The following is a 71244-nucleotide window of genomic DNA, read 5'->3' as shown; positions in this document are numbered from 1 at the left end:
GCTACGTCGCTTCTACCCTTAAGATGTTTTCAAGTTGTTCGTACATCTCGTCCACGCACAAAGTCTAACCATCAAGGAAGGGTCAGCCTTGCCTCGGCAAAGCCCGACCCTCCCTCGGGGGCTAGAAGGGGGGAACCCCCTCTGCGTCAAAATTTTCCTCGGAAAAAGTCTTTTCTGCCAAAACGTCTTTCGTGCTTTCGGACTACTTCAAAAGTGGGATCCTGAAAACGACGGAGTACACGTAAGCAGCCAAGGCCGACCGAGCCGAGGCACCCCTACGCCTCCGGGATACGGATACCTCACTCGTCACCTTCTGCGATAAGTAACTCACGCTCGGATAAGCGATTCCGCTGACCGAACAAGTCTTAATGCTCGGAAACCTTTCTGCCGAAACGATTTTTCGGGCCTTCTCGACTACATCGTTAGCAGAATCCTACGGACGAGTAAGAGTACATGTAAGCGACAAGGCTGACCGAGCCGAGGGCCTCCTACACCTCCGGGATACGGATACCTCACTCATCACCTTCCATGAAAAGTAACTCTCGCTCGGACAAACAATTCTATTACCGACAGATAAGTCTTGATATCCGAAACAAGAGGAAAAGAAACGCAGCTTTACAACACGACGACAGTATGTTTGGGCCTTGGTGGCCGCAGAAAACATACGCACACTACAAGATGAACCGATCCTGCAGGCTCAGACATCGACGGAGGGGGAGCAGCAGCACCCTCGGCGTCAACTCCACCTTCGGCGAAGTCCGACCGAGCCTCGGACGGCAACACGGTCGGAGGATCTCCACTTCGAAGGACGACCTCAGCACCGTGCCCGGGCCATCGCCGCCAGGGTCTCCTCCAGGAATCCGGCCCGAGCAGACGGCTCGGCCGGCCGCCCCGAAGCCTCAGTCAGCTGTCCTCCGAGGACACCGGCCCGGCTCGTGTCTTCGGCAACTCGACTCCGGTGCTGGTCCCGCTAGTGGACGGCCCGGCCAGGCTCCGGCCGACGAAGTCTTCTTTTCGAGCCAACTCTGCCTCTATCCATGCTAACACCGCTGCCTCCGGCTTCGGCTCATCGAAGAGCGGCCGAGGGTTCCCCTAACTAAGTAAGAGAAGCCTCGGGCGGCAAGGCCGACCGAGCCAAGGGACTCCTACGCCTCCGGGATATGGATACCTCACTCGTCACCTTCGCACGAGGCAACTCACACTTGGTTAAGCGGTTCAGTTAGCCGACAGACGAGTCCTAGTGCTCGAAATGAGGAAAAAACACGGCTCCGTGCCGAAAATACATACATGTTCAGGCCCCGACAGCCACAATGAACAAGACACCGGCACTCAAGGTGCCATTACAGACGGAACTCCGGTTCCGCCCCCGCGGGTATGAACAACCTCCACACCGGAGAGCCTGCGGGGCGACAACCTCCGGGCGACTCGCCAGCGACCTCTGCAGCAGCCATGGTCCCAGGACGGACGCAGCCACCGGAAGGCTCTCGTTCGTGTCCCCACTCAAGGGACGCGAACCAGACATTAAAGCCAAAGAGCCGGAGGTCGGTCCGTAGGCGGCGCTAACAGCCTCGACGGCGGAGAAGCTTTCTCCGGCTGCCACCACGTCAGCACCAACGGCAGCGGTCGCCTGTCCACCAACGCCGCACCAGCGAGCGCGGGCCGCTCCAAAGCGCACCGGCAGGTCCTCGCTCCCGTCCTCGCCACGATAGCGAGGACGAAGGACGGAATGTTGCATCCTAGCTGGGCAGCAACAGTTCGCTTTCCCCGACATGGCTGGAGGACGCCTCCTCCGCAGAGCTGGAGGATGGTTTCCACCACCAGAAGCTGGAAGAAGAGGTGGTCAGCCGACCCGTGCGGGAGGTAGAGCCCTAGCTCACCTCGCTCTCCACCCCAGCAAGGATGATGAAGATCCTTGAAGCTGAGGGCGGGGCAGAGATCGTGGCTCGGCTTGCTTCTCCCCACCCAGGAACTGGTGGTCACCGTCTTGGGTGACCACCGGCGAGGGGATGCAGCTAGGCAGCCTGATGAAAATCCTTGAAGCCGAACGATGGCTGAAAGGTACCAACTTCCGCGAAGTTGCGTTCCTCCAACGACAAGGCGGAAGAACTGCGAGTGTTCCCCATCCGGGGGCTCGGAAGGTGGAAAGACGCGATGCATAAGGGGAGCGCGAAGACATGGTTGCCTTTCAAGGGGTCACCCTCCTTTTAAAGGCAACTCTCCCCACTTGCGTTCTCAGCCGTCGCGGGCTGAGTCTTCTCCAACACGCTCCAAGGTCCTCCCCCTACGACACGGGGGCTGGGCCCCACGCGTCATGCAAGCTGGCCCAAGGCGGAAGAAGCCAAACCGCCGCGCGCGGTGCGCGTAACTGCCTAGCGGTTACAAGCGCTTCTCCACTTTCGCCCAGACCAGCGGGTGAAAGAACAGACCGCCATGCAGGCGGCATGCAACCGCACCAAAGGGGCGCACCCTTTCGATTTCGATGCGTCCAGCATGGAGGCCCAGGCCCACATGTCAAGTAACCGGCGCGCAGGTTACTACGTGCAAGAAACTGCACCGCCGCTCGCGCCACTACCGTGCCTCCTCGACTGCGGAACCAGTACCGCGACTCGAGGCAACCCTGCGCATGACCCAACAGTGCCAACCAGGCACATCGGTCACGGGTTAGCCAGCCGCAGGAGAAGGCGCGACGGTCGATACGACCAGAAATGGGCCGGCAGTAATGGCGGTGGCAGGCAGGCGGAAGCAGCGGTCAAGTCGTCAGCCAAGCTCGCGTCCCCTCCTGGGACATCGAGAGAACCCTCTCCCACGGCGTGAAGACGACACGCCCGTGTTCCGTTCCTCGAACGGCTCGCGCACGCGCAACGGCTGCCCCGCGAACCACTCGTCCCGTCGCATTAACTCTGCGGCAGGACAGGCAGCACCTTTGGCAGGCGAAGCAGGCGACGCTTCGCTTCCGCCGTAATGACCGCGTCAAAAAAGGTGTGTCACGTCTTTCGATTTTGTATCCTTTCCCTTTTCCTCTTTCTCTCTCTTATAACAGGGACCGGGAAAGGGGATACCCCAAAAGGGATCCTTCTCCGCGAAGGAAACGGGCCCTGAGCCCCCTACTGATCAGAGGTTCGAAGGCTGGCCCCTCGGAAGGGTTCAACAGCCGCCTCAGAGCACTCAGGCTCCGCGCCCACTACTGGTCAGAGGTTCGAAGGCTGGCCCCTCGGAAGGGTTCAACGGCCGCCTCAGGCCACTCGGGCTCCGCGCCCACTACTGATCAGGGGTTCGTAGGCTGGCCCCCGAAGGGTTCGACAGCCGCCTCAGACGCAGAGCGAGGGATGACCCTGGGTACGTTCGATACATAACCAAGGCTCGGGCTACGCTCCCAAGGTACCCTAGGACATTTCTGAGACCAATGGGAATGATTTTGTAACGGAATCCCATCAGAGGGAGGCATCGAGCCCTCGGACCCCGTCAAAAGGGGACCGGGTCCGGCAAATCACCCGCAGGTACTTTTGGAACACGCCTCCGGGCCACTAGCCGACCCCTAACGAATGGGCCACGGGCGTCCACTCGAATTACCCGTTAGCAGCTCACTGGAGACACCATGTTCGGCGCCCTCCAAGGGCAACATGGCGCTTTTCCCCCCTCCTCCTTGTGGAAAGGCGATGCAGGGGCGTATGTAAAAAAGTCGAGTCTGTCCTTGACCGTCCTCTCGCTCTGTACAGAGGCTCGGGGGCTGCTCTCGCAAACCCGGCTCCGGCCAAACCGTTGACAACGTCAACATACCTGCCCGAGAACTTGGGACTCGACTGTGCACCTGGGCTACGGCCAGTTCGCATGAGGGAACAACCAGACCGGCCGAAGCATCACGAAATGCATTAAGACCTCGAAGGAGTCTAACCACTCCTCCGAGGCCTCGGGGGCTACACCCGGTGGGTGCGCTCGCGCGCACCCACCGGAACAAAACGCAACCGAGAAAGGCCGGTCCCCTTGCAAAAAAGTGCGACAAAAGCCTCCAAGCGAGTATTAACACTCCCTTTGAGGCTCAGGGGCTACTGTCGGGGACCATAATTAGGGGTACCCCCAAGACTCCTAATCTCAGCTGGTAACCCCCATCAGCACAAAGCTGCAAAGGCCTGATGGGTGCGACTAAGTCAAGGCTCGGTCCACTCAAGGGACACGATCTCGCCTCGCCCGAGCCCAGCCTCGGGCAAGGACAGCCGACCCTGGAGGATTCACGTCTCGCCCGAGGGCCCCCTCAAGCAATGGACACACCTTCGGCTCGCCCGAGGCCCAGTCTTCGCCAAGAAGCAACCTTGGCCGGATCGCCACACCGACCGACCGTATTGCAGAAGCATTTAATGCAAGGATGGCCTGACACCTTATCCTGACACGCGCCCCTCAGTTGACAGAGCCAAAGTGACCGCAGTCACTTTGCCGCTCCACTGATCGGCCTGACAAGAGGACAGCGCCGCCTGTGTCGCTCCGACTGCTGTGCCGCTCGACAGAGTGAGGCTGACAGCAGCCAAGTCCGACTTCGGGCGCCATAAGAAGCTCCGCCTCGTCCGACCCAGGGCTCGGACTCGGCCTCGGCCCCGGAAGACGACGGACTCCGCCTCGCCCGACCCAGGGCTCAGACTCGGCCTCGGCCCCGGAAGACGACGAACTCCGTCTCGCCCGACCCCAGGGCTCGGACTCAGCCTCGGCCGCGGAAGACGACGAACTCCGCCTCGCCCGTACCCAGGGCTCGGACTCGGCCTCGGCCCCGGAAGACGACGAACTCCGCCTCGCCCATCCCCAGGGCTCGGACTCGGCCTCGGCTCCGGAAGACGATGAACTCCGCCTCGCTCGACCCCAGGGCTCGGACTCAGCCTTGGCCTCAGACGATGGTCTCCGCCCCGCCCGACCCGGGGCTCGGACTCGACCTCGACCTCGGAAGACAGACTCGACCTCGACCTCGGAGGAGCCTCTGCCTCGCCCGACCCAGGGCTCGGACCGACCATGTCACAGGGGGGCATCATTATCCTACCCCTAGCTAGCTCAGGCTACGGGGAACGAGACCGGCGTCCCATCTGGCTCGCCCCGGTAAACAAATAATGATGGCGCCCCGCGTGCTCCATGACGACGGCGGCTCTCAGCCCCTTACGGAAGCAAGGAGACGTCAGCAAGGACTCGACAGCCCCGACAGCTGTCCTTCCGCAAGGCTCCAGCGCTCCTCCGACGGCCACGACATCACATGAACAGGGTGCCAAAACCTCTCCGGCTGCCACGACGGCATGTACTTAGGGCACTAGCTCCTCTCTGCTAGACACATTAGCACACTGCTACATCTCCTATTGTACACATGGGCCCTCTCCTTACTCCTATAAAAGGAAGGCCCAGGGCACTCGTACGAGAAGGTTGGCCGCGCGGGGGAACGGGACGGCGCGCGTAAGCCTCTCGCTCTCTCCCACGCGGACGCTTGTAACCCCCTACTGCAAGCGCACCCGACCTAGGCGCGGGACAAACACGAAGGCCGCGGGTTTCCCCTTTACGCCTTCCTCCCTCTGGTTTCCCCCCTTCACGCTCCGTCTCGCGCCGACCCATCTGGGCTGGGGCACGCAGCGACAATTTACTCGTCGGTCCAGGGACCCCCCGGGGTCGAAACGCCGACACTATTATACGCCAAGCTGTCAGCAAGCTCATCCTTTGATAATATTGAAAGGCCATCTTCCAGCTTCGGGAATTCGATGCTTCTACCTATCTCTCGGCAGACGGATATCTCTTTATTATCCGGAAGACAGTACAAAAAATCTTCTTCCCCACTGCCATTAAACACTAATGCCCCCTTCGGATATTTCAATTTTTGGGCATAGTGTAGCGCTTCTAGCTTTTCTTTTTGAGAAAGTCCTTTTCCCGGAGCATGACGAATGATGTAATGAATGCTTTCCTTTGAAGCTTCGGAAGCAAGAGTCTCAACCTTTTCAAACGCAATTTGCTCTGTCGCTTTTTCCTCAATTACGGCAGGCTCTGTCTCAGGAGGCACTGAAGGCCCAGCTTCGGTTTCAGCCTGAATTGTTATAGCTTCGACTTCTGCCTGCTTCGTTTCAGTGCTGGGTGACGCTTTCGAAGTTTCGACAATTTTTCTTGAAGGAGTAGAAAAGGTTTTTGCTATTTCCAACACAATATCTAGCACGTTCGCCATCCTTCTCCTTTTAGGAGTTGCGGTGGAGCTTTTTTGTACCTTCAGCACTATTGCCTCTGTTGAAGGGCTCAAAACCTCTGACATTTTTGTTATTTCTTCAATTTTTGACCCTTCACCTTTATCTTTGTCAGCCTTCGTTTCAACTAGTTCAACCAAAGGTACCTTCGGCATTGTAGTCGGCTCTTCAGCTTTCTGCGCAGGAGGAACAATTTCTTTGGCAGCCGAGGAGGTCCCTTCGCTAAATTCAGGTATCGCAGCCAGTTCAATGTAACGCGATCGGTGAGTCAGAACCTTCAACTTTTTTCCCTTTGGCACAGGCTCATCGGGGATGGCCGAAGTAGCAGTTTTCCTCTTTTTTCCCTGTCCATGCACCAGGTAGCGGTAGTCGGGGTAAACGAAGCCAATCGCGTCAAAAACTCGGTTCAGTCTCTTCTTTCCCCTACCTCCGAAGGTTGCGGACAGTGCATTATCTTCTGCCTTGGAATATGTTCCAAGCAGTTCATCACTTGTAGCTTCAATACACTTCAGCCATTCATCATTTGGTTCATCAAACTTGTCCCCAAACCTGAATGTATACTTCATTCGGACCAAATCACCTTCGCTGGACTTAGTGATGGTCTCCTTCGGCATTTCCCACATTTCTACAAGCGACCATACTCTGAATGCTATATGTTCTTGAATTAAATCCCTTGTACCAATGAAGGAGCAGACAGTACTGAAGGCTTTCTGACATGCTTCGACGGCGTCATCAATTTCAACCTTCGGCCTTCGGAGACCGAAGCGGGACCAGATGGGACGCATAATAACTTTCTTAATGTCTTCCCTCGCTGTCAAATCATTCTTTGCATAAAACCACTCTTCCATCCAGGCCCTGGACCATCTTTTCCGAAATTTCGGCACCGGATGTCTTGCGTTGGGACGGGCGACAAACCCATAACAACCGAAGTTGTTGTGACGAAAATCCCCATCCTTATTATGGCTTAAGGGGTGATCTGATGAAGGAAGATTTTCAACTACAAACTTACTCAAAGGGAACCGAAGCCCAGCCTTGAAGAAGCTTCGGAAAATCACAACTTCCTTCTCCTCAGGGGCAGGAACGTTGTTGTCCCCGCTAGCCCTCCAATAGACATATCCCGAAAATACCTTCCCCTCATGTTTTCGAGGTGACTCTGTTTGATGGTCGATTTTCCGAAGATTGAATGACTTGTCCTCCAGGGCCGATCCTCGGAATCTTCGTCCCCACTTTCCACATCATAGCTATCGCTGTCACCAGTATCTTCGGACAAGCCCTCCAGTATCTCTTTAGTAATCTTCTCTGTATTTGTTTTGCCATCGACTCGACAAATCCAGCAATATAAGAATCCACAGCCTTCTTTTTCTCAAAAAGCTTCTCCTCTCCAGTCAGCTTCGTCTCGGCAACAACCTTCTTGTCCTGAGACATTTTTCCTTCAGAAATGGTGAAAACGTGCCTTTTTGAACCGAATCTCATAGAGCTTGAAAAACTAGCAAGAGCTAGTGAACAAGAGCTATAAAATTGAGAAAATAAAGCAAATGGCACAAGCAGTGTATCAAGTGCAGTCGGTGTAAGTTCCTATTTACACGCCTAGTGCGCTCCAAATTGGAGGGCCCTGTCTGTGATTAATTGTTGCTATTCTAGCAAAGGGAAGGTGTTTTTTCGGACCTTCGGCTTAAGGCCTTCGTCCATGTCGCAGTCTGAATTCGTTATCTTAACAAATTAATACTGCGAGGGGCTACTGTTGGGGGCCTTCATCTTCCGAAGGTCCTCAAAAACACGATTTAACAATGTCTTCCAAGTGTGACATATGAACAGGTACCTTCGGACTCGGGTTAAAAGCATACACAATGTAAAGAACATGGTCATGACGAAGGTTGGTGTTGCTCCGAAGCTACACACGAGGGAGCTTCAGCTAAGTGGCGGAAAAAGGAACCGACCTAAAGGAAAAGACTATTTAATCCTTGTTGTTTATCCATGAGTCAATAGTAAATGTAAAGGGCATGAATGTAAATTTACAAAGGCTGCGCCCTGTGCATATAAATAGATGAACAGTACCCCGTACTATTCACGCTGACGTGTACTCGCTTGTGCATCACGCTTGTACTTTTACCTTCTATCAAGCCGAAGGTACATTTGTAATTCAATATTGTTTATGTATCTCTATGATAATATAATGAGAATGAATCAATAATGTTATATGATTGTTCATGTTTGTTTATGTTGTCCCTTATATGTCATGTGCTTCTTCTTTTATTAACATATACTGCGATCATGAAGGTATGACTTTCATGACCTTCGTCTGAAAATCATTATATCCTAAGGGAAATAATGTTTCGAAGGACGAAGGACTTTAACCTTTAACATTTTGTGTTGCCTTGTTATTGATTCATAGCATTTGAGAACAAGTCCCCAACAGTGTTCATCCGCTTCACTTCTTGGTTGATTTGTTTTCCCCCTCTATTTCGGACTCATATTTAATTCTAACGCTAACCCCGACTTGTAGTGTGTGCTTAAGTTTATAATTTTCAGATTCCGCCTATCCACCCCCTCTAGGCGACTTTCAATTGGTATCAGAGCCCGATACTTCATTTAGAGTATAACCACTCGAAGTGATGTCGGGAGGATCCGCCAAGAGGGAGATGGAAACCGGCGAGAAGGCCACAAGCCACGGGAAGGCTCCATCAAGGGAGTCCAACGCCAAAGGCAAGGAGGAATCACCTCCTCACGTCAAGTCGTATCGGAGTGGCGACAAGAAGAAGAAGATGATGAAGAAAGTGCTCTACTACGAGACCGACTCTTCGTCGCCCTCCACATCCGGCTCCGACGTGACGTCCGTCACTTCTAAGCGCCATGAGCGCAAGAAGTATAGTAAGATGCCACTTTGTTATCCCTGTATTTCTAAGCGCACTCCATTACTTTCCGTTCCATTAGGCAAGCCACCATGTTTTGATGGCGAAGATTATTGTATGTGGAGTGATAAAATGAGGCATCACCTAACCTCACTACACGCAAGTATTTGGGACATTGTTGAGTTTGGAGCGCAGGTACCTAATGTAGGGGACAAAGATTACGATTCGGACGAGGTCGCCCAAATACGGCACTTTAACTCTCAAGCAACTACTATACTCCTCGACTCTCTATGTCGAGAGGAGTATAATAAGGTGCAAGGGTTAAAAAGTGCCAAAGAAATTTGGGACGTCCTAAAAACTGCGCACGAAGGAGATGAGGTGACCAAGATTACCAAGCGGGAGACGATCGAGGGGGGGCTCAGTCGATTCGTCCTCCACCAAGGAGAGGAGCCACAAGCGATGTACAACTGGCTTAAGACCTTGGTCAATCAAGTGTGCAACCTCGGGAGCACAAAATGGGATGACCATGAAATGGTCAAGGTTATTCTTAGATCCCTCGTATTTCGTAATCCTACACAAGTTCAATTAATATGTGGTGATCCTAGATATAAGCTAATGTCTCCCGAGGAGGTAATTGGGAAGTTTGTGAGCTTTGAACTAATTATCAAAGGCTCCAAACACATCGTCGACTTGGAGCAAGGCGGCACATTCACACCCGAGGTGCAACCCGTCGCAATCAAAGCGACGGAAGAGAAGAAAGAAGAGTCTACATCAAGTAGGCTCCCCATCGACGCCTCCAAGCTCGACAATGAGGAGATGGCGCTCATCAACAAGAGCTTCTGTCAAATCCTCAAGCAAAGGAGGGAGGAGGATTACAAACCCCGCTCCAAGAGGGTGTGCTACAAATGTGGTAAGCCCGGTCATTTTATTGCTAAATGTCCAATGTCTAGTGATAGTGACAGGGTCGACGACAAGAGGGGGAAGAAGAATGAGAAGGATGAACTTTTGGATAGCCAAGAGGAATTCCTTATTAAAGAAAACAAAAGGCATGTTAAAGTAAAAAATGCTTATGCTCAGGAAGTAGAGAAAAATGAAAACTTGACTAAAGAGCTTAGCATTTGCCATGATTCGATTACCAATCTTAGAAATGAAAATGTTAGTTTAAATGCTAAGATTGATAAATTGAATGAATCAATTTCTAGCCTTAAGACTGAAAATGCTAGTCTAATGTCTAAGGCTAAAGATTTAAATGTTTGCAATGATTCTATTTCTTGTCTTAGAAATGAGAATGCCATATTACATGCTAAGATAGAGGAATTAAATGTTTGCAAACCCTCTACATCTATTGTTGATCATGTTACTATTTGTACTAGATGTAGAGATGTAAATGTTGATGCTATAAATGATCACATTGCTTCAATTAAACAATAAAATGATCATATAGCTCAATTAACTGCTAAAATTAATGAGCATGAAATTCAAAATAAAAAGTTTAAATTTGCTAGAAGCATGCTCTATAGTGGGAGACGCCCTGGCATTAAGGAAGGCATTGGTTTTCAACAGGGAAGCAATGTCAAGCTTAATGCCCCTAAGAAATTGTCTAACTTTGTTAAGGGCAAAGCACCCATGGTTCAGGATAATGAGGGCTACATTTTATATCTTGCTAATTATCTTGAGCACAAAATTAGAAGAATTCATGCTAGGAAACCTCATACTGTTTCACATCATGCTTTTATGTATAAGAATGAGGCTTCTAGCTCTAGGTAATCAGCACATGTTAAATTGCTTAAAAAGAAAACTCCTACTGCATCAAATGAGCCTAATATTTCATTTAAGACTTTTGATGCTTCTTATGTTTTAACTAACAAATCAGGCAAAGTAGTTGCCAAATATGTTGGGGGCAAACACAAGGGCTCTAAGACTTGTGTTTGGGTACCCAATGTGCTTGTTTCTAATGTGAAAGGACCCAAGACCTTTGGGTACCTAAGAACAAGGCCTAAATTGTTTTGCAGGTTTATGCATCTGGGGGCTCAAGTTGGATAATTGATAGCGGATGCACAAACCATATGACAGGGGAGAAAAGAATGTTCTCCTCCTATGAGAAAAACGAAGATCCCCAAAGAGCTATCACATTCGGGGACAGAAATCAAGGTTTGGTCAAAAGACTTAGTAAAATTGCTATATCACCTGACCATTCCATTTCCAATATTTTTCTTGTAGATTCTTTAGATTATAATTTGCTTTCTGTTTCTCAATTATGTAAAATGGGCTACAACTGTCTTTTTACAGATGTAGGTGTTACTGTCTTTAGAAGAAGTGATTATTCAATAGCATTTAAGGGAGCATTAGAGGGTCAGCTATACTTAGTTGATTTTAACAAAGCTGAACTCGATACTTGCTTAATTGCTAATACTAATATGGGTTGGCTCTGGCATCGCCGACTAGCCCATGTTGGGATGAAGAATCTTCACACGCTTCTAAAGGGAGAGCACATTTTAGGACTAACAAATGTTCATTTTGAGAAAGACAGGATTTGTAGCGCATGCCAGGCAGGAAAGCAAGTTGGCACCCATCATCCACACAAGAACATAATGACAACGGACAGGCCACTGGAACTACTCCACATGGATCTATTCGGCCAGATAGCTTACATAAGCATCGGCGGGAGTAAGTACTGTCTAGTAACTGTGGATGGCTATTCTCGCTTCACTGGGTATTCTTTTTGCAGAAAAAATCTCAAACCCAAGAAACTTTAAAGGGATTCTTGAGACGGGCTCAAAACGAGTTCGGATTGAGAATCAAGAAAATAAGAAGCGATAATGGGATGGGTTCAAGAACTCTCAAATCGAAGGCTTTCTTGGGGGTGAGGGCATCAAGCATGAGTTCTCTTATCCCTACACACCTCAACAAAATGGTGTAGTGGAGAGGAAGAATAGAACTCTACTGGACATGGCAAGGACCATGCTTGATGAGTATAAGACTCCAGACCGGTTTTGGGCTGAAGCGATTAACACCGCCTGCTACTCCATCAACCAGCTCTATCTTCACTGAATCCTCAAGAAGACATCATACGAACTCCTCACTGGTAAAAAGCCTAATGTTTCATATTTTAGAGTCTTTGGTAGCAAATGTTTTATTCTTGTTAAAAGAGGTAGAAAATCTAAATTTACTCCTAAGGCCGTAGAAGGCTTTTTTACTAGGATATGACTCAAACACAAGGGCATATAGAGTCTTCAACAAATACACTGGATTAGTTGAGGTTTCTTGTGACATTGTGTTTCATGAGACTAATGGCTCCCAAGTGGAGCAAGTTGATCTTGATGAATTAGATGATGAAGAAGCTCTGTGCATCGTGCTAAGGAACATGTCCATTGGGGATGTGTGTCCTAAGGAATCCGAAGAGCCCACACAAGCACAAGATCAACCGTCATCTTCCATGCAAGCATCTCCACCAACTCAAGATGAGGAACATGCTCAAGACAATGAAGATCAGGAGGATGAGCCACCTCAAGAGGAGGACAATGATCAAGGGGGATATGAAGTTGATCAAGACAAGGAAGATGATCAAGAGATACAGGGTCAAAGACCAGCACACCTAAGAGTCCACCAAGCGATTCAAAGAGATCACCTCGTCAACTCCATTCTTGGTGATATCCATAAGGGGGTAACTAATCGATCTCGAGTCGCACATTCTTGTGAATATTACTCTTTTGTCTCCTCTATTGAGCCATACAGGGTAGAGGATGCACTAAGAGATTCGGATTGGGTGATGGCAATGCAAAAGGAGCTCAACAACTTCACAAGGAATGAGGTATGGCATTTGGTTCTGAAAGCATCTAGGCCCCTGGTTGGTTTTAGTGATTAATGACAAGGTAATATTATATGTGACTAACGTGTGTTTTGCAGAGACAAATGGTAAGTTAGGTCGCATGACATGTAGAAGTACTACAACGGTGAAAACAATCCCGGAGATAAGAACTCGAAGCGACGGCTAAAACGACGGAACAAAAGGTGAAGGTCTACGGAGTCCGAGTGTCAAGGAGATGTGGACACTCGCGATTTAGTTAGGTCTTTTATTCTCTTTTAGCCGTACTATAAAGAGGGGTTGTCGATGAGTAGTTTGACCAAGAGAGTTCTAGTGTAGCGTTGGTGCACAATCACACTCATATACAGTACTAGGTGTCACTCTAGAACTCACACACAAGTTAGAGCGAAAACCGATTTGAAAATCAGCTGAAAAACAAGAGTTAGTGTTTCTGGCTTTGGGGCACCGGACTGTCCGGTGTGCACCGGACTGTCTGGTGCATCCTCTGCTAGGTGGGGCCAGGCTGGTCCACGGCAGAGTGTTTCCCCTTCGCAGAAACCCGAGAGCGCAGCTTCTAGAGTTGAATTTTAGTGGCACATCGGACTGTCCGGTGTGCACCGGACAGTGGACTGTTCACTGTCCGGTGCGCCATGAGTCCAACGGCTCTCTGTCAGAACTAGCCGTTGGAAACGACCGTTGGCGCACCGTTGGCGCACCGGTGGCGCACCGGTGGCGCACCGGACTGTCTGGTGCGCCATCGCGCAGTGAATTGCCTGTAACGGCTAGTTGGTGGGTGAGGGCTATTTATACCCCCTCCACCCACCATATTCAATGTCTTGCACTCCACATTTATTCCAGCACATTGCTAGAGCATTGCAAGCACCAAGAGCCTAGTGAGGAGATTAGAGAATCATAATCCGCGCTTGTTCCTCATTAGCGCTAGTGAGAGCCACCTAGAGCACACACCACTTGCATTAGGCTTCTCTTGGTCAAGCGAAAGTCTATGGCTTGTTACTCTTGGTGATCGGCATCACCTAGACGGCTTGGTGGCGTTGGGAGCTCGGTGATCACCGTGAAGATCTTGTTGGTGACCCGACTCAAGTTTGTAAGCGGTCTCGAGGGATCCACCGCGCCGGAGTGGCAAAGGATCATCTCATAGTGAGCACTTGGTTCTTGCGAGGACCAAGGGGGAGCGATACCCTTGCGCGGGTGCTCCAACGAGGACTAGTGGAGAGTGCCGACTCTTCGATACCTCGGGAAAAATTGGAGGAGTCTTCTAAACTTTGCTTTACATTCCGCACTTAATTCAAGCACTTTACATTGTGTATTTGTTTAGCAAGTATTTGAAGTATTATCTTAGCTTTGTTACATTTCTAGTATTATATTCTTAGTGCTAGTTGTTGGGGTGAAGTTGGGCTCTTGTTTAGCTCTTGCTTAAGTTTTAATTAGTGTTGATTTTTAGAAAAGCTCAATTCACCCCCCCCCTCTTGGGCATCGTGATCCTTTCAATTGGTATCAAAGCCTTGTTGCTCATAGATTAGCTTAACCGCTAGAGTTACGATGTCCGGTGGGGATGGACCTCCTCCCGTTTTTGATGGTGACGATTTTCCTTATTGGAAAATTCGTATGGAAGCATACTTAGAGGCTATAGACATTGGTGTCTATAAAGCCGCCACTCAAGGGTTCCCCGAACCTAGAGATCCCAGAAATCTTGTAGGTGATGAGTTCAATTATGAGAAATGGAATGCTAAGGCCAAAAACACCCTTTTTAGAGGCCTTTGCAAAGATGTGTTCAATAGAGTAAGGAATCATAAAAATGCTCATGATTTGTGGATAGACATTTGTGCTCTACATGAAGGAACTAGAAGTGAACGTGAGGAAAGATATCACATAGCCATGCGAAAGTTAAATTCTTTTGAAATGCTTACTAATGAAAATGCAAATGCTATGTACTCACGACTTAATATACTTGTAGAGGAAGTCAATGGATTGGGGCTTACTCAAATCTCACAACCGGATGTTGTGAGGAAGATTCTCAGTGTCCTCCCAATAGACAAATATGGACACATTGTCACTGTGCTACATCAAATGGATCTTTCAGTTACCACACCTACACAAATTTTGGGAAAGATCAATGCCCATGAAATGTACATGCACATCAACGACAAAGAAGAATCATCTTCCAAAAGAAAGGATTTGGCTCTCAAAGCAAATCATGAAAGAAGAGGAAAAGTTGCTATTGAGAACAATGATTTCAACAATGAGTTGGCAGTGGATAATCAAAGGCTTAAGAATGAGGTCAAGAAACTAAAAAGTGAAAATGAACATCTTGCAACAAGTGTGTAAAAGTTCAACAAGGGTCAATACCTCCAAAATGAGCTGCTTATGAACACTGTTATGAAAAATAACAAGAGTGGTATTGGATACAATGCTTTTGTGCAAAAGAAAGCTATCACTCAATACAAGCCAAAGCAGACTCACAAGCCTATCAAATGCTTTGAGTGTGGAAATGAAGGTCATTTTGCCCACAACTGCAAAGCTAAACCACCAACTCCCTTGCCTAAGCACTCAAGACCATTTGCTTTCAATGCTCACTATGTTCTAAGAAAGGTTGCAAATGGAAAGATTAAGGTTACATTCCTAGGTCCACCAAATAAGAGTAGACCTAGACAAATCTGGGTGGCAAAGTCCTTAATTGAGAGAGTCACTGGACCTATGCAATATAGGGCCCTCAAAACTCAAGCTTGAATTGTCTGTGAATGTAGGTGAACTACAAGACCGGTGGGAGCCATTGGGTTATTGACAGTGGATGCACACAACATATGACAGGCAACCCACGGATGTTCACCTCACTAGATGAGAATGTTGATGGTCAAGATAAAATCACATTTGGAGACAATTCAAAAGGAAAAGTGCAAGGACTTGGCAAGGTGGCAATCTCAAATGATTTATCAATATCAAATGTTCTCTTAGTTGCACCTTTGAGCTTCAATTTATTATCTGTGGGACAACTCTGTGATCTTGGACTTCAATGCTTATTCACTCCATCAGAGGTTATTGTAACAAAAATGGATGATGAATCAATGGTATTCAAGGGATTTAGATACAACAACCTCTACTTAGTGGATTTCACTTCAGAAGATGCAGACTTAAGAACTTGCCTCTTCACCAAAGCCTCTCTTGGATGGCTTTGGCATAGGAGGCTTGCACATGTTGGGATGAGCACACTCAAGAAGGTATTAAAGAAAGATATGGTTAGAGGTTTAAAGGATGTGGTGTTTGAAAAAGACAAGCCATGCAGTGCATGTCAAGCTGGAAAGCAAGTTGCTAATACACATCCCACTAAAGCTTTCATGTCAACATCAAGGCCACTGGAACTACTTCATATGGATTTATTTGGACCTACAAATTATGTCAGTGCCGGTGGCAACCTCTACTGTCTAGTGATTGTTGATGACTTCTCAAGATACACTTGGGTGTTCTTTCTCCATGACAAATCTGAAGTTGCATCTATATTCAAGAAATTTGCCAAGAAAGCACAAAATGAATTTGATTGCAAGATTAAGAAGATTAGAAGTGACAATGGCAAAGAATTTGACAACACCAACATTCATGAGTACTGTGATGAAATTGGGATCAAGCATGAAGTATCTGCCACATATACACCTCAACAAAATGGAGTTGTTGAAAGGAAAAATAGGACCTTGATCACCCTTGCAAGAACAATGATTGATGAGTATAACACACCGGAGAGGTTTTGGGCCGAAGCTGTCAACACTGCTTGTTATGCATCAAACAGGCTATTTCCTCACCGGCTTCTTGCGAAGACTCCTTATGAACTGCAAAATGGGAAAAAGCCAGACGTCTCTTTCTTCCGGGTATTTGGGTGCAAATGCTACATCTACAAGAAACGCCATCACCTAGGGAAGTTTCAAAGACGTTGTGATATTGGTTTTCTTTTGGGTTATTCATTAAAGTCCAAAGCATATCGAGTATTCAACCATGCCACTGGCGTGGTAGAAGAAACATATGATGTGGAATTTGATGAGACTAATGGCTCCCAAGGAGCACTTGAAAATCTTGATGATGTAGGTGATGAGCCTCTTAGGGAAGCAATGAAGAACATGCCTATTGGAGCTATCAAACCAAAAGAAGATGAAGAAGAGGTGCAAATCATTGATAGGCCTTCTTCATCAAATGTACCACAAGATGATGAAAAAGATGAGAGGCATGCAAATGAAGATACATTTGTCTCTCATGAACAAGCAAGGGTACAAGCCGAAGATGTTGATGCTCCATGATCTTCTTCCCAAGTGGTTGACAGGAGAAACTCATCACTACTTCAAGCTCATCCACAAAACCAAATCATCGGGAGTCCTTCACAAGGGGTTATTACTCGATCACATAGACATGCTACTTTTATTGAACATCACTCTTTTGTTTCTTGTGTTGAGCCTACTTGTATAGATGAGGCGCTACAGGATCCGGACTGGGTGAATGCCATGCATGAAGAACTTAACAACTTCACCCGTAACGAAGTTTGGACCCTGGAGAAGCCCCCACAAGATGCAAGAATCATTGGAACAAAGTGGGTGTTCAGAAACAAACAAGATGATCAAGGTGTGATTGTAAGAAACAAGGCAAGACTTGTCGCAAAGGGATTCTCTCAAGTTGAAGGCTTAGATTTTGGAGAGACCTTTGCACCGGTTGCTCGACTGGAAGCCATCTGTATCCTACTTGCATATGCATCATGCTATGATATAAAACTTTATCAAATGGATGTAAAAAGTGCATTTTTAAATGGCTTCATAAATGAACTTGTATATGTTGAGCAACCGCCTGGATTTGAAGACCCTAGATATCCTAACCATGCTTACAGGTTGTCCAAGGCACTTTATGGGCTAAAGCAAGCTCCAAGGGCTTGGTATGAGCGTCTTCGCGACTTCCTCATCGAAAAGGGCTTCAAGATCGGGACCGTCGACACAACTCTCTTCACAAAGAAACATAACGGTGATATTTTCATTTGTCAAGTATATGTTGATGATATAATCTTTGGCTCGACAAATGACTATCATTGCAAGGAATTTGGTGAGTTGATGTCGAAGGAGTTCGAGATGTCAATGATTGGTGAGCTAACATACTTCCTCAGCTTTCAAGTCAAGCAAATGAAAGATGGTAACTTTCTCTCACAAGAGAAATACACCAAAGACTTGTTGAAAAGGTTCAACATGGAGAAGTGCAAACCAATCAAGACTCCCATGCCTACAAATGGACATCTCGACTTAGATGAGGGAGGTAACCCGGTTAATCAAACTCTCTACCGTTCTATGATTGGTAGTTTATTGTACCTTACCGCATCTAGGCCCGATATCATGTTTAGTGTTTGCATGTGTGCTAGATTTCAATCTAATCCTAAGAAAGCTCATCTTCGCGCTGTTAAGAGAATTCTTAGGTATCTAAGGCACACCACAAGCGTTGGTCTGTGGTATCCCAAAGGAGCTACTTTTGATTTAGTTGGCTATTCCGATTCGGATTATGTCGGTTGCAAAATTGATAGGAAAAGTACTTCTGGGGGATGCCACCTGCTTGGTAGATCACTAGTTTCATGGACATCCAAAAAGAAAAACAGTGTTGCCTTGTCAACTGCCGAAGCGGAATACATTGCCGCAGGTGCTTGTTGCACACAGATTTTATATATGAAACAAACTCTTCTAGACTATGGCGTAGTTCTAGAAAAGGTACCTTTGTTGTGTGATAATGAGAGTGCTGTTAAAATTGCTAATAATCCTGTACAACACTCTCGCACCAAGCACATTGATATCCGTCATCACTTCCTTAGAGATCATGTTGCTAAAGGAGATATCATTTTAGAAGGAGTGAGGTCGGAAGATCAATTAGCGGATATTTTCACTAAGCCACTTGATAAGACCCGTTTTTGCATGTTGAGGAATGAACTAAATATTCTTGATCTCAGAAATTTTATGTGAAATGTCAAATGGTGTTGTCAAGCTTGCATTGCATATTTAAATTCCTTGTATTGCATCTAGGACTTGTCTAACCTAGTTGAGATAACCGCCAACAAAGCGAGTGAAAAAGCTTAACTCGGGTCAAACCTGACAAGTCTTAGTTTTTAAGCTTTTAGCACTTAAATTCTTACTTTTTATGCAATTATTGGTTCTTGAAATATGCATGAGGTACTGCACTTAGGGGGAGTATTCAAAACTCAAATCATTCATGAAAACCCCTAGTGCAAACCAAAATGCAAATTTCACCATTTGCCTATTTTCTCTAAAAATTATCTAGCCTATGGCGAAATATTTTGAAAAGTATATGAGGGTGCCAATACCTATCCCAACAAGTGTTATTTTGAGTGATTATAAGTTGGGATTTGGTTTGGTTGGGAGTTAGATAGAAAAATTCAAATTTTTTCAAACTCTCCTCTGTCTGGGCTCACCGGACAATCCGGTGTGCACCGGACGCTGCACTGTGCAATGTCCGGTGCACCGGCAGCCGCGCGCTAAAATTCAATTTTCCTGTGCGTTGTCCGGTGGTTCACCGGACAGCTACTGTGCGCTGTCCGGTGTGCACCGGACAGGCACTGTAGACTGTCCGGTGCGCCCATATCGCGTTTTAAAAAAAGGCCTCCAGCCCGACCGAGCTAGAGGCTCTGTCTTTCTCTCAGCCAGCGCTCTCTTCACTCTCTGTCTCTGGCGACTCTTCCCCAGCGCATGCGATCTTCCTCATCGTCGTGCCCTGTCTCCGGCGATCCTCAGGCGACCTGGTGCTCTCGTGCCCCTCTCCGTGACCTTGTTTGACCGTGTGCCGTCTCCCGTCCTGCCTGGATCGTCACCTCTCGTGTGAGCTTTCCAAACATCAGTTCAGGATGCCGCGCACGAAGAATGTGTCGGCGCCAGGGGGAGGCGATGATGAGGATCCTCGTCGCCCCTTCAGGCAGGTCAAGGGGAAGACTGTTTACTTGGAGCAGCAGGAAGGCCGCAAGAAGCGGCGTACGGACAGAGCAGCCCGTGCAGCGGCAGCAGCTGCAGCAGCCGCTATAGGTGTACATTTGTGCTGTGCCTAATAGGCCGGCCCAAAGCACACAATTTCTGGCACAGCCCATATCTGGCATGGCCCAACCTAATTGTGGGCCTGGGCCGGCACGGCCCACATTGTGGGCCGTGCCTGGGCCTCAAGTCAAGCCTACGGGCCTGCCTGGCACGACCCATTTAACTAAGGCCCACCGAGGCCCACTAAATATAGACTCAGTATTTAACTAAGGTCCGTCAAAGCCCACATAACTAGCATAACTTGGAGAATCTAGAGTTTCTATAAGCCATCGAGAACCAATACCTAGATATGGATAGTGAATAGTAATGATGATCATTGTATATGTAATATGTATAGATGTATAGTACTCAATTAAACACTAAACAGAGAACTGAATATTATTTGTGAGCTAGTTGTAATATTTTTTTCTTTTTGACCAAAGGTTTATAATGTGCATCCACAAAACATCTTAGTTTTATTTTGGTTATATATATATTTTATACTTTTTGTTGATGTATTACTGTTGTATGTATATGGGTCGGTCTGGCACATTAAGGTATTTTGGGCTATTTGGGCCGGCCTGGCACACATAACTAATTGTGGGCCGTGCCGTGGGCCGATGACTGGGCACACATGCTGGCACGGCACAACCCATAATTAGATATGTGCTTTTGTGGGCCGTGCCTTTGTGGGTCGTGCTTTTGTGGGCCTGTGCCGAGCCGGGCCAGGCCAGCCCACATGTACATGTATAGCAGCCGCTGCGCAGGCCGAGCTTGGAGATGAGCCGCAGACTCCATCAGACCAGATCGCATACCGTGTTCGTCGTCTCGCCTCCCGGCGCTCCTCCACTCACACCTCGGCTTCCACTCCGCCACCCACTCTGCCTGCTCCCGTCACTCCTATTGCTCCATCCACCTCCACAGCTATCCCCACTACCTCCACTACGCCAGCTTCCACTGCTTCCCCTGCTCCCGCTCCCGCTTCAGCTCCTCCTGTCCCTCCACCTCGATTCCGGGAGTGTGATGAGACTGAGGTTCGTCCTCTGGTTTCGGATCCTCGTCTGTTTGATCTTCAGCGTGCTACTGCGGCACGGGTACGTAGGTTCAGATACGTACCCGTGGAGTCTTGGCTACCAGCTCAGAGAGACCCTACAGCAGGTGTTCTTTTCAGCACACGGATTCAGGAGTCATTCTTCAGAGCTCAGATGTCTGCTCAGATAGCTCTGCGAGTGCACCGGCTTTTGGATCTTCCTGCCTTTCTGCTTGCAGCCGGTGCTGACTCTCAGGCGCATCTCACCTACTTGCCTGGCCTTCTGACCCTTCTGACTATCAGCGGCCGATATGTTGAGGAGTGGGTCCGAGTCTTCTACGCCTCTGTTTGGATTGACCCAGATCATCACTGGATGAGGTTCCGCTTTGAGCGAGAGGATGTCACGATCACTGCCAGTCAGATCCGTCAGCTATTTGGATTCCCAGAGTCGACGACTCGCCTTCACAGCCTTTGCTACGGCTCTTCTGACCCTCCTCGTCGCCCTCACGGCGGTGTGGCTCCAGGGACAGCTCACGTCGCGGCTCTGTTCTGCCCGCCTTTCACAGATGGGTCGCGACGTTCTCCAGCAGACTTTACTACAGCAGCAAAGTACTTATATGAGCTCATCAGACGGACTCTTCTGCCGAGGATGGGATACAGGGAAGCTACCACTCATATTCAGCTTTGGCTCCTTGGTGCCTTGGTCTCCCACTCTGAGTTTGACGTTGTGGACTTCCTGATTTGTGAGATCGAGGACACCGTTCTGGATGGGATTCGTGCTCGTCGGCAGTTGCCTTATGCTCACTACTTGTGCCACATCTTTGCGCAGCTGATTCAGCCACCTCGATTTCAGAGCACCCTTGAGGCCTCTCGCCTTGTTTTTGGATCCTACCGTCCTGCGTCTAAGATTCCTGTGCCAGCCTCTGCTTCTGTGTTTGACTCTCAGGCCGAGGATGCAGCTCTTCGACAGCTTGACACTCAGGGTACAGCAGATGATGATGATGATGATGATGATTTTGGGATTCCTCCTCCGCCTCAGCCTCCTATGCCTCCACGCTCACATGATCATGAGGCTGGGAGTTCTAGTGCTGCCCCTCCTCATCCTCAGGCTATGGACCCTGCTCTTGCTTCGATTCTCCAGACTCTCACTCAGCAGCAGGCTCACCTGGCAGCCGAGCAGGCCCGTTTATCCGATAGGATGCTCTCGATGTTTCAGAACATGCAGGACAGGCAGGATGCGCTTCAGCAGCAGCTACTTCAAGATCGGGCTGAGAGTAGGGCATTCATGGCTCTCATGCTACAGCAGTCTGGTGTCTCAGTTCCTCCGGTTCTGTCTGCTCCACCTCCTCCGCTTCACGCTCCAGTGGTGCCATCGATTTTGTCAGGACCCCCTGTTGGTACCTCTCCGCTCCGGCCGGTCACTTTGGCGTTCACCTCTCCGGTTCTCAGCTCTGTCTGTCCGCAGCCGCCAATGCCACCAGCATCTGCTGTTACCACTACCGCTGTGGCAGTATCTGTGACCGCTTCTGTTCCGGTAGCTCCTGCTGCTCGGCCTCAGTCCGAGTCAGTACCAGCTCCAGCTTCTACCGCAGATCCTGGATCCGAGACTGACTCTGACCCTCCACCGGCGTTTGCTCTGCTACCTCGACCTCGACCGGATGTGCCCCCGCCGCCTCCTCCTGCTTCAGGTGTTTAGGTTCAGGTCCCTTTTGGTGTTTGACACCAAAGGGGGAGAGATATGAGTTGTGAGAGCTAGGGGGAGTTAGAGAGTTAGTAGAGAGTCAGAGTCATTTTGATGTAATATATGTGCTTGCTACTCTCTGTACTAGCTTGATGTTTTTGGCTCACAAACTCGTCATATACTCTCGTTGTGACTGTGTGTATTATGTTTTCCCCTTATATTTTATCACCAGTGTCGGCGTTTCGAGACAGGGGGGTCCCTAAGCCGACGAGTGAGTGTGCTGCGTGCCCCAGCCCAGATGGATCGAGCGCGTGGGCGAGCGCGAAGGGGGGAGAGGCGAGGTGGCCGGAGTCGAGCGTGAGAGAGGTGTAAGTCCCGCGGCCTTCGTGTTTGTCCCGCGCCCAGGTCAGGTGCGCTTGCAGTAGGGGGGTTACAAGCGTCCACGCGGGTGAGGGAAGCGAGCGGCCCCAAGAGAGCGCCTGTCCCGTCCTCGGTCCCGCGCGGCCAACCTTCTCTGAGAAGGCCCTGGTCCTTCCTTTTATAGTCGTAAGGAGAGGATCCAGGTGTACAATGGGGGGTGTAGCAGAGTGCTACGTGTCTAGCGGAGGGAGAGCTAGCGCCCTAGGTACATGCCAATGTGGCAGCCGGAGAGATCTGGGCACCCTGCTGGCGTGATGTCGTGGCTGTCGGAGGTGCGGCGGAGCCTGATGGAGGGACAGCTGTTGGAGCGGTCGAGTCCCTGCTGACGTTGTCTTGCTTCCGTAAGAGAGCCGGGGGCCGCCGTCGTCATAGAGCTTGTGGAGCGCCATCATTGCCCCTCTGGCGGAGCTGGCCGGATGAGACGCCGGTCTTGTTCTCCGTGACCCGAGTCGATTCGGGGTAGGATGATGATGGCGCCTCCTGTTGACGTGGCGGTCTGTGCCCTAGGCAGGGTGACGTGGGGGTTCCTCCGAAGCCGAGGTTGAGTCTGCCTTTTGTTGCCGTGGCCGAGCCCGAGCCAAGGGGTCGGGCGAGGCGGAAGTCGTTCGGCCGAGGCCAGGGCGGAGTCCGAGCCCTGGGGTCGGGCGAAGCGGAGTTTCGTCGTCTTCCGGGTGCTAGCCCGAGTCCGAGCCCTGGGGTCGGACGGAGCGGAGTTCGCCGTCTTCCGGGTCTTAGCCCGAGTCCGAGCCCTGGGGTCGGGCGGAGCGGAGTTCGCCGTCTTCCGGGTCTTAGCCCGAGTCCGAGCCCTGGGGTCGGGCGGAGCGGAGTTCGCCGTCTTCCGGGTCTTAGCCCGAGTCCGAGCCCTGGGGTCGGGCGGAGCGGAGTTCGCCGTCTTCCGGGTCTTAGCCCGAGTCCGAGCCCTGGGGTCGGGCGGAGCGGAGTTCGCCGTCTTCCGGGTCTTAGCCCGAGTCAGAGCCCCGGGGTCGGGCGGAGCGGAGTTCGCCGTCTTCCGGGTCTTAGCCCGAGTCCGAGCCCTGGGGTCGGGCGGAGCGGAGTTCGCCGTCTTCCGGGTCTTAGCCCAAGTCCGAGCCCTGGGGTCGGGCGGAGCGGAGTTCGCCGTGGCGCCTTTGGCAAGGCCTGACTGCCTGTCAGACTCACTCTGTCGAGTGGCACTGCAGTCGGAGTGGCGCAGGCGGCGCTGTCCTTCTGTCAGACTGGCCAGTGGAGCAGTGGAGTGACGGCGGTCACTTCGGCTCTGCCGGGGGCGCGTGTCAGGATAGAGATGTCAGGCCACCTTTGCGTTAAATGCCCCTGCAATTTGGTCAGTCGGTGCGGCGATTTAGTCGAGGTTGCTTCTGAGCGAAGCCAAGGCCTCGGGCAAGCCGGTGATGTGTCCGCCATAAAAAGGGGGCCTCGGGCGAGACGGAAGTCTCTCGAGGTCGGCTGCCTTTGGCCGAGGCTAGGCTCGGGTGAAGCGTGATCGAGTCACTCGTGTGGACTGATCCCTGACTTAATCGTACCCATCAGGCCTTTGCAGCTTTATGCTGATGGGGGTTACCAGCTGAGAATTAGGCGTCTTGAGGGTACCCCTAATTATGGTCCCCGACAGTAGCCCCCGAGCCTCGAAGGGAGTGTTAGCACTCGCTTGGAGGCTTTTGTCGCACTTTTTTGCAAGGGGACCAGCCTTTCTCGGTTGCATTTTGTTCCGGTGGGTGCGCGCGAGCGCACCCGCCGGGTGTAGCCCCCGAGGCCTCGGAGGAGTGGTTACACTCCTTCGAGGTCTTAATACTTCGCTTAACGCTTCGGCTGGTCTGGTCGTTCCCTCATGCAAACTGGCCGTAGCCCGGATGCACGGTCGGGGCCCAAGCTCTCGGGCTGGTATGTTGACGCTGTCAACGATTTGGCCGGAGCCGGTTTTTGCGAGAGCAGCCCCCGAGCCTCTGCACAGGGCGAGAGGACGATCAGGGACAGACTCGACTTTTTACATACGCCCCTACGTCGCCTTTCCGCAAGGAGGAGGGGGGGAGTGCGCCATGTTACCCTCGATGGGCACCGAACATGGTGTCTCCGGTGAGCTGCAAGCGGGTAATCCGAGTGGACGTCCGTGCCCCGTTCGTTGGGGGTCGGCTAGGGGCCCAGAGGCACGCCCAAAAGTACCTGCGGGTGATTTGCCGGACCCGGTCCCCTGGCGACGGGGTCCGAGGGCTCGATGCCTCCCTCCGATGGGATTCCGTTACAAGATCGTTCCCGCTGGTCTCGGAAATGTCCTAGGGTACCTCGGGAGCGCAGCCCGAGCCTTGGTTATGTATCGAACGTACCCCTGGTCATCCCTCGCTCGGTGTCTGAGGCGACTGTGAACCCTTCGGGGGCCAGCCTTCGAACCCCTGATCAGTAATGGGCGCGGAGCCCGAGTAGCCTGAGGCGGCCATGGAGCCCTTCGAGGGGCTGGCCTTCGAACCCCTGACCAGTAGTGGGTGTCGGGCCCACGCGATCTGAGGCGACTGTTGAACCCTTCGGAGGGCCAGCCTTCGAACCCCTGATCAGTAATGGGGGGCTCGGAGCCCGGTTCCTTCGCGGAGAAGGATCCCTTTCGGGGTATCCCCCTTTCTCGGTCCCTGTTGCAAGAGATAGAGAAAGAGGAAAACGGAAAAGGATACGAAATCGGACGACGTGGCGCACCTTTTCTGACGCGGTTATTACGGCGAAGGTGAAGCGCCGCGCTCTCCTCCTGCCAGAGGCGCCGCGTGTCCCGCCGCGGAGTTAATGCGACGGGGCGAGTGGTTGGCGAGGCGGCCGTTGCGCGCGTGCGATCCGTTCGAGGAACGGGTCACGGGTGCACCGTCTCCACGCCGTGAGAGGAGGCTCTCTTGCTGTCTCAGGATGGGACGTGAGCCTGGCTGACGACGTGACCGCTGCGCCCGCCCGCCTGCCACCGCTATTACTGCCGGCCCACTTTCGGTCACTTTGACCGACGCGCTAGGTTGGCGCTGTTGGGTCGCCTCGAGTCGTGGCATAGGCTTTGCAACCGAAGAGGCGCGATGGTGGCACAAGTGGCGGTGCGGTTGCTTGCATGCAGCAACTGGTGCGCCGGTTGCTCGACGCGTGGGCCTGGGTTCCCAAGCTGGCGTGTCAGAAGTCGGAGAAGCGCGTCCATCTGGCGCGGTTGCATGCCGCCTGCATGGCTGCCCGCCCCTTCTGCCCGTTGGTCTGGGCGGAAATGGGGGGTCGCCTGTGACCGCCGGACGGTCGTGCGCACCACGCGCGGCGGTTTGGCTTCTTCTGCCCTGGGCTGGCTTGCATGACATGCGGGACCCAGCCCCCGAGTCGCAGGGGAGGGCCTTGGAGCGTGTTGGAGAAGACTCAGCCCGCGGCGTCTGGGGGCGCACGTAGGGAGAGTTGCCTTTTAAAAGGAGGGAGACTCCTTTCGTAAGGCAACCATGTCTTCTTTCTCCCTTAAGCGTCGTGTCTTCCCATCTTCCAAGCCCCCGGATGGGGGGTATCCGCCGCCTTTCCGCCTCCTCGTTGGAGGAACGCAACTCCATGGGAGTTGGTACCTCTCAGCCATCGTTCGGCTTCAAGGATTTTCATCAGCCGGCCCGGCCGTACCCCCATGCCGACGATCACCCAGGATGGTGACCGCCGGTTTCTGGGTGGGGAAGAGCAAGCCGGGCTGCGATCTTGGTCCCACCCTCAGCTTCAAGGATGTTCATCATCCCCGCTGGGGCGGGAGCCACGCTGAGCCGGTGCTCTACCTTCCGCGTGGGTCCGCGGATCGCCCTTTCCCACGGCGTTTGGGGGTGGAGGCGCTCGCTGGCCCTGCGGACGGCGCGGACTCAGACAACGTGGGGCTGAACGACGGCGGGCGTCGTCACCTCCAGCGTGTCGGAGTCGTCGGCCGGGCTTCCGGCGGCCCCTCCTGCCGGAGGGTGACCGCCACATCGTGTGCACGGGAGGACCACCCAGGATTCCGCGCGCCGTTAGGGCGGCGTTCGTGTTCTGGGGTGGTCCTGCTTTTGCACTGGGACGACGCCCCACTCGTCTGGGAGGATTTGAGTGGGGATCTGCCGGGGGGCTGGTATCCCCTGCCATCGGCGCCGATGCGGAGGCGGCTCGAGAAGTCCCCGTCACCGACGGGATCACTGCCACCACCCGCGCCTCGGGCCACCGTGCCGGCGTGCTTGTCCTCGCCCCTCGAGCATCGGCGGGGGCGAGGGCAAGATTGCAGCAGCGCCGACCCACTGTCGCCGTAGTCAGGATGGGCGGCGGCGAGCCGGCCATCGGTCTTCTGTGGCTCCGCAGGCCTTCCCCATGGAGTGGGGTCGTTCGTACCTGCGGAGGGGGGAACCGGAGTTCCGTTCGTAATGGCACTTCGAATGCCAGTGTTCTTCGTTCATTGGGGCTGTCGAGGCCTGAACGTGTATGTAATTTCGGCACGGAGCCGTGTTTTTTCCTCATTCTCGAGCATTAAGTCTCGCCTGTTGATTATCTGAACCGCTTTACCAAGCATGAGTTACCACGTGTCAAGGTGACGGGTGAGGTATCCGTATCCCGGAGGCGTAGGAATCCCTCGGCCCGTTCGGCCTTGTTGTCTGGGGCTCCTCTAGCTTAGTTGAAGAGACCCCTCGGCCGCCCTTCGGTGGACCGAGGCCAGGGATAGCGATATCAGTATGAACAGAGGCGGAGTTGGCTCGAGAATGGGAACCTGGTTGGCCGGAGCCTAGCCGTGTTGTCCGTCAGCGGAGCCGACGCCAAAGTCGATCAGTCGATGCCTCGGGTTGGACTGGCGCCCTTGGAAGCCGGTTGACCGAGGCCCCAGGGGTAACCGGTTGAGCCGCCTGCTCGGGCCGGATTCCCGGAGGAGTCCCTGGACCGCGGCGCCGCCCGAGGCTGGGTCGGGCTTTGCTGAAGACGTCGTTGATGCCGAGGGTGCTACGGCTCCCTTCAGCGTGAAGATCCGAGCCTGCAGGATCAGATCATCTTGTAGCGTGTGCTTTCTGCGGCCGCCGAGGCCAGAAGAACACACCCTCGCCGCGCTTGCGAAGCCGCGTCTTTTTTCCTCTTGTTTCGAGCATCTGGACTCTGTCGGTAACATGGATGTTTGTGTGAGCGAGAGCTGCTTTTCGCGGAAGGGACGAGTGAGGTATCCGTATCCCGGAGGCGTGGGAATCCCTCGGCTCGGTCGGCCTTGCGGCTTACGCGTACTTTCACTCGTCCATGAGGCCCTGTCCCCGACTCAGTCGAGAAAGCTTGAAGGACTGCTTCGGCAGGAGAGCTTCCGAGCGTGATGACTCGTTCGGTCCACGGAGTCGCTTTATCCGAGCGCAAGTTACTTATCGCAGAAGGTGATGAGTGAGGTATCCGTATCCCGGAGGCGTAGGAGTCCCTCGGCTCGGTCAGCCTTGGCTGCTTACGTGTACCTCGTCGTTTCCAGGATCCGCTTTCCGAAGTAGTCAAGAAGCACGAAAGAAATCCTGCTAAAAAGAGATCCTTTTTCGAGGAAAAATTCGACGCAGAGGGGGTCTCCCCCCTTTTAGCCCCCGAGGGAGGGTCGGGCTTTGCCGAGGCTAGGCCGACCCTTCCTTGATGACTAAACTTTGCGTAGGTGCGAGGTATATGAACAACTTGAAAACATCTTAAGGGTAGAAGCGACGTAGCTGTTTGATGTTCCAAGCGTTGCCGTAGATCTCGCCTTGATTGTTGGCCAGCTTGTATGTTCCGGGCTTCAGAACTTTGGCGATGACGAATGGCCCTTCCCAGGGGGGCGTGAGCTTGTGCCTCCCTCGGGCGTCTTGCCGCAGCCGAAGCACCAGGTCGCCCACCTGGAGTTCTCGGGACCGGACCCCTCGGGCGTGGTAGCGTCGCAGGGACTGTTGGTACCGCGCCGAGTGTAGTAAGGCCCTGTCCCGAGCTTCCTCCAGCTGGTCCAGCGATTCCTCTCGACTAGCTTGGTTACTTTGTTCGGTGTAGGCCCTCGCCCTCGGGGAGCCGTATTCCAGGTCAGTGGGTAAGATAGCTTCAGCCCCGTAGACCAGGAAAAACGGCGTGAAGCCCGTGGCACGACTCGGCGTCGTCCTTAGGCTCCAGACCACCGAGGGGAGTTCCTTCACCCATCGCTTGCCGAACTTGTTGAGGTCGTTGTAGATCCGAGGCTTGAGCCCTTGTAGAATCATGCCATTGGCACGCTCTACTTGCCCATTCGACATGGGATGAGCCACGGCGCCCCAGTCCACTCGGATATGGTGATCCTCGCAAAAATCCAAGAATTTTTTGCCGGTGAACTGGGTGCCGTTGTCGGTGATGATGGAGTTCGGGACCCCGAAGCGATGGATGATGTTGGTGAAGAATGCCACCGCCTGCTCGGACCTGATGCTGTTCAGAGGTCGGACCTCGATCCACTTGGAGAATTTGTCGATGGCGACCAGCAGGTGCGTGTAGCCCCCGGGCGCCTTCTGCAAGGGACCGACGAGGTCCAGACCCCATACAGCGAAGGGCCAGGTGATGGGTATTGTCTGCAGGGCCTGAGCGGGCAGGTGTGTCCGCTTCGCATAGAATTGGCACCCTTCGCAGGTGCGGACAATTCTAGTGGCGTCAGCCACCGCCGTTGGCCAGTAGAAGCCTTGCCGGAAAGCATTTCCGACAAGGGCTCGGGGCGCTGCGTGGTGGCCGCAAGCCCCCGAGTGTACTTCTTGCAGCAGTTCCCGACCTTCGGCGATGGAGATGCACCGCTGGAGGATGCCCGAGGGGCTGCGATGGTAGAGCTCCTCTTCGTCGCCCAGCAAGACGAATGACTTGGCGCGTCGCGCTACCCGCCGAGCCTCGACTTGGTCGAGGGGTAGCTCTCCTCGACGGAGATATTGCAGGTACGGGGCCTGCCAATCTTGATCTGGTGTGGCCCCGCTCTGCCCTTCCTCGACGTTCAGTGCTCTGCCCTCGGGGGCCGAGGGTACCTCGGGCTGTGCCGAGGGTACCTCGGGCCGAGCCGAGGGTACCTCGGGCCGAGCCGAGGGTACCTCGGGCTCGGGCGTGTCGTCGAGCTTGACGGAGGGTTGATGCAGATCCCGGGAGAAGTCGTCCGGGGGGACTGTTGTTCGCCCCGAGGCTATCTTAGCCAGCTCGTCTACGGTTTCGTTGTAGCGTCGAGCGATGTGGTTGAGCTCGAGCCCGAAGAACTTGTCTTCCAGGCACCGAACCTCGTCGCAGTAGGCCTCCATCTTCGGGTTGCGGCAGTGGGAGTTCTTCATGACTTAGTCGATGACGAGCTGCGAATCACCGCGAGCGTCGAGGCGTCTGACCCCTAGCTCGATGGCGATCCGCAATCCGTTGACCAGAGCTTCGTACTCGGCCACATTGTTGGACGCCGGGAAGTGGAGGTGCAGCACGTAGCGCACGTGCTTTCCGAGGGGCGAGATGAAGAGCAGGCCCGCGCTGGCCCCCGTCTTCATCAGCGACCCGTCGAAAAACATGGTCCAGAGCTCCGGTTGGATCGGGGTCGTTGGCAGTTGGGTGTCGACCCATTCGGCCACGAAATCCGCCAACACTTGGGACTTGATGGCCTTCCGAGGGGCGAACGAGATCGTTTCGCCCATGATTTCCACCGCCCACTTCGCGATCCTGCCCGAGGCCTCTCGGCACTGGATGATCTCCCCCAGGGGGAAGGATGACACCACAGTTACCGGATGGGACTCGAAGTAGTGTCGCAGCTTCCGCCTTGTCAGGATCACAGCATACAGCAGCTTTTGAACTTGTGGGTAGCGGATCTTAGTCTCGGACAGCACTTCGCTGATGAAGTAGACCGGCCTCTGAACGGGTAACGTATGCCCTTCCTCTTGCCTTTCGACTACAATCGCGGCGCTAACCACCTGAGTGGTCGCGGCGACGTAGACCAAGAGGGCTTCTCCGTCCGCCGGCGGCACCAAGACAGGCGCCTTTGTAAGGAGCGCCTTCAGGTTGCCGAGGGCTTCCTCGGCCTCAGGGGTCCAAGCGAAACATTCGGCCTTCCTTAAGAGGCGGTACAGAGGCAGACCTCTTTCGCCGAGGCGTGAGATGAAGCGGCTCAGGGCCGCGAGGCATCCCATGACCCTCTGTACCCCTTTTAAGTCCTTGATGGGTCCCATGCTGGTGACGGCCGCAATCTTCTCCGGGTTAGCTTCGATGCCTCGCTCGGAGACGATGAACCCTAGGAGCATGCCTCGGGGCACCCCGAAGACACACTTCTCAGGATTAAGCTTGACTCCTTTCGCCTTGAGACACCGGAATGTCACTTCAAGGTCGGAGAGGAGGTCGGAAGCCTTCCGCGTCTTGACTACGATGTCATCGACGTAGGCCTCGACTGTGCGACCGATGTGTTCGCCGAACACATGGTTCATGCACCGCTGGTACGTCGCGCCCGCATTCCTCAAACCGAACGGCATGGTGACATAGCAGTACATGCCGAACGGCGTGATGAAAGAAGTCGCGAGCTGGTCGGACTCTCTCATCCGGATCTGGTGATACCCTGAGTAGGCATCGAGGAAGGACAGGGTTTCGCACCCAGCAGTGGAATCCACGATTTGGTCGATGCGAGGCAGAGGGTAGGGAACCTTCGGACATGCTTTGTTGAGACCAGTGTAGTCTACACACATCCGCCATTTCCCCCCTTTCTTCCTCACAAGCACAGGGTTGGCAAGCCATTCGGGATGGAATACCTCTTTGATGAACCCTGCTGCCATTAGCTTGTGGATCTCTTCGCCAATCACTCTGCGCTTCTCCTCGTCGAATCGGCGCAGAGGCTGCCTGACGGGTCGGGCTCCGGCCCGAATATCCAGCGAGTGCTCGGCGACATCCCTCGGTATGCCGGGCATGTCCGAGGGACTCCACGCAAAGACGTCGGCGTTTGCGCGGAGAAAGTCGACGAGCACTGCTTCCTATTTGGGGTCGAGCCCGGAACCGATCCGGATCTGCTTGGTGGTGTCGCCACTGGGGTCGAGGGGGGCGGCCTTGACCGTCTCCGCTGGCTCGAAGTTGCCGGCAGGGCGCTTCACGTCTGGCACCTCCTTGGAGAGGTTCTCCCGGTCGGCGATGAGGGCCTCGGACTCGGCGAGGGCCTCGGCGTACTCCACGCACTCCACGTCGCATTCGAACGCGTGTTTGTACGTGGGGCCGACGGTGATGACCCCATTGGGGCCCGGCATCTTGAGCTTCAGGTAGGTGTAGTTGGGGACGGCCATGAACTTCGCGTAGCATGGCCTCCCTAGCACGGCGTGGTAGGTTCCTCGGAACCCGACCACTTCGAACGTCAGGGTCTCCCTTCGGAAGTTGGAGGGTGTCCCGAAGCAGACTGGGAGGTCGAGTCGCCCGAGGGGCTGGACGCGCTTCCCAGGGATGATCCCGTGGAAGGGCGCAGCGCCTGCCCGGACGGAGGACGGATCAACACGCAGGAGCTTGAGGGTCTCGGCGTAGATGATGTTGAGGCAGCTGCCCCCGTCCATCAGGACCTTGGTGAGCCTGACATCGCCGACAACGGGGTCGACGACGAGCGGGTATTTCCCCGGGCTCGGCACATGGTCGGGGTGGTCGGCCCGGTCGAAAGTGATGGGCTTGTCGGACCAGTCTAGGTAGACTGGCGCCGCCACCTTCACCGAGCAGACCTCCCGGCGCTCTTGCTTGCGGTGCCGAGCCGAGGTATTCGCCGCATGCCCTCCATAGATCATGAAGCAGTCGCGGACCTCGGGGAACTCTCCTGCTGGGCGATCTTCGTTCTTGTCGTCGTCGCGGGCCCTGCCACCCTCGGCGGGTGGCCCAGCCCTGTGGAAATGACGCCGAAGCATAACGCACTCCTCGAGGGTGTGCTTGACGGGCCCCTGATGGTAGGGGCACGGCTCCTTGAGCATCTTGTCGAAAAGGTTTGCACCTCCGGGGGGCTTCCGAGGGTTCTTATACTCGGCGGCGGCGACAAGGTCCGCGTCGGCGGCGTCGCGTTTCGATTGCGACTTCTTCTTGCCTTTCTTCTTGGCGCCGCGCGGAGCAGACGCCTCGGGAGCTTCTTCCGACGGGCGGCCCTGGGGCTGCTTGTCCTTTCGGAAGATAGCCTCGACCGCCTCCTGGCCAGAGGCGAACTTGGTGGCGATGTCCATCAGCTCGCTCGCCCTGGTGGGGGTTTTGCGACCCAGCTTGCTCACCAGGTCGCGGCAAGTGGTGCCGGCGAGGAACGCGCTGATGACATCCGAGTCGGTGATGTTGGGCAGCTCGGTGCGCTGCTTCGAGAATCGCCGGATGTAGTCCCGGAGCGACTCCCCCGGCTGTTGCCGGCAGCTTCGAAGGTCCCAGGAATTCCCAGGGCGCACGTATGTGCCCTGGAAATTGCCAGCGAAGGCTTGGACCAAGTCGCCCCAGTTGGAAATCTGCCCCGGAGGCAGGTGCTCCAACCAGGCGCGAGCAGTGTCGGAGAGGAACAGGGGGAGGTTACGGATGATGAGGTTGTCGTCGTCCGTTCCACCCAGTTGGCAGGCAAGGCGGTAGTCCGCGAGCCACAGTTCCGGTCTCGTTTCCCCCGAGTACTTCGTGATAGTAGTCGGGGGTCGGAACCGGGTCGGGAATGGCGCCCGTCGGATGGCCCGACTGAAGGCCTGCGGACCGGGTGGCTCGGGCGAGGGACTCCGATCCTCCCCGCTGTCGTAGCGCCCCCCACGCCTGGGGTGGTAGCCTCGGCGCACCCTTTCGTCGAGGTGAGCCCGACGGTCGCGTCGATGGTGCTCGTTGCCGAGGTGGCCCGGGGCCGCAGGCGCGGTGTTGCGCGTGCGCCCGGTGTAGACCGAGGCTTCCCGCATGAATCGGGAAGTCGCGGCATGAGGTTCCGAGGGATATCCTTGCCTTCGGGATGCAGTGCTCTCGGCCCGCCGGGCCGCAGCGCCTTCCAGGAGATTCTTGAGTTCTCCCTGGATTCGCCGACCCTCGGTGGTTGACGGCTCCGGCATCGCGCGGATGAGCATTGCTGCGGTTGCCAGGTTCTGACCAACCCCGCTGGATGCGGGCGGCGGTCTGATCCTGACATCGTTGGCGACGCGGTGCTGGAGACCTTGGGGCAGATGACGTATTTCTCCGGCCAGGGGTTGGCCCACCCATGCTTGTCCGACGTCCCGATGGATCGGCGCAAGCGCTCCTGTTCCCTCGTTGAGCCTGGCCTGCGCCTCGCGGACTTGCTCGAGTTGTGGGTCGTAACCCCCCGCCGGAGCGGGGACCACAGCTAGCTCCCGTGGGATGTCGGCGCGAGGCACCGGCCTAGGGAAATCACCATCCTCCGGCATGCCAAGATGGTTGCCTTCGGTGGGATCCCCTAGCTCGATGTGGAAACATTCGCGGCTTGGGCCACAGCTCTCGTCGCCAAGGCTGCGGCTTCCATCGGAACAGTCGGATAGGCAGTAGTCACATGCGGTCATGAAGTCCTGCACGGCACTGGGGTTGCCAAGTCCGGAGAAATCCCAACCGATGCCGGGATCGTCATCTTCCTCGGACCCAGAGGGCCCGTAGGTCGAGACGTCCGTCAGTCGGTCCCAAGGCGACCGCATACGGAACCTCAGTGGGGTTGCACTCGCCTCAATGAGAGCGCCCGCCAAAACGAGGTCGTTTGGCGGGTTGAGGCCGAGTCGAAATGACACAAGATGGGAGTTAGTCGTTACCTTTTGGTCGACGAGGAGCGACGTAGTCACATCGGAGACTGGTTGCGCCGTCATCTCTGGTTCGAGGGCGACGTCCTGCAGGCTTTCCGCGAGCGCGCCGGCGTCGTCTTCTTGCTCGGGGTCAGCGCGCCGCGGGGGGACAGCGCTTGCCTCCGTCTTGAACGCGAGGTCGACGTCCGGCGTGCCTTCCGTCGGGGCATTGGGGGCGTCGATTCGCTCGACGGCCGATGAAGCGCGGCCTCCCGTCTGGCCTTGACGGCCCCGCCTCCTCCTCCGTTGGCAGGGGAGGGAACGGAGCGAGCCCGAATGTCGCTCTTCCACCACGCGGGGAAGAAGTCGTCGATTCCGCCGCCGGCGGGCGGGTTGTCGGCCGCCATTGTCGTAGTCGCGCGGCGGTGGAAGAAGTATCATGTCGTAGCTGCCGTCGAAGGACATGAACTCAAGAGTCCCGAAACGAAGCACCGTCCCGGGCCGGAGAGGTTGCTGGAGACTGCCCATCTGGAGCTTGACGGGGAGCTGTTCGTCAGCACGCAGCAGGCCCCTACCTGGCGCGCCAACTGTCGGCGTTTCGAGACAGGGGGGTCCCTAAGCCGACGAGTGAGTGTGCTGCGTGCCCCAGCCCAGATGGGTCGAGCGCGTGGGCGAGCGCGAAGGGGGGAGAGGCGAGGTGGCCGGAGTCGAGCGTGAGAGAGGTGTAAGTCCCGCGGCCTTCGTGTTCGTCCCGCGCCCAGGTCAGGTGCGCTTGCAGTAGGGGGGTTACAAGCGTCCACGCGGGTGAGGGAAGCGAGCGGCCCCAAGAGAGCGCCTGTCCCGTCCTCGGTCCCGCGCGGCCAACCTTCTCTGAGAAGGCCCTGGTCCTTCCTTTTATAGTCGTAAGGAGAGGATCCAGGTGTACAATGGGGGGTGTAGCAGAGTGCTACGTGTCTAGCGGAGGGAGAGCTAGCGCCCTAGGTACATGCCAATGTGGCAGCCGGAGAGATCTGGGCACCCTGCTGGCGTGATGTCGTGGCTGTCGGAGGTGCGGCGGAACCTGATGGAGGGACAGCTGTTGGAGCGGTCGAGTCCCTGCTGACGTTGTCCTGCTTCCGTAAGAGAGCCGGGGGCCGCCGTCGTCATAGAGCTTGTGGAGCGCCATCATTGCCCCTCTGGCGGAGCTGGCCGGATGAGACGCCGGTCTTGTTCTCCGTGACCCGAGTCGATTCGGGGTAGGATGATGATGGCGCCTCCTGTTGACGTGGCGGTCTGTGCCCTAGGCAGGGTGACGTGGGGGTTCCTCCGAAGCCGAGGTTGAGTCTGCCTTTTGTTGCCGTGGCCGAGCCCGAGCCAAGGGGTCGGGCGAGGCGGAAGTCGTTCGGCCGAGGCCAGGGCGGAGTCTGAGCCCTGGGGTCGGGCGAAGCGGAGTTTCGTCGTCTTCCGGGTGCTAGCCCGAGTCCGAGCCCTGGGGTCGGACGGAGCGGAGTTCGCCGTCTTCCGGGTCTTAGCCCGAGTCCGAGCCCTGGGGTCGGGCGGAGCGGAGTTCGCCGTCTTCCGGGTCTTAGCCCGAGTCCGAGCCCTGGGGTCGGGCGGAGCGGAGTTCGCCGTCTTCCGGGTCTTAGCCCGAGTCCGAGCCCTGGGGTCGGGCGGAGCGGAGTTCGCCGTCTTCCGGGTCTTAGCCCGAGTCCGAGCCCTGGGGTCGGGCGGAGCGGAGTTCGCCGTCTTCCGGGTCTTAGCCCGAGTCCGAGCCCTGGGGTCGGGCGGAGCGGAGTTCGCCGTCTTCCGGGTCTTAGCCCGAGTCCGAGCCCTGGGGTCGGGCGGAGCGGAGTTCGCCGTGGCGCCTTTGGCAAGGCCTGACTGCCTGTCAGACTCACTCTGTCGAGTGGCACTGCAGTCGGAGTGGCGCAGGCGGCACTGTCCTTCTGTCAGACTGGACAGTGGAGCAGTGGAGTGACGGCGGTCACTTCGGCTCTGCCGGGGGCGCGTGTCAGGATAGAGATGTCAGGCCACCTTTGCGTTAAATGCCCCTGCAATTTGGTCAGTCGGTGCGGCGATTTAGTCGAGGTTGCTTCTGAGCGAAGCCAAGGCCTCGGGCAAGCCGGTGATGTGTCCGCCATAAAAAGGGGGCCTCGGGCGAGACGGAAGTCTCTCGAGGTCGGCTGCCTTTGGCCGAGGCTAGGCTCGGGTGAAGCGTGATCGAGTCACTCGTGTGGACTGATCCCTGACTTAATCGTACCCATCAGGCCTTTGCAGCTTTATGCTGATGGGGGTTACCAGCTGAGAATTAGACGTCTTGAGGGTACCCCTAATTATGGTCCCCGACAACCAGTCTTCTAGCTCTTGTTTCATTAATTTAACTTCACTTTTATATGAACAAGAATCTTATGATGTGTATGCGCTCACTCTTATTATTATGGTACACATTCTTTCTGTCAAAGATTACTGAGTATAACTAACCATTCCTTCTATTGACAGAATCTTCAAAACAAACTACTCTCACAAAACTTGTAGGGTTGTCATCAATCACCAAAAAGGGGGAGATTGAAAGCATCTAGGCCCCTGGTTGGTTTTAGTGATTAATGACAAGGTAATATTATATGTGACTAACGTGTGTTTTGCAGAGACAAATGGTAAGTTAGGTCGCATGACAGGTAGAAGTACTACAACGGTGAAAACAATCCCGGAGATAAGAACTCGAAGCGACGGCTAAAACGACGGAACAAAAGGTGAAGGTCTACGGAGTCCGAGTGTCAAGGAGATGTGGACACTCGCGATTTAGTTAGGTCTTTTATTCTCTTTTAGCCGTACTATAAAGAGGGGTTGTCGATGAGTAGTTTGACCAAGAGAGTTCTAGTGTAGCGTTGGTGCACAATCACACTCATATACAGTACTAGGTGTCACTCTAGAACTCACACACAAGTTAGAGCGAAAACCGATTTGAAAATCAGCTGAAAAACAAGAGTTAGTGTTTCTGGCTTTGGGGCACCGGACTGTCCGGTGTGCACCAGACTGTCCGGTGCATCCTCTGCCAGGTGGGGCCAGGCTGGTCCACGGCAGAGTGTTTCCCCTTCGCAGAAACCCGAGAGCGCAGCTTCCAGAGTTGAATTTTAGTGGCACACCGGACACCGCACCGGACTGTCCGGTGTGCACCGGACAGTGGACTGTTCACTGTCCGGTGCGCCATGAGTCCAACGGCTCTCTGTCAGAACTAGCCGTTGGAAACGACCGTTGGCGCACCGTTGGCGCACCGGACTGTCCGGTGCGCCATCGCGCAGTGAATTGCCTGTAACGGCTAGTTGGTGGGTGAGGGCTATTTATACCCCCTCCACCCACCATATTCAATGTCTTGCACTCCACATTTATTCCAGCACATTGCTAGAGCATTGCAAGCACCAAGAGCCTAGTGAGGAGATTAGAGAATCATAATCCGCGCTTGTTCCTCATTAGCGCTAGTGAGAGCCACCTAGAGCACACACCACTTGCATTAGGCTTCTCTTGGTCAAGCGAAAGTCTATGGCTTGTTACTCTTGGTGATCGGCATCACCTAGACGGCTTGGTGGCGTTGGGAGCTCGGTGATCACCGTGAAGATCTTGTTGGTGACCCGACTCAAGTTTGTAAGCGGTCTCGAGGGATCCACCGCGCCGGAGTGGCAAAGGATCATCTCATAGTGAGCACTTGGTTCTTGCGAGGACCAAGGGGGAGCGATACCCTTGCGCGGGTGCTCCAACGAGGACTAGTGGAGAGTGCCGACTCTTCGATACCTCGGGAAAAATTGGAGGAGTCTTCTAAACTTTGCTTTACATTCCGCACTTAATTCAAGCACTTTACATTGTGTATTTGTTTAGCAAGTATTTGAAGTATTATCTTAGCTTTGTTACATTTCTAGTATTATATTCTTAGTGCTAGTTGTTGGGGTGAAGTTGGGCTCTTGTTTAGCTCTTGCTTAAGTTTTAATTAGTGTTGATTTTTAGAAAAGCCCAATTCACCCCCCCTCTTGGGCATCGTGATCCTTTCAGGTTCCACGTCCTAACCAAAATGTTGTAGGTGCCAAATGGGTATTCCGAAACAAGCAAGACGAGCATGGTTTGGGGACAAGGAACAAAGCCCGACTTGTGGCCAAGAGTTATTCACAAGTCGAAAGTATGGACTTTGGTGAAACTTATGCACCTGTAGCTAGGCTTGAGCCAATTCGTATATTACTTGTCTATGCTACTTACCATGTGAAAGGGAAATAGGGTTTAACCTTTTCCTATAAATTATTTTGGTGGTTGAATGCCCAACACAAATAATTAGACTTACTAGTTTGCTCTAGATTATATATTCTACAGGTGCATAAAGGTTCAACACAAACTAATAAAAAGATCAAAGTTGGGGTTCAAAAGAAAGGAGCAAAAGAAACCGAAGAGAACCCTGGTCTAGCGCACCGGACTGTCCGGTGTGCCATCGGACAGTGTCCGGTGCCCCAGGGCCGTACGAGTTTAAACTTATCACCTTCGGGTTTCAGAAGCGTCGCTCCGCAATAATTCACTAGACTGTCCGGTGTGCCACCAGACTGTCCGGTGCACCAGCAGAGCAATGGCTAGGGAGCGCAATGGTCGGCTCCAACGGTCGCCTGCAGAGCTACAGTGCAAGGACAGTTCGCGCAGAAGTCAGAGCAGCCACAGAAGGCGCACCGGAAAGTGAACAGTGCCTGTCCGGTGCCACATGAAGACAAAGCTCCAACGGTCAAAACCGTCAGAACCCTAACGGTTGGGTGACGTGGCTGGCGCACCAGACACTGCCCAGTGGCGCATCGGACTATCCGGTGCGCCCATCGACATCAGCCTGCCCCAACGGTTGAATTGGTGGTTTAGGGCTATAAATACCCTCCAACCACCTCCACTCCAACCATCCAAGCATTCATCACACTCCATTAAATACAAGAGCAAAACACAACACTCCAAGACACAAATCAAAGCCTTCGATCCGATCAAAGTCCCTAAATCAATTCTAGTCTTTAGGACTTGTGAGAGGATCGTTCTTGCGTTTCTTTGTTGCTCTTATTGCTTGGTTGGCTTTCTTCTTCCTCACTCTTGTTCTCAAGACACTTGTAATCAAAGCAAGAGACACCAAGTGTGTGGTGGTCCTTGTGAGGGTCTAAGTGACCCGATTGATTAAGGAGAAAGCTCACTCGGTCTAAGTGACCGTTTGAGAGAGGGAAAGGGTTGAAAGAGACCCGGTCTTTGTGACCACCTCAACGGGGACTAGATTCTTTGGAACCGAACCTCGGTAAAACAAATCACCGTGTCATTCGCTTTATTTTCTTGGTTGATTTGTTTTCCCTCTCTCCCTGACTCGATTTTTTGTTCTAACGCTAACCCCGGCTTGTAGTGTGTTTGAAGTTGTAAATTTCAGTTTCCGCCTATCCACCCTCCTCTAGGCGACTTTCAATTGGTATTAGAGCCCGGTACTTCATTAGAGTCTAACCACTCGAAGTGATGTCGGCAGATCACGCCAAAAGGGAGATCGTGACTGGCGGCGACAAGTCTGCAAGCTCAGTGAGAACTCATTCGAGGGAGTCCGGCCACAAGCATAATGAGGAGTCCGCTTCCTCCATCAAGTCACAACGGAGAGGTGACAAGAAGAAGATGAAGAAAGTGGTCTACTACGAGACCGACTCTTCGTCACCCTCCACCTCTGGCTCTGAATCGTCATCCGTAACTTCTAAGCGCCATGAGCGCAAGAAGTATAGTAAGATGCCCCTCCGCTATCCTCACATTTCTAAATGCACTTCATTAATTTCTGTTCCCCTAGGCAAACCACCATTTTTTGATGGTGAGGATTACTGTATGTGGAGTGATAAAATGAGACATCATCTAACCTCACTCCACAAAAGCATATGGGATATTGTTGAGTATGGAGCGCAGGTACCGAAGGTAGGGGACAAGGACTACGATTTGGACGAGGCCGACCAAATTTGGCACTTTAACTCCCAAGCCACAACTATACTCATCGCCTCCTTGTGTCGAGAGGAGTATAATAAGGTGCAAGGGTTAAAGACGGCCAAAGAAATTTGGGACGTCCTCAATACGGCACACGAAGGGGACGAGGTGACCAAGATCACCAAACGACAGATGATCGAGGGGGAGCTCGGTCGATTCATCCTCAACCAAAGAGAGGAGCCATAAGCCATGTACAACCGGCTCAAGACCTTGGTGAATCAAGTGCGCAACCTCGGGAGCACAAAATGGGATAACCATGAAATGGTCAAGGTTCTTCTTAGATCCCTTGTATTTTGTAATCCTACTCAAGTTCAATTAATTCGTGGGGATCCTAGATACAAGTTAATGTCTCCTGAGGAAGTGATAGGAAAGTTTGTGAGCTTTGAGTTGATGATCAAAGGCTCCAAACAAATCGTCGAGCAAGGCACCACCTCCACACCCGAGGTGCAACCCGTCGCATTCAAAGCGACAGAGGAGAAGAAAGAAGAGTCTACATCAAGTAGGCTCCCCATCGACGCCTCTAAGCCCGACACGAGGAGATGGCGCTCATCATCAAGAGCTTCCGCCAAATCCTCAAGCAAAGGAGGGGGAAGGACTACAAGCCCCGCTCCAAGAGGGTGTGCTACAAGTGTGGTAAGCCCGGTCATTTTATTGCAAAATGTCCTATATCTAGTGACATGGGCGACGACAAGAGGGGGAAGAAGGAGAAGAAGAGATACTACAAGAAGAAGGGCGGCGATGCCCACATATGTCGGGAATGGGACTCCGACGAGAGCTCCACCGACTACTCCTCCGACGAGGATGCCGCCAACATCGCCGTCAACAAAGGTATTCTCTTCCCCAACATCGGCCACAAGTGCCTCATGGCAAAGAACGGCAAAAAGAAGGTAAAATATAGAGCCTCCACTAAATATACAACATCTAGTGATGAAGGTAGCTCTAGTGAAGGTACCTCTAAGCCCGACTCACTTCTCTCCACCACAAGGCTGGTGGTCATCCCTCTAGATGACCACTGGCGGGAGATTGCAGCCGAGCTGCATGATGAAAATCCTTGAAGCCGAGCGATGGTGGAAGAGCGCCAACCCCCATGGGGTTGCGCCCCTCTAACAGCAGCAAGAAGAAGACACGACCGACAGAGCCACCGCAGGCGTGAGCTCTCCGGCGGTGAGATCGCCGGAAGGGGCGGCCCTGATATGGATCCCTCCAGAGAACACTGGCGCACCCCATTTGGAGGCCCGGAAGGCGGAAGGGCGCGATGAATGCAAGAGGAGCGAGGCATGGCTACTGGCCGGGAGATCGATCCCTTTTTAAAGGCAGATCTCCCCACTCGCGCCTCGAAGCGTCACGGGCAAAGTCTCCCCCGATGTGCACCAGGGTTACCGCCCTATGACACGGGGGCCAGGCCCCACATGTCATACAGACTGACCCGAAGCACGAAGAAGGCGAACCACCGCACAAGGAGCATGCAACTGCCCCGCAGTTATGCGCCCCTTCATTTTTGGAGCAACCAGCGGTCAGGAAGGCGAACCGCCGCACAAGGAGCATGCAACCGCCCCGCGGTTAAGCGCTCCCTCATCTTCGCCGAAACCAGCGGTAGAAAAGGCGAACCGCCATGCAAGAAGTGTACGACCGCCCCGCGGTTGTGTGCCCCTCAGCTTCGCTGCAACCAGCGGTCCAACATGGGGGCCCAGGCCAACATGTCATACAACCGGCGCGCAGGTTACCGGGTGCGGAAAAATCGCACCGCTGCTCGCGCCAATGCCACGTCTTCTCGGGGCCGCCACGGAAGACTGAAAAGATAAGTTTTTAGAACCAGTGCAGCGACTCGAGGCAGCCCGCGCATGACCCAGCGGTGGCATTAAGTACGAAAATCATGGGCCAGTCAACCGTGGGAATAGGCGTGGCAGTCGGCATGACCCTAAGCAGGCCGGCAGTAATTGCGCCAACAGGCACGCAGGAGCAGCAGGCCAACCGCTAATCAGACTCTGGCCCCACCTGCAGGCTCGCATCCTCCACTGAGGTGGGCCTGGGGGCCACTGTCTGTACCTTGAATCAGGGGTACCCTCTTCTACAGCATGAAGACGCCGCACCCGTGCGACACCTGCAGGCCACACGGAGAATGGCACCCAACCCCACCACATGGGCGGGTCTAAGGGCACCACGTGGCAAGGAAAGATAACACATCCCAGTATGCATCGTTGGGTCCGGACCTCCTCAGAAGGACACCGGACCCCTATACGTACAAGTCCAAGAGCTCCCAAGAATGCATGTCGGGTCCCTTGGGAGGGCCCCAGGCCCCTCCGAGTAAGGTCCGAACCTTAGCAAGGTCCCGGGACAAGGAGGACCCTGGCATGAGTAGGGGTTCAGTGCTGGCACGTGTCCAGGCCTTGCCCTACACTTCCCGCTCAGGCGGAGACCCGCTGCTGCCGCGTGGCTTGTGGCCCGTGACATAAGCCAACGGGCCAAGCCTGACGTAAGGCCCATAAAGACGGGCAGCCTCTGCATTTATTGCGGAGAGGACGCGCCGCCCGCCACCACGCTGATGGGCGACGTGCCCTCTCAACATTTAATGCGTCCTATCCAATTCGCTGGCAGACGGCGTCACAGTCATCCAGCAGACGGCGCGCCTGACCAGTCTGTTGGCAAACAGTGCGCCCGTGCCGAGCGGCGCACTGTACTCATCATCCCTTCTACAAGAAGCTTCCCCTGCACGCCGAGGATACACAGATCTCGGATGTCAGGGCACAAGGAGATGGCCTCAACAGCGAACATTTGTGGCTCCAAGTGCTATATTCATTATGTCCCTGAGCCCACATGTCGGGGCTCAGTACCTTTGTGCATGCCCCCTTCAGCTATAAAAGGGGAGGCATGCGACGTTACAAGGCAGATCCAATCTTAGGCTCACTCAGACACTCACAAGTTCATACAAGCTCTCAAGCAATACATCACACGGTGGAGTAGGGTGTTACGCTCCGGCGGCCCGAACCACTCTAAATCCTTGTGTGTTCTTGTGTTTCCACCCAGTTTCCAACTAACAAGCAAAACGCCTAGGCCCCTCCTCATCTTAGGATTTAGTGCGGGTGCACTCCGCCACCCGGCCGGAGATTTCCTCTCCGATAGTATCTTATGATGAAAATTCGTAGTTGATATATTTCAAATTGGTATGTTGATTTTCAATTGATACATTTTCAAAAGCATCCCAAGTATAAGTTCCAATTGATATCTATTAAAACCCTCTTGAAAACTAAGAGGATAATTTTATTCAGGGGGAGTTCTGGTTAAGTCAAAGAAAAAGCATTTGAAAGAGGAGGAGAAAATTTCAAATCTTGAAAATGCTTCTTGCAATCTTTTTCATATACCTTTGACTATTTGCAAAAAGACTTTGAAAAGATTTCCCAAAAGTATTTGCAAAAACAAAACAAGTGGTGCAAGCGTGGTATAAAATGTTAAATAAAAGAAACCAACCATGCATATCTAATGAAAGTATAAATTGGTTTAATTCCAAGCAACCTATGCACTTACCTTATGCAAACTAGTTCAATTTTGCACTTATATATTTGCTTTGGTTTGTGTTGGCATCAATCACCAAAAAGGGGGAGATTGAAAGGGAAATAGGGTTTAACCTTTTCCTATAAATGATTTTGGTGGTTGAATGCCCAACACAAATAATTGGACTAACTAGTTTGCTCTAGATTATATATTCTACAGGTGCATAAAGGTTCAACACAAACCAATAAAAGTTCAAAGTTAGGGTTCAAAAGAAAGGAGCAAAATTAACCGAAGAGAACCCTGGTCTGGCGCACCAGACTGTCTGGTGTGCCACCGGACAGTGTCCGGTGCACCAGGGCCATACGAGTATGAACTTGTCACCTTCGGGTTTCAGAAGCGCCGCTCCTCTATAATTCACCGAACTGTCCGGTGTGCCACCGGACTGTCCGGTGCACTAGCGGAGCAATGGCTAGGGAGCGCAACGGTCGGCTCCAACGGTCGCCTGCAGGGCTACAGTGCGCGGACAGTTCACGCAGAAGTCAGAGCAGCCGCAGAAGGCGCACCAGACAGTGAACAGTGCCTGTCCGGTGTGGCACCGGACTATCCGGTGCCACATGAAGACAAAGCTCCAACGGTCGAAACCATCAGAACCCTAACAGTTGGGTGACGTGGCTGGCGCACCGGACACTGTCCGGTGCGCCCATCGACAGCAGCATGCCCTAACGGTTGAATTGGTGGTTGAGGGCTATAAATATCCTCCAACCACCTCCACTCCAAACATCCAAGCATTCATCACACTCCATTCAATACAAGAGCAAAACACAACACTTCAAGACACAAATCAAAGCCTTCGATCCGATCAAAGTCCCTAAATCAATTCTAGTCTTTAGGACTTGTGAGAGGATCATTCTTGTGTTTCTTTGTTGCTCTTGTTGCTTGGTTGGCTTTCTTCTTCCTCACTCTTGTTCTCAAGACACTTGTAATCAAAGCAAGAGACACCAAATGTGTGGTGGTCCTTGTGAGGGTCTAAGTGACCCGATTGATTAAGAAGAAAGCTCACTCGGTCTAAGTGACCGTTTGAGAGAGGGAAAGGGTTGAAAGAGACCCGGACTTTGTGACCACCTCAATGGGGACTAGGTTCTTTGGAACCGAACCTAGGTAAAACAAATCACCGTGTCATCCGCTTTATTTTCTTGGTTGATTTGTTTTCCCTCTCTCCCGGACTCGGTTTTTATTCTAACGCTAACCCTGACTTGTAGTGTGTTTAAAGATGTAAATTTCAGTTTCCGCATATCCACCCCCCCCTCTAGGCGACTTATACCATGGCTTTAAGCTTTATCAAATGGATGTGAAAAGTGCCTTCCTCAATGGACCAATCAAAGAAGAGGTCTATGTTGAGCAACCTCTCGGCTTTGAAGATAGTGAGTACCCTAACCATGTGTATAAACTCTCGAAGGCGCTTTATGGGCTCAAGCAAGCCCCAAGAGCATGGTATGAATGCCTGCGAGATTTCCTTATCAATAATGGCTTCAAAGTCGGTAAAGCCGATCCTACACTCTTTACTAAAACTATTGCAAAAGATTTGTTTGTATGCCAAATTTATGTTGATGACATCATATTTGGGTCTACTAACAAATCTACTTGTGAAGAGTTTAGTAGGATCATGATTCAAAAATTCGAGATGTCTATGATGGGGGAGTTGAAGTATTTCCTAGGATTTCAAGTTAAGCAACTCTAAGAGGGCACCTTCATTAGCCAAACAAAGTACATACAACATACTTACCAAGTTTGGAATGAAGGATGCCAAGCCCATCAAGACACCCATGGGAACCAAAGGGCATCTCGACCTCATCACGGGAGGTAAGTCCGTAGATCAAAAGGTATACCGGTCGATGATAGGATCTTTACTCTATTTATATGCATCTCGACCGGATATTATGCTTTCCGTATGCATGTGTGCAAGGTTCCAAGCCGATCCTAAGGAAGTTCACCTTAGGGTCGTGAAAAGAATAATGAGATATTTAGTTTATACTCCTAAGTTTGGTCTTTGTTATCCCAAGGGATCCACTTTTGATTTAATAGGATATTCAGATGCTGAATGGGCAGGGTGTAAAATTGATAGCAAGAGCACATCAGGGACTTGTCAGTTTCTGGGGAGATCCCTAGTGTCTTGGGCTTCAAAGAAACAAAACTCAGTAGCTTTTTCTACCGTCGAAGCCGAGTACATTGCCGCAGGACATTGTTGTGCGCAACTACTTTGGATGAGGCAAACCCTCAGGGACTATGGCTACAAATTGAACAAAGTCCCTCTCCTATGTGACAATGAGAGTACCATCCGCATGGCAGATAATCCCGTTGAACACAGCCGCACTAAGCACATAGACATTCAGTATCACTTTTTGAGGGTGTTGGGGACTTGTTCTCAAATGCTAAGAGTTAAGAACAAGGCAACATAAAAAGTGTTAAATATTAAAGTTCTTCGTCCTTCAAGACATTATGTCCCTTCGGATATAATGAATTCCGGACGAAGATTATGAAGGAAAAAACCTTCGTAAGCTCGATAGATAATAAAGAAGAATTCATATACGAAATACGAAGAATAATTTAAATATTATTATCAATTTATTTTTATTTACATTATCATGTTCAAAATAACAAATTATAAATGTACCTTCGGACTGACGGAAAGTAAAGGTACAGGCGTGGTGCGAAAAGTGAATGCCAAGTCAGCGTGAACAGTACGGGAGTACTGTTCATCTATTTATAGGCAAGGGACGTAGCCCGTGTAGAATTACATTAATGCCCTTTACATTTATCAATAACTCTATAGTAATTCTTCGGGGTCTAATTTGTCTTTTCATCTTTAAGTCGGTTCCCCTTTTCTGCTGTCATGCCGAAGCTTTTCTGCGCATAGCTTCGTGATCATCTTATCCTTCGTCATAATCGCCTTCCATCTCGCTCAAGCTTCGTCCTGACCGTATTCTTGTATACTCATAACCCGATTCTGAAGACACCTGTTCACATATTTCACTTGGAAAACATTGTCAAATCATGTTTTTGAGGACCTTCGGAAGCCGAAGGCCCCCAACAGAGGAATCACCAACAAAGGGGATATCGAGATTGCTTATCTTAGCACCAACAGAGAGAGTGTTTTGTTCGTGTTCTTTGAGCTCTTGTTTCTTGGATCACTTTCTTCCTTCCTCATTCTTGTTCCCAAGTGACTTGTAATCAAAGCAAGAGACACCAAATGTGTGGTGGTCCTTGTGGGGTCTAAGTGACCCGTTTGATTAAGGAGAAAGCTCACTCGGTCTAGGTGACCGTTTGAGAGAGGGAAAGGGTTGAAAGAGACCCGGTCTTTGTGACCACCTCAACGGGGACTAGGTTCTTTAGAACCGAACCTCGGTAAAACAAATCATCGTGTTCATCCGCTTCACTTCTTGGTTGATTTGTTTTCCCCCTCTCTTTCGGGCTCAGATTTAATTCTAACGCTTACCCCGGCTTGTAGTGTGTGCTTAAGTTTATAATTTTCAGATTCCGCCTATCCACCCCCTCTAGGCGACTTTCAGAGGCGATCCAGTGCACCAGGCTACCCAAGCCTTCTTCTAACCCCACTGTCCAGTCGGTGTAGTGCGCAATCAGACCCTTACTTTAGATGGTCCGGTGCGCCGAGACAGGCTGCAGTGAGTTCATTCCTTCTCCATTTCTTTTCCATCCGACTTGAACTATTTGGAGGACTTTTCTGTGACTTAGACACACGTGATTAGTGTATAACCCAATTGACTAAGTCAAAAATTCTTACCTCTTTCTCATCCTCTCATCAATTTCTTCGTTTTTTCTCAATCAAGGCCCTAAACAACACTTTCTCTACAAACCAAGTTAGAGAGTAAACCAAAGTACCAAATACATCGTAAAAGATATATGCAACATATTCGAACACTCAAACCTTGCATACTTAACCTTGTTCATTGTTTTGCTCCTTTTGGTCTGTTTGATGTTGGGGTTGGACTCCAAAACTCTAAGTCTCCATGATTTGATCGTTATAGCCATCTATGAGCTCCAACACCCTAAAATGGTCAACAAGAACATCTCCAACACACAGGAACAACCTAAACTACAAGTCAACGTGTACTTAGCTCTTTGGGTTCTTCTAGGTTCTGACTTTGATACTTACCTCGTTCTTGTGACCATGTCTCTACTTGAACTAGATCTTGAGCCTTATGACTTACACCATTTAACCATATGCATTGCCTCAATGGTTATAAGTCACGTCCATATATCGCAATCTTCAATGCAACATGACTCTTCTTAGCTTGATCAACCTTAACTTATTGCAAGTTATCTTCTTCACCCCTACCTTTAGGTACCTCGACCTTCTTGACCTTTTCTTGGACACTCGGTTCCTCGAAGTCCTTCTTACCTTCGTGGACTGTATGGACCTACTTGTCATTGAATGGAGAAAATTGGTTTTAGGGCTTCAAACAATGTGCTTTGCACTTTTGCCATTCATAACATTGACTTCACAAAAAAATAGAACTAAAAAACATGTCACGGTTGTTTTCAATGCAATTTAGATATTTTGCCCTTCAGCGCGTACATACAAACGCAAAAGACACATAAGAGCGCTAAAGGGTACAAATGTCCAAAAGGACATCGAAATCAATTGTGACATGTTTTGAGTCATATTTTTGCGAAGTCAATGCTATGAGTGGTAAAAGTGCGAAGCACATATTTGGACTTTGGAGTCCCAAAAAAATCCAAATTTCTCCACCGAATGAAAGAGGATAATTAAATGAGTATTTTGGGCAATAATATGGTCCCTTTAGCAGGTGCTCTAGCTTCACTAATTACGAAAGTTGCATCGAACGATAATTTTAAAATGATTGTATCTGTGTATTTGAAAAATAAAGAAAAAAATTGTCTTGACCAACTTTGTTTCATGTTCATTTTACAAAGAGACTTTCCACCATGGTTACATTTTATAAAAAGACTCTCCCACCATCATTTGATTTTACATAGAAGCTGTTTTCCCAATTTTTTTTGTAGAGCTAAACCATTTTTGAAAAAATAAAGGTAAGCTTCTCTTCTTGTCGTCTTCGTGTCGCTGGCGAGTCTTTTGCTATTATAGTACTCATTCTAGCAAGCTTCTCTTCTTTAGTATTTACAAATCTAAATTCTCTAGTACAATACTTATAAGTTGATCTCTCCTGTAAAATGGGATTAAGTGTCTTTTTACTCCCTTTTCTTATCTTATCTTATTTTTTCAGCAGTCTCCAGACAAGAGCATAACTACTGCTTTGACTCGTGCGTGGAGCCATGGTGAATGGGGAAAATTTGAATAGATACACGATAGCAACAATTTTTGGCAAATGCTCACAGTCTGTTTACGTTCACAACTAGAGGTGCAGCAGCATGTCATAGTTGTGCCAATCTATCTCGTCGGCTGTCGGGTTTGGCATCGAACATCAGCACGAGAAAAAGTAACAAGGGAAAATTACTCCAAGAGCTCCCCGGAAAATTACTCTTCAAAATCAGTTTTAAGAGATATCTAAAAAATAGTGGGTTAGATTTTAATCCTTTCTTCAATAGATCTCTTAAAGCGGCAAATTGTTTCTGGAGAGCCAAAAAAACCCTCGTTTGTAGCTACAAATGAGTGAGTTTTAAGGGCTATGAAAAAAGTTGAAAGCACTTTAGGGAACCGTTGAAGACAAATTTTGGTGTTTTTTCCAAAATACTAGATTTAGGAAGATTTCTGGAGAGCTCTTGGAGATGCTCTTAGGCAGAGGTAGCATCTCTTCGCCATAGCTGCCCATGCGCGAAAAAGAATATTCAACATCTGAAAAAATTAGAAAAAAGAAAGGAAAAGAATAAAAATAGTTTAATTCTATTTTAGAGATGAGATCAGTTTATAAGTACTATTGTAGAGAAGTTAGATTTGTGAATGTTAAAAACCACAAACCTGCTTAAGGTCCTGTTTGGATCGTGTGACAAACAGTTTGTCGACTAATTTTAGCGCCTTGGTCTCTAAACTGACTAATAAGTTAGATAATTGCTAGTCGAAGGGCTGACAAACTGTTTAGCCATTACTCATTTGACCTTGCTAATAAGTAGTAACAGATCGTGTAAATAGAAAAGACATCTATCTATCAAAACTCCATACATACCCTTGCTTGCTAGCTAATTATTTGTTTGCTAACTGTTAGCCACTAAGACTTTCTCCAGCAGACTTCCTATCCCACTTTTTATCTTACTCTATATTTCAAATTTCTTCTGCAAACAGTGCATCTAGCGTGTAAAATAGTATTATGTATACACTGTGTTACTGGAGTTGGACTAATAAACAATTAGCCGTGAGGATCAAACATGAACTAAATGAGTCCTATAATAGAAAAAAAAATCGTCGCTGGCTGCTAACAAAAGTAGGGACAAAGCACTATTAGAGAAAAACAAGCGAAAATACTCTAGTACTAAAACCCTAACCCACCCCCCACCGCCCACCGGAGAGAGCGCTGATAGCCAGAAGTCTGGTCGGAGAAGGCAACGTCCTAGCAGACTAGCCATCGCGCTCCGCCGCCGAAGATGTTCTCTCCGGCAATCAGGAGGCCCCACCTCCCTAACCGCAGGGACATGGCGGAGGAATTCCAATCACCTCCTCCTGCTGCTCCCGCCCATTCCCTATCGCCTCGCGGATTCGCCGTGCCCGACCGCCCTGCCACCGGCACTCCGGCCCCATGGAACTCCTCCCTCCTCACTAGGTATCCCTTTCTTCTCACCTGATTTGCATTTTGTCTTATGGCCGTATCTAATTGAGGGCCCCGGAAGCGAGTGCTGCTGGAGAGAATCTGATATTTGCCATCACCACAAAACACGTTCGTAAAATTGCCATCAGACCCACATTTCATAGACATCTGCTTTCTTCATTTTGGATTTCCACTGAGGTAACACGTTTAGCTGAGGCGTAGGAGTTCTGATCGTTCTATTTGATGCGAATTTCCAGGATTTCGACGTCGAAACGAGCTGACAGGACTGGTGATTCGGACCAGATCCAACCAGTGCACGTAGCAGATTTTCCCAGAGTTGTTCGGAATGCCCAAGCCAGCCTGAAGAATTTCTCTGGTAACTGTTTCCACTCACTGCGTGTGCTGTTTTATATGTTAATAGTTTGCTTGTACTGAGCCATACATACCTGTTACGCAACTTGTAGGCAAGAACATGCTTGCTGGTGGCATTGATAAAGAAACATCCCTTGCGTGGATGATATGCGGAAATGAGCTTTTTATATGGAACTACTTAGTTTCTGTTGCAAAAGACTGTATTGTACTTGACATTCCATCTTCTCTCATCGGATACAATGATGTGAAACCCCTCCTCAGTATTCAGTGGACAGTTTGTATAATGAGATGGCACAATAGTGGTGCATCAACAAGGAACAGTGGAGAGATGTTACATAGAAAAAGTTCAACTGGCGTGATTCTCTGCAACAAAAGAACACAAGCTGTTGCTTATTGGCCTGATATCAGTGCTGAATCTAGTAGGAGCCCAGTTCTTAGTTCATCAGACCATGGTGAGGTGTCCACATGTGGTGCTGCATCTGATTTTCTGAGGTTTAATTCGCTTATTGCGGCTGCAGTTCCAGGATGTATTCACGAGTGCATTGCAATAGCTTCTGAGCCTGCAGGTGCTTTGTGGCTGTTCCAGTGTTCACCGGAAGGAATTCGTCAAAGAAAAGTTCATGCAGATACATTAGGAGATGGTGGGTCTGATCTTTATCAGAAATGTGATGGTGGAAGGTCCTTGGTTTGGTTACCAAGTAATGTCTCATCTGAGGGTTCTGACCGGAAGTTCTTTTTATTGACAAATAATGAGGTGCAATGTTGGAGCATCTCACTCTTGCATGACATCAATGTAAAAAAGTTAGGGTCTCACGAAATTGTTGGTACTGACGGAGATGTGGGCATTAAGAAAGATATAGCTGGACAGAAAAACATATGGCTTTTGGACATGCAGATAGATGAGCATGGGAAGGAATTTAGCATTCTTGTTGCTACATTATGCAAAGATAGGGTTAGTGGGTCAAACTACACTCAATATTCTCTTCTAACAATGATGTACAAACCTAACCAGAAGTTTTCATCTGAAGATAATGTAGCTAAAGTTGAAAGGTTTTTGGAGAAAAAAGCTCCCTCTCAGGTGATAATTCCTAAGGCTAGGGTAGAGGATGATAAATTCTTGTTCTCCATGAGGCTAAAAACTGGTGGTAAGCCCTCTGGTTCTGTTATAATCCTGTCAGGTGATGGAACAGCAACAGTGGCCATGTATTGGAGAGGTTCCACCCGACTTTATCAGTTTGATCTGCCTTGGGATGCTGGAAAGGTCCTAGATGCTTCCATTATCCCATCAGCTGAGGACAGAGATGAAGGTGCTTGGGTTGTTCTAACACAAAAGGCAGGAATCTGGGCGATTCCTGAAAAAGCTGTATTAGTTGGTGGGGTAGAACCACCAGAGCGCAGCTTGTCACGAAAGGGTAGTTGTAATGGAACAATTGCTGAGGAGAAAAGAAGTCAGGTCTTCAGTGCTAGTGTTGTTCCCAGGAGAGCTAGCTCTGAGGCTTGGAGTGCTGGAGAGAGGCAAAGGCCTGCATCAACTGGCATAGCTCAGCAGTCTGCGGTCGATGAAGAGTCCGAAATGCTATTGAACCAGTTATTTCATGATTTTATGATCTCCACTGCAGTTAATGAGGCATTTCAAAAGCTTAAAGCAGCAGGAGCATTTGAGAAAGAGGGCGAGATGAACATATTTGTTCGGATGAGCAAATCCATTGTAAACACATTAGCTAAACACTGGACAACAACAAGAGAAGCTGAATTTCTTGCCTCAACAATTGTTTCATCCCTTGTTGAGAAGCAGCAAAAACACGAGAAATTCCTTCAGTTTCTTGTCTTATCAAAGTGTCATGAAGAACTCGCTTCAAAGCAAAGTATGGATTCACTCTTGCCATCATTTTGCTTTATTATCTTCATCAAACACAGTAATTTTGTTTGTAGGTTCAAGTATAGAAGCAAGATTCTTATTTGCTAGGTGCCCGGGGCCCCGAGGGGCCCCGAGGGCTTTATTTGCCAGGTGCCCCGGCATATGGACTTCCGGAGGCTAGATTGGTAACTGACCCGAGACACACTGACCCTAGGGATTAACTCCGTTTGCTATGCTATGTGATCTAGTGAGCTAAGTCAGGAATATCCTTGTATGATCCGTAGGCAATGTCGTAGTCTTTCGCCTCCTAAGGTTAGGCCCCCATGGCCATGAAGTTCTGACCGCTGTGTCCCTTCTACTGTGGGGCTCGAGACCAGTCTCTTATCTAGGATCCTTGAGCGCGTATTGGCGGAAGACTAGGACATTGCCATGTTCTCTTATCTAGGATCCTTGAGCGGTTGAGCCATGGTTGAGATCAGTCTCTTATCTAGGATCCTTGATTCACAGGACTTTGAGGTGTTGTGCGGTCTGTACAAGGTCCAGCTTCATCTGTCCTCCCTCTAGTTTGCCGCTGGTAAACCAGGTGAGGTGAGACAACATATTTATGTTAGGTGTGCGATGCTGGTCTAGCTGATGTACCTGAACACCACCCTTCTGTACCACGATAGAGTTCTGTACAACATCTTCTAACCTGCCACCAATAGCAGCTTCATAATTTTTGTTAGTAGCATTGTCAGATGAATCACTGGATAACAAAGGATCAACTATATTACAAGTCCCCCCGTCATCGAAGTTAGATGAAGGTAAAAGGGTGGAAGGCAACATATTAATTATAGGACAACAATTAGACCTGCTATGTTGTATGGTGCATAATATAGGCCTACAAAAAGATGACATGTTTAGTAGATAAGTGTTGTGAAAATGTGTATGTTGCGTTGGATTTATGGCCATACAAGAAGGGATCGAGTTTGGAACGATGATATATGTGATAGGCTAGGGGTAGCACCAATTGAAGAAAAGTTTGACCAACATCGACTGCGATAGTTTGGACATGTTCAACGGAGACCTCTAGAGGCACCAATGTGTAGTGGGATTCTAAGGCGCGATAGCCGATATCAATGGGAAGAGAGGAAGAGAAAGACAAAACCTGACATGGGAAGAGGTAGTAAAAGGAGACCTGAAGGATGGAATGTACCCAAAGATTTAGCCTTGAATAGGAGTGGATGGAAAACAGCTATCCATGTGCCCGAACCTTGATTTTTGGGTTTTGTTGGGTTTTAACTCTAGGCTACCCAACTTGTTTGGGACTAAAAGGCTTTGTTGTTGTTGTTGTTGTAGTCTAGCACCAACGTTGGGGTGAAGCTCAAAAAATGAAAAAAAAATCATAAAAAGCACCTCAAGAAATATAAACACGAGCAATGGATACTTCGAGACACTTATATCCTTTATGCATGGTGTTGTATCATAGGAAAACACAACAATGTGACCTAAATGACAACTTGCGGGTGTTGTAAGGACACAAGTTAGGCTAGCAGGCACACCTAGAAACCTTGAGAAAAGAATAGCTAAGAGGTTGTTGAAATAATTTCACAAGAGGAGATGAATAATCAAGCAACTTGGTCGGTGTGCAATTTATAAGGTATGCAACAACCAAATGCTTCACCCTAGAATTTTAGTGGCATTGAAGCATGCACAAGCAAAGATAGGCCACAACCCACATGGTTCTTTGGAAGAACAATGAACTGAGACTAGATTCTCTGTGTCTGTGGCACTAGGAACATGTAAGACATTGTTGAGATACAAGGTTTCAATAGGAGTATCAACAACAACATGACTAATGTTGACATTAATGCCTGCTCCACTGTTTGTGAGGATTTGATCTGTTCCCTTGTACTTGTTCTGAACCATTAGCTTGTCCAAGTAATGTAATGTGATCTGTTGCCGTTGTGTTGGTGTATCAGTTGGTGTCGACACCATAGCCACCATGGGTGGCCGCTATAGACCTGTAGTCTTGGTGTCAGAGGTGTAGCTCTCATCGTAGCGGTACCAGCAATTGAGGGCAATATGCCCTATCTTGCTGCAGACTTGACAGGTCTTGTCAGTGCGCCAAGCTTGTGGACGTCCATCAAAGATGATGATGGACCTTGGTTGCCACCACGGCCACCAGGAGGACCACCAATGCCCTCTGCCTCGACCATGGCCGTGTCCATGATGGTTGTTCCAATCCCTTGACCAGTAGCATTAGCACAACAACATTAGTAAAGGCTTGATGATCTCCATGAAGTAGATCCATCTTGGCGTCAAAGCTGAGAATCTAGGAGGTGGCTTTAGCTACGGTGACCTACTCAACAGGGGCCACCACAACAGAGACCACCGAGTTATACTCTTCATCAAGTCCTGCCAGAATGTACGAGATAAGTTCTTCATCATCAACAATCTACTTCGCAGATGCCATCTCATATGGAAAAGATTTCATATTGGCAATATATTCAGCCATTGCCGTATTACCTTTTGTAGTTGCTGGGGCAATCCGTGTGTTCACGGTCTAGGCTCTTGACTGCGACACATAGGTCTTCTGCAGTTCTGACCACACCTCATGGGGTGTTTTGTAGATGGCAACCTGATCCATGACTTCTTGAGTCATGGATGTCGTGAGGAAGCCAAGGACCTGCTGCTGAAGCACGACCCATCGGATGTACTTTGGGTTGACGTCGATCATCTTGCCATCTTATTTTGACGGAGATCTTCTCACCGGGCGCTTCAACCATGCCATCCAAGGTTATTAAAACGATAAAACGTTGAAACGCTCATGGGTGAATTTTTGACTTTTAAACGTTTAAACAAAATTTAAACGTAGTTTTAAACAACATAGGAAAAATACCAATATATCATAATTTCAGACAATAACATAAAGTTAAATACCAAAACAGAGAGGTTAGTGGCTTACCAAAACTTCACCCATGAGCCGGATTAGACCCCAAAAGTAACTAACAGACTGGGCCCAAAAGTAGCTAATGGTCTAAAACACATGAAACACCGCGTTTTACAGTTTAGAACGCTAAAACGCGGTTTCAACCTCTAATTAGAGTTTTGACGTCTAAACGTACTTTAAACGTCATTTAAATGTAGTTTTAATAACACTGGTGCCATCTAGGTAGTCTTGTAGGTGCGTACCTCTAAGGATGGGCATAACTTGCGCTTTTCAGAATGTGAAGTTGGTTTTGTTGACCTTTACAACAACACTTTGCCCTACCGGAGGCGTCGGTACTGCAGAGTTGGATGATGCCATAGGACCTTGTTGCTGGCGAGGTTGATGTCGACTTGCTCTTGGTCATGACGCTTGCTAATAGATGGAAGAGGTGACTCTGATACCATGAAAGAAACACGATATCAGAATATTAAGTTGCTTGCCTAATCTCTAGGGTCGATGAGGTTGTATATTTATATGGACAAGAGCCCGCATATTATAAGAGATATTCTACTCGGTTACAACATCTCAACCAACTCTGACTCTAAATGATCTGGACGCATGCAGTCCTGTTCAGTTTTATTTCTAACCTAGAACCTGAGTTGGTTTCTAATCTAGCCCAAGAGAACAGTTCTAACTAGCCTTTTGTAGTCCTGCTATTGTGCTGTGTTACATGGCCTTCATATATCTGATTATTAGTCACTCTTCATAAGGTACCACAGTTTTTCTTTCCTGAACGTAGTGATGAAATGATAATAGTATGCACTCCTTCCATTCCAAATTATAAGACATTTTGGCTTTTCTAGATACATTATTTTTATTATGTCTCTATATACATAGTGTATATCTAAGTGCATAACAAAAACTATGTACCTAGAAAAGCCAAAATGTCTTATAATTTGGAATGGAGTAGGACTATAGTGACAATACAGTCATAAGCAGAAGCCTGATTCTGTTTTGAGTTTGATCGTTACTGAATTCTTTTAATATAGTCAACAAACAAAACAATTTGATGATTTCATCATTCTGTAGGAGCAGCAATGCTAACTGTCATGGAGCATGGTGAAAAGCTCTCTGGAATGGCACACCTTAGGGAGTTACAAAACACACTTATTCAGCATGGCTCAAGCACCCATTTTTCACCTCAGTCGAAAACCCAAGGTACTGGTGCCCTTTGGAACCTTATTCAGTTGGTTGGTGAGAAAGCTCGAAGAAACATGGTTCTTTTAATGGATCGTGATAATGCTGAAGTGTTCTACAGTAGGGTTTCTGATATAGAGGATCTATTTTATTGTTTATCTCATGAACTTCAATACATCATTAGTAGAGAAGAACACCCTTCTGTTCAGATGCAACGTGCACTTGAGTTAGCAAATGCTTGTATCACCATAGTTCAGGCAGCATCACACTACAAGAAGGATCACAAGGAATGGTATCCATCTCCTGAAGGACTGATAACATGGAACAGCCAACCTGTTCTACGGTCTGGAATCTGGAATTTGGCATCCTTGATTATGGAGCTTTTGGGAGAATCAGGAGCTGCAGACATGTCAATGAAATCCAGTCTATGGTCTCAGCTGGAAGGACTTACAGATATTCTACTGGAGGCATATATGTGCCTTTTAACTGCCCAATTTGAACGTGGGCAGGAACATGGTGTGCTAGTGCAAGAATATTGTGAACGAAGAGATGAACTTCTCAGATCCCTCTACAACCTTGCTAAACAAATAGTGGAGGCCAAATACCAGGTTTGGTTTAATTGAACATCGTTATTTTCCTAAGAACTATCATTACTGTTTTAAGATGTTACTTTAACTTTTGGAATTGGTGTTATCCATTTATTTGCTTATTCGGTTATCTCATGTTTTTTTGGATCTGATTAGTACTTGCCTGTCATTCACTTGGATAATAGTAATATTAAACTTATTTAATATGTGCGTAGCTTATCTTAGTGATAATGTGCTGTTGTACTGGAATAATCTTCTAACTTCTAACTTGATTCACATATCTGTAATAGTAAATCAGGCACCATTTTGGTATTCAGGTAGCCATCCTTCCATATTGGACACATGTTATTGCATTTTGATGATTTAGGCTCAACTAGTTCTCCGATTGTCGATTGATTTCTACAGTAGTCATTCACTCTATTATTTTTTCTCTCTCGAACACGCAGGAGAGCTGTGTATCATTTCATAAATAGAAGAAAAGGACAGGACAACAGCCCACACACTCTAAGCATGCTGCCATAAAAACTCACCCACAAACAACACCCACACTACACACACAGGCAAACCCCACACACACCCACACCCACACTCAAAGCCCTGCTGGAGCGAAAACCGACGACATGGAAAGGCCCTTGGCCCCAGTCATACACCAAAGATCGTCGTCGGCCAAACCTAACACGCTAGACAAATTGGGAGAGACCCCCTTGAAGACACAGTCGTTGTGGTGTTGCCAAATAGCCCACTCCAAGGATCACCAGCGGATTGAAATCAATGCTGCTCCACCATTCATCCAGGCTGTCCTCAGAAGGGCTTGGAGAGAGGGCACCCAAGCCCAACCGCTGCAAAAGGTGGAACCAAAACTGTCTCGAAAAAACACATGAGACCAAAATATGGTTAATGTTTTCGTCCTCCTGGTCACAAAGCAGGCAAGCTGTAGGATGGGGGAGTCCCCTCTTCATCAGGCGATCAGCAGTCCAACAACGATCTTGCAAAACCAGCCACATGAAGAATTTGCACTTGGCTGGCGCTCAGGACTTCCACACCCTCTCAAAGCGCATAAAAATAGTGGAGCCACAGAAGGTAATAATAATATCATAAGCCGACTTTGCAGAATATTGCCTTGAGCTGGAGAAACGCCAAAAGAATTTGTCAGATGTTCCAGGATGCAGGACCACACCGGAGATGGCATCACAAAGCTGTAGGACCTCAGAAATAATCTCCTGAGAAACTAAACCTCTCAATTCTCTGACCCAGCTCATTCCTTCCATAGCTTCCGCCACTGTTCTTCTATTCATCAATATGGTAGGGACAACAGCAAAAATATGAGGCACTAAGTCAGCTATGCGTTGCCCCAGAAGCCATCTGTATTTCCAAAACAAAATAGTTTGATCATCACCCAAGACTGAATCCATGGCGTGATTAAACAGGGCTTGAACCATCACATTTGATTAAAGGGCAGATCAGCCCAAGGCTTGCTTGGGTCAGTCTTAGCAAACCAAAGCCACCTAACCCTCAAAGCCCAATTCAGACAATGAATATCAGAGATGCCGAGGCCACCTAGCTCCTTTGGCCTAGTGACTTTGCGCCAAGCAACCAAGCAGTGACCTCCATTGGTTTCTTTACGACCTCTCCAAAGAAAACCTCGCCTAATCTTATCAATGGCTCTGAGAGCCCATTTAGGCAAGTCAAGCGCCATTGCGTGATAGATAACTGTTGCCGTGAGCACAAACTGGACTGTAGTGGCTCGCCCAGCCCTCGTCATTAGATCGGCCTGCCAGCCAGGCAAGAGGTCAGCTAGCCGATCTATGAGGGGCTGAAGTTGATTCTTTGACAGCTTTTTAATAGAGAGTGGTAAGCCCAAGTATTTGATAGGAAACTTTTCAATTTTACAAGGAAAACAGTCCATCACTTCTTAGACTTCCAGTTGAGTGCATTGGATGGGGGTCACAGTGCTTTTCTGCACATTAGCTTTCAGCCCTATAGCCTGTCCAAATAAGTCCAAAATACGAATAGCCATGTTCAGTTCTGCAGCAACTGGTCTTAAAAACAGCACCACGCGTATAGAGAAATATGATGCTGGACAGACCTCAAAGAGAGGGGCTGGAGAAGACCTTCAAGAGCAGCAGCTGTCACCAAGTGATTAAGGATGTCCGTCACAAATATAAACAGCAAGGGGGACAAGGGATCTCCTTGCCTCAGCCCCCTCTTATGAGCAATAAAATCTCCTGGAATCCCATTAAGGCCCTGTTCGGTTGTTCCTATCCCATGTGGATTGGATGAGATTGGAAAAAGTTATGAAAGATTTTGACTTGTTTGGGATTTAAACCCACTCAATCCCACCCAATCCACATGGATTGAGAGCAAAACGAACAAGCCCTAAGGAGGATTTGGGTAGAGGATGTCATGAGGAGCCCACTGACAATATCTCTCCAAACAAGACCAAAACCCAGCCCTTGCAACACTTCTAAAAGGAAGGGCCAGGAGACAGTCGAAGGCCTTTGAAATATCTAGTTTGAGTAAAATTCTAGACTGCTTTTGGGCATGAAGAAATCTTGCAGTTTGCTGAACCAACATAAAATTGTCTTGTATAAAACGACCCTTAATAAACACACTTTGGTTCTTGGAAACAATCTCATCCATGTGGTTTCTCAAGCGATTAGCCAGAACCTTAGCGAGAAGCTTCGCGAAGCTGTGTATCAGGCTGATAAGCCTGAAATCCTTGGCCATAATAGAGTCCTCCTTTGGCAAAAGCGTAATATAGGCTGTATTGAGGAAGCGAAAATTCCTAAAATCCCTCCTCCAGACTGCATCGAAGGCCATCATGATATCGTCCTTGATAATGGTCCGGCAGGATTTATAGAACCGACCGGTGAACCCATCAGGTCCGGGGGCCTTATCAGGAGGAAAAAGCTTAATAGTGTTCCACACTTCCTCAACTGAAAACTGGGTCTCAAGCCCAGTGAGGTCATGTTGTTGAATACGCATAGCATCAAGATTAATGGACCTACCACGGGCTACGACGTGCCAATAAGATTAGTGTAGAAATCCAGGAGGGCTTCAGCCTTATCATCGTGACTGGTCACCACATTCTCCCCAACTTTCAGTTTTGCAATGTAGTTTTTTCTCTTACGGTATCCGGACCAAGAGTGAAATAGTTCCGTATTAGCATCACCGCTTCGAAGCCAAGACACCCGACCCGAGATCTGGTTCTAGCCACCGATCTGATTAAGGAGCTAAGAAACAAGGAATGTTTCTTCAGGGTCCCCAGAAACCAGGCCTCCAGGGTAGTAAGCTGCCTGTAATCTCTAGCAATTTCAAGCTGCAGCACCAGCTCCCTTGCCAATTCTAGCTACATTTTAAAATTTCCCACCATCCTGTCGCTCCAACACTGGAGGCCCTTGGCTTTGGCCTTCAATTTGAGAGATAGGGTCTCCAAAGGGCATGGCTGCTGCTGGACAGAATTCCAAGCAGCAGACACAGCATCCTGAAACCCATCAAATCTAGGCCAAAAATGCTCAAAATGAAAACGCCTCTTCCCATGAATATTATCCTTCAAACCCAACAACAGAGGACAATGGTCAGAATCATCTGAGGCTGTTCACTCTATTATTTAGTATCTGTTTTTTTAGTCACAACAGTTTCTGATAATTACACATACGAGTATGATGCAGTGATCCACTTAGCAAATACTTGATGTTTTGTACAAAGCCATGGTCCCCAAAACAGAGCTTGGGCCACTATTTTTTATTAGGATATAAATGAACATCCTAATAAATTTACGCTTTTAAGTACTTTCGAAGACAATGACCTTCAAGTTTCTAAACTAAATACCTTAAAAGTTATTATTTGTAATAATTTTAAAAGTTTGACTCAAATTTTATGCAAAACCTCAAGTATTTGCAAACCGGAGGGAATAGCTTGATATTTAATGGGGGGAAAAAAGAAAAAGGTTTGTACTGGAATGATAAAGAAATGGTAAAGGTGTATTGGGATGAACTCCATTTTCACTTAAATGTTGGTGTGCTGGGTTGGTGTGGTATCTACCTCTTTGGCAGCTGTAGAATTTCTTGAGCTTCATACATAACAACTAATATCTTTTCTTAATATATCAGGAGTCAAGAAATGGTGCGGACAAGCCAGATCTGAAGGAATCTATACTTAGAGAGGTTATTTCTCCTATTTTAGCGACAGCCAAACGACATGAAGGGTACCAAACACTGTGGCAGATTTGCTATGATCTAGATGATTCAGGTCTCCTCCGCAGCCTAATGGTATAAATCATGAGCATATCTGAAATTTGTCACTAATCCCTTATTCTACTGCAGGCGATAACATGTTCAATTTGGTTCAATAGTTTAGCATCGAATATTTTGGTCATTCAGTTTCAACCTTCTAGTAAGGCATGGTTGTAACTTAAAATGTTCATCTTGTTGCAGCATGATAGCGTAGGGCCTCATGGGGGATTCAGTTTCTTTGTCTTTAAGGAGTTAGTCAACAGAGGAGACTACTCTAATCTGTTAAGGCTAGGTGAAGAATTCCAGGAAGAGCTTGCAAGCTTTCTGAAAGAGCGGAGTGATCTGCTGTGGGTTCATGAGATATGCTTAAACCAGTTCTCATCTGCTTCCGACACCCTTCATACCTATGCTCTGCGTCGTAGTCCTGATGGAGATGCCAGCTTCACAACCAGCAGAAAGCCACTATCCTTTGCTGAAAGAAGACGTCTTCTTTATCTCTCTAAAATTGCTGCAACAGCAGGTAGGTGTTTCTGGCTTTCTGCCTACTTTCATGTTGTACTCTGCACTGAAGCAATTCATCAGGAACTTCCATACTCTGCATACATTTATGACATTACTCTAAATATGAATTCCCTTAGATAATGAATAATGCTATTTTATCAGTTGCATTGTATAAGAAATTATGTGCGATTGTCTTGGTTATTAGTTATTTCTCATGCTTGGCAATGAGAATTTGGAGCACGCCTATGCAAACCCTTTGTCTCATGTGGCCTCTTACTCAGAACCTTATTGTGTTTTCAAGAAACCCTGCCTGACCCTGTGAAGTTTCTGCAGAATAAGAAATGTTTAGTTACTGAATGCTTAGTAGAAAACTTTATAATTTAGAGAAGTGAACATAGATTTTCCTCCTCTTGAGATACATACCTGATATATTTTTCATTGGCATATAGGTAAGGACATTGATTATGAAGTGAAGGTTGCACGGATAGAAGCGGACATTCGGATTCTAAAACTGCAGGTGAATTGTTTTATGCATAACTTGTTTTTGTTACAGCTCTATCTTTTAGGCCATGTTTGAATGCACTAGAGCTAATAGTTAGTTGGCTAAAAAGTTACTACTAAAATTAGCTAGCTAACAAATAGTTGGCTAACTATTAGCTGATTTGCTAAAAATAGCTGAACTATTAGCTAGGGTGTTTGGATGTGTGCAACTAATTTTAGCAGCTAACTGTTAGCTCTAGTGCATTGAAACATGGACGTAGCCATGGTATCAGTAATAAATTCATAGTAAATGTTATCGCCTTGCATCCTGGGAGTCTAGAATCTACTCAGCAATAGATCAACATCTGTTTCGTCAGGCTTAAAATATCATCTGTTTCGTCTCACCACATAGATGCGTGTTACCATCAACCATGAATGTATCTTATCTTAATATATAAAGAACCAGTTTCCATGGTTTTCATCGTACCCCTACATTTGAATGTTAAAAAAGTTAAAGTTATACATAAATGGGAATTTGAACCATGATTGTTGGCTCCAAACCCACATTCACACCCAGCCAGCCAACAGAACACACATGTTTTTGTGTTTTATACTCTACACTTTTAAATGGAAACAATAGCAGCGTAAGGGCACTTTGCTAGTGTATCTTAATTAATTGGTTGCAGAATTCAAACTACCTAATTATGTGGTTTGAATGCAAGCTGTCTTATGTACCTTGGATGTTCAAATCCGTGGAAAACCCTGCAAGCCATTTAGGTGTGTAAATCTGTTTTTCAGATCATGGTAAAAAAAAAGAACTGTAATCTCCCACTGGGTACCAGCACAGCATTGTAGGTCCCTGTAAGACTGTTACTTTGAGCTATTTTTGGTTGTTTTGGACTCAGGAGGCAGTTAGATTGATTGGATTTTGTTGGATGTTTGAAAGAAAATTGAAGGGAGTATGCAAAGTGAATGCGATTAGACTGGGAATTAGCATGTAACCGTCTTGTATCAGTCCGGGGTTCTTATTTTATGAGGTCCTAACGTGGTGTGTGCTATTCCTCAAAACGCTTTTGAAATCATGATATCATTTTTCCCTCAGTGGAGTAGGGATGGTCAGCATACCAGATTAATAGTAGCTCTTTCTTTTCTGTACAGGAAGAAATTGTTCAGCATGATCCAGAATATGCACAAGTCAAATCTACAAACACATTGCTTGGTCCATCAGAACTGATTGAGATGTGCTTGAGGAGAGACCGAGAGCTCTCCCTTAAAGCCTTTGAAGTATTTGCTTTGACAAGCTCATCGTTCCGAAGTTCCAACAGAGGCCTTCTAGAGGCATGCTGGATGAATGCAACTGACCAAGATGATTGGGTAAAGCTTTCAGAGGCATCCATGTCAGAAGGTTGGAGTGACGAGGTCATCGAAGAATCTCTTCAAGCAACTGTCCTCTTCAAAGCTTCCAGGTTGTGTTACAGCCCGGATGCTGTGGTGTATGACGGCACCTTTGAGGATGTTCTGCCTGTGAAGAAAGAGGATGTACATCTGAGAGGTTTGGAGAGTAAATGTTTGTCAGTTGAAGAAGTGTTGATGCAGCACGAGGATTTTCCAGATGCTGGTAAATTGATGATGACTGCAGTGATTAGGGGCAAGGAACCAATTTTTACAGCCACAGAACCCGTGGAGATGGACTCATGAATACCCGTTTTAGATTTCTATATGATAGACTGCCACCATATCGCAGTCATTTCATTGTAATTCATCCATCGGGTAGTTTCATCATCGTAAAAATCTTGTCTTAGCGACAAGGGGTCTGTACTCTGTAGTTTTGGTTGTTTCTGTTCTGCGCAGTCACAGAAACTTGATTCCGTAGCACAAGAATCAGTTCACGCCGGGTTTTAGCATGAGCTATATCTTCTAATGGTTAGTTTGGAAATTAGCAGGAAATTTGCTCATTTTTCTCGCAGGGAATCCTGGGGATTTAAATTTCCAAACTAGCTTTTGAGTTTTTTTAAGGAAAATGCCTTCTGTGTTAATCAGCTTAGAGTAAAGTACATTTCTGGTTCTGGTAGAGGTGTCAATTCTGCCTATAAATTTTTAAAGTGTGTCTATTAAGGTTCTATTCTTCTCTATTTCTTCTATACACGGCCCAACCGATCTGGTCTGAGTCCAGCTAGGTCCGACACGGATTGGGATCATGTCGGCCTGACCCAAATTAACAATCGAGCCGTTCCGCTGAGTTCAGCTAGGTCCGGCACAGATTGGAATCATGCCGGCCTAATCTAAATTAGCAAGCGAGTCATGCTGTGTCTGCTCATGGGTCCCAAGCAAGGCTTAGGCACGGTATGCTAAGGTATCAACCGTGACGGCCGATTGACGTGTCTAATTTGTCTATATGTTGACGAGTCTAATGTGTCTATATGGGGGAATCTTTGCATCCAGGATGCAAATAACATTTTTTTAGTCCCTCACATCAATTATCTGATGGTCCATATAAATAGAAAAATAAATAAATTATTGAATGATTAAGTTATAAATTTTGATCAATTCTTTAAGTTGTAAATGTGAAGGCCTGTAAAAGAGGGCGTTTGCATCCCAGATGTATAGATTTTTTCCCATATAGAGCCCACGTCACATAGAAACAGAAACATAGGAATGATGAGATATGATATATCGGGTTCATTTTGACCGTTGTGACTTAAGTGGAACCCAAACTGAGAATAAGACTTTAATCTAAGTTCTTAAAACTTGACCCAGTTTGGAGCGCAGGTCGCGTTTCACGGGTTCGACACCTATCGCTTGCTGACGTGTGGCGGTAGACATTCAGACGCGCCAACCGATGCCCCGCGACTCCACCACATCCCGCTTCACGCCAGCGCCTGGAATCCAGGCGGGCTAGCCTTCGTTCCACCTAGCTGGGTCACGTCGGTTACTGGGATAGTGTCGCCGTACTACACCGCACGTCGCAGCATCCAACAATTGATGTGGGCACAGCACAGTCCTCTTCTCGTCCCATCACGAGCTGCTCTATCCGTGCTGGTTCTCTCGAGCGCCTCTCCGGTCTCCACTCCTCCCTCTCTCTCTGATCCTTAAACCCGATTCGCCAGCTTCGTCGTCGCCGACCAGGCCGACGTCGGGCCCGGCGCGCTGCTGTTGGACTGCCTCAGCCCGCGCTACCAGTCCGGGTTCTTCTTCTCCCCACACAGCACTGGACACAGTCATTCCTGTCAACTCCGTCAGCTACGAGGTCTTCCTGCTACTGATCTGGTTCCTATACAGCGGCACCCGGGCGGCGGTGAGCGCGCATGCAGGCACGCACACTACGCCGTCGTCGACCTCGCGCTCGACACGCTCGCCGCCGCACGCTCCTTCGGAGTGGAGGAGCTCCTGCTGCTCACCCAGGTAACCATACCAGACCAACCAATTCAAGCGTCTCCCTCCTCCCTCCCAACTACAATCCTTGACATGCTGGTTTCTTCTCGAGGTAATCCTATTCTTCCTCCTCTCATCTGGATGAAAGATAAATAAGAAATAAATAAATAAATAAAATGGACAAAACGGTTGGGAAAACAACATCGATTTCTTGCTTCCAGTTTATTTTTTATGTCTGCTACTTGAGGGAATTGTCCATGTTTATGATCTCGTGGCAGTTTGCCATTGATGCTTGTTGCTGTAGTACATGGACAAATCTCGAAGAGGGAAGCATTCGATTCGACCAAAGGCTTAGGCAAACTGTGCCACTGTCATCAGACGGTCAGAGTGTGTGAAGTGGAGGGATGTTATCGTTCCCTATGGCAAGCCAGTGCCATCATCAGTTACGAGCTCTGAACTCCTGCACAATCACTACAACGTCTACAACGCATCCCAGGTCCATCGTATGAACTGCAGAAAAGGATTTACCTTCCTGGCAACCCACAAGTACCTGGGTTTATCCTTCTTAATCTGAGTTATTAAAACCTGACCGAGTTTGGGCGCCTCCCCGCACTCCACGGAGCTTCAGCCAGCGCGCGTGCGACCCTTGGCGACTGCTCAAATTGGGCAAACTTTTAGAAATGAGGTTTGTGTTTTCTATCACATTTCTACAAATGGCTACTACTAATTGCTGTGTTATATGACATTCCACTCAATTATGGCATGTCTCGGTCGCTGCTTATTCAGTGCCTCAAAGGTTAAAACTTACTGACAATTTTTTTCTTTCCAATTTGATATATTCCTTTTGTTCTTTTGTTTATATATGCTTGTTACCCTGGATGGAATTGTAAGCTATTACACTACTGCTATTTACAGAGAACTGTTAATAATGAGACACTTGGTCACTTACTGTTGTGCAGCTTCCATAAAAGCGTAAAAGACTGCATATTATTTTCTTGTCCATCAAACTTATGGTGCCATCAATAGCTGCATGTTTTCGTGAATCGTCCCTATGTGCCTTGAAAACATTATCCTCTTAAAAGGATCCTCAATATTTATGTTTTCTGAAACAGATTATTTTTCATGCCCAATCTTGATAAGTCTTCTGCTTCCTCTTCCACCAGTTTTATTGTCTGACACTCGACTATCATCTAAAAAATATGGCAGACTACTCCTAAAATACAACATTCTTAATCCATGTTGCAACAAAACATCAAAGAACGTGAACCAGAGAAAGCACAGGATCAGCTATATGAATAATCACCGTGGAAAGAACAGCCTGGGCCACCATTGCCTCAAACCACGCGCATGAATTTGTTTGTGTGAAACTGCACTGGAGATTGTAGCGCCCGATAGGGCGCTGTCCTGCCCTAGTGACACTTTAAAGCTTATGGACTAGATTGTCACACATGCACAAGGGGACTGAAAATGCACTTTACTCATCAACTTACGTATGTCAGCATGAAAAGTTCTTGAGAAATATTTTCTATGTTTCTCTAAATTGTTGGCCTAGCAAAAATGTTGGCCACAGTGATTTAGATAGCAAAGATAATATAAGGATCTGTTTGAATGCAATAGAGCTAATAATAGTATATCGGTTGAAAAATTACTAGTAAAATTAGTCGACTAACATGCTAATTTGCTAAAAGTAGTTAATAGTTAAACTATTTGCTAGACAGTTTATATGTTTTAAGCTATTTTTAACAGCTAATAGTGTATTAAAAACCGGGCTTAAATCTAAAAGAATAAAGACAGTTTCTGACGGTAGTGAACGACGTAGGTGTTGAGTGGTTGAGCTCTGTAGAAAACGGGAATCGGTTGTGCTGAATCTTCATCCAAAGTCTACCTCATCAACTGCTTGTCAGCTATTCAGGAGCCATTGATGGGCCAGGAGGTTGCTACAAGCTATGTAAACAACCTGCGCTCTATGATCGAAGTACATATTCGTGCCCTTGTCGATAAAGAAGTTGACAACATTCTTAGGAAATGTGGACTGTCAAATAAGATGCCATACATAAAGGAGTACGGTAGCAAGGTTGATGCAAGGTCTCTGGCAGATATAATCGAAACGTCGCCACAAATGCTTTTATAAATGCTTGAAGTCACTCTTTGGCATTGTGACTGGAACAGAAGGTTCCTTTGCCTGAATTTGAGCAACTGCAGGGTTCCAAGGTTACGTTCAAATGCCTGCTATGGTTTGGCAAGAGCTCTAGCAGAATCTTATAACAATTATCCTGACCCAAGGTCGTTGGTTAAGCACTCTCCTGAGCAGATAAGAACTATACTGGAAATCTGAGGTGTTTCATGCACGAAACGTTGTGATGTAAATTTCCGACTACAAGATGTGGGCTCAATTGATTACAGAAATATTGAAGAAGTGGTGACTCTTTTTCTGAACTGATGTATCCGTAGCTAATGTTTACTTCGGTGCTGTAATTTCGAGGTACAGCTTGGGCGATTAATTGATACTAGTGGTATACAAAGCAATTATGCAAGCATGTTAGAATAGCTTTGATATAAAATGTCATTTTCCGAGTCAGTAAAACACTAAAGCTCAATCATAATTCTCGATTATTTAAAGCACAGCACACATATTTTTCTTGAAACGACATCTATCGCCACATTGCTATCGTCGCGTATGTATCTATCATTATTAGTTTGTATCTACCATAATACTTTAGTGTACAACTTTTATCATTATCCTATAGCCAATCGCAGTCTCACATCAACATTTCTTACTAACTTTTATTTAAAATAAAACATGTCGTTTTATCAAAATAAAAGTTACACGATATATACAAATAAAGTTAAATAATTTATAATGTTTTTTTTAAAATTCTTGCATTTTTATTACTTTTAGTTTTAAGTTTCTTAAAATTAGACAGTCGGTACCAACTAAAATAGGCGGGCACTCACTATATCGATTTGATGGCGTAAGCCGACTATCGCTGCCACCATAGTGGGTGGTATCCAGGGACGAATCTACTTATACAAGAGGGGATGCATGTGCACTCACGAAATTTTATAGAACAATGATATAGATCAGATTTTCACTATATATATATATATCACTTATAAATTATTACTATGTATCTTCAAAACATATATACTCTCCTCCGATTCACTCTAGCTTCACCATTGCCGGTATCGACCAGGTGTCAAGGGTCGATACCGTCGAGCATTGGAGCCGACTTTATATTGGTTTTGTACTTGCTTATTATAGCCCTGATTAACCAGCTGTAATGGTTGACTACATCTGAGGAGTGCATGCTGGAAACTAGAAACAGTTGTTACAGTTAAGAATTCAAGGCTATCTAGGTTGATGAAAAAATAATCTGTCGGTCATTTTACCTGGGTTTGAAATATGTGTCTGGTTAGTATCCGTAGGGTGTGTTTGGTTTAGTTTAGCAGCGTCCTATACATCCATCCTATATCTCTCTCTTGTGTAGTCTTCTCTAAACGATTCACTTTTATATACCCCAATCCACTCCTCTATACATAAATACCTATATCTAACACATATTTTATTTTTTTGTATGTACAAATTTGTCACCTCTTCAAATATTTTACACATATTTTATTTTTGAGGGGAGAGAAACTGTATATAGAGGATGAATAGATATCTTTATATTTAGAGAACAGAACTGGAGGAGAAAGAGAAGGAAATCTCTAAATTTATAGACGAGCCTTTGTAGGCTCTTGCTGATGCTAGTCTTATTAAATCTGTTCTTTCAAAGGGGTCACCAAATCTGTTTCTACCAAAAAAACATTTTTTTCTCGTATAAATTTAAAAATAGTTTCTCTACTTTTGTGTCTTTACAACTTCGCAAAATTTACCCACCTGCCATTCTTACGTCTTACCCTTTCGTTTGTTTTCTCCGTTGACCGATACCGGAGTTCACCTCTCTGCGTTTGGCTAGGGTTCCATGTTTGGCTATCATGGTTCAGCTTTTTTCTGACCAGCTTTTCTGAAAATCTGGCTGTGGAGAGAATCTGGCTGTGAGAAGAATCTGAGTATTGTGTGGATTACGTGCGGAGGAAAATGAAGTGGTCCAAAGGGTTCAGGATCTAGAAAGCAACAGCTTCCTACTATCATGACGATTCGACCGATTTTGTGTTCACGTTGATTTTGGACAGTTTTTACCCAAACGATTCTTATAGAAGCTGGCTGAAAAGTTGGGGTGTTTGACGACCTGCAGCAGCTTTTGGTGGCCAGAAGCTGGAAAAAGCCCAAACAAACAGGGGCTCTTCTGATGATCAAAATCTGATTTTAATAGAAAACATTTAGGGTCATAGAGAGTGAAGTATTTTTGTAGCTTTTAGATAATACCATGGTTCATAGAAATATTGGAGTACTTTATGCTGAGATATTTGGTTATTTTTCTAAAAACTATGTTTTTAAAGTTATAGTGTTCTAGATAATATGTTATTTTTGGAGTATTGAAAAATTCGCTTCAATCTATTTTTTATCTCATGGTTCCTTTTTTTTCTAAATACTATAATTTATAATATTGTATCCAAATAATATTTTTGAAAACTATGTTTTTTGGAGTTAAACAAAATTACGATATTATTGCAGGTATGGTATCGTAAAATTATGGTTTTTTGCTCAGCTATGTCCTTTCAGTGCTTAGAATAGAGGGACACAGCTGAGAAAAAAACACGACTAAAAATATAGGTGAGCACACTAACCAAACTGAGGACACTAATTTAAAAAACCTTAAAAAATCGTTGCCAAACAGCCCCAAACAAACAGAACTTGCCTGCTCCCGTCTCGGGATCTCAATCTCGTCTATAGTAGGCACAAGAAAGGCGATGCCTGTCTCGGTCGAAGG

The 71244-nt window shown here is 49.1% G+C and overlaps 1 protein-coding gene, 2 long non-coding RNA genes and 1 other non-coding gene across 4 annotated transcripts in view; 3 read left to right on the top strand and 1 right to left on the bottom strand.

The window, feature by feature from the left end:
- The first annotated feature begins 50582 nt into the window (after nt 1-50582).
- On the top strand, nt 50583-64901 carry LOC100384809 (uncharacterized). The gene is made up of 8 exons (NM_001362471.1): nt 50583-50872; nt 51115-51233; nt 51322-53094; nt 57088-57803; nt 61895-62053; nt 62219-62537; nt 62968-63035; nt 64157-64901. The coding sequence occupies exons 1-8, from the start codon at nt 50697-50699 to the stop codon at nt 64694-64696; spliced, it is 3870 nt and encodes a 1289-aa protein (NP_001349400.1). The 5' UTR covers nt 50583-50696; the 3' UTR covers nt 64697-64901.
- Nucleotides 55386-55524, bottom strand: LOC111590200 (small nucleolar RNA Z247). The gene has a single exon (XR_004852911.1). It is a non-coding gene; the product is annotated as a small nucleolar RNA Z247 (small nucleolar RNA).
- A 974-nt stretch (nt 64902-65875) lies between the features above and the next one.
- On the top strand, nt 65876-67333 carry LOC109942405 (uncharacterized). Its single transcript, NR_155753.1, has 3 exons — nt 65876-66177; nt 66278-66400; nt 66675-67333. It is a non-coding gene; the product is annotated as an uncharacterized lncRNA (long non-coding RNA).
- A 3550-nt stretch (nt 67334-70883) lies between these two features.
- Nucleotides 70884-71244, top strand: part of LOC103639409 (uncharacterized) — a 1859-nt gene continuing 1498 nt past the window's right edge. The window contains exon 1 of the long non-coding RNA XR_002265024.1: nt 70884-71244. This exon is cut by the window's right edge and continues 745 nt beyond it. This is a non-coding gene — a long non-coding RNA (uncharacterized lncRNA).

Source organism: Zea mays, chromosome 9 (genome assembly GCF_902167145.1).
Source record: "Zea mays cultivar B73 chromosome 9, Zm-B73-REFERENCE-NAM-5.0, whole genome shotgun sequence".
In the NCBI taxonomy this organism is placed as follows: domain Eukaryota; kingdom Viridiplantae; phylum Streptophyta; class Magnoliopsida; order Poales; family Poaceae; genus Zea; species Zea mays.
This window is presented reverse-complemented; position numbering and strand designations above follow the sequence as displayed.

Excerpts from the sequence above, each read along its gene's own strand:
- LOC100384809 (NM_001362471.1), top strand. The coding sequence starts at position 50,697 with ATGTTCTCTCCGGCAATCAGGAGGCCCCACCTCCCTAACCGCAGGGAC. Across the intron at positions 53,095-57,087 it reads AGAACTCGCTTCAAAGCAAA|GAGCAGCAATGCTAACTGTC; the intron begins GTATGGATTCAC and ends ATCATTCTGTAG. Across the intron at positions 63,036-64,156 it reads TTCGGATTCTAAAACTGCAG|GAAGAAATTGTTCAGCATGA; the intron begins GTGAATTGTTTT and ends TTTTCTGTACAG.